The 61,388-nt window shown below is 51.1% G+C and overlaps 2 protein-coding genes across 2 annotated transcripts; both read left to right on the top strand.

The window, feature by feature from the left end:
- Positions 1-12,874: 12,874 nt before the first annotated feature.
- CCL22 (C-C motif chemokine ligand 22) lies at positions 12,875-17,028 on the top strand (the record flags this gene model as incomplete). Its single annotated transcript, XM_079724179.1, has 3 exons — positions 12,875-12,947; positions 14,168-14,291; positions 16,944-17,028. 3 exons carry the CDS (start codon positions 12,875-12,877, stop codon positions 17,026-17,028), a joined length of 282 nt encoding a protein of 93 aa, XP_079580305.1.
- A 9,862-nt stretch (positions 17,029-26,890) lies between these two features.
- Positions 26,891-35,953, top strand: CX3CL1 (C-X3-C motif chemokine ligand 1; the record flags this gene model as incomplete). The annotated part of the gene is made up of 3 exons (XM_079723805.1): positions 26,891-26,978; positions 32,797-32,917; positions 34,873-35,953. The coding sequence occupies exons 1-3, from the start codon at positions 26,909-26,911 to the stop codon at positions 35,951-35,953; spliced, it is 1,272 nt and encodes a 423-aa protein (XP_079579931.1). The 5' UTR covers positions 26,891-26,908.
- Positions 35,954-61,388: the final 25,435 nt, after the last annotated feature.

Raw genomic sequence — 61,388 nt, 5'->3', positions numbered from 1 at the left:
TGAGCACAGTAACCTGTTAACAATAGTAGAGGGCTTCCCTGGTGGTGCAGTGGTTGAGAGTCTGCATGCCGATGCAGGGGACACGGGTTCGTGCCCCGGTCCGGGAGGATCCCACATACCGCGGAGCGGCTAGGCCCGTGAGCCATGGCCACTGAGCCTGTGCGTCCGGAGCCTGTGCTCCGCAACGGGAGAGGCCACAACAGTGAGAGGCCCGCGTACCAGAAAAAAAAAAAAAAAAAAACAATAGTAGAGACACAGATGGAAGGAGCCTGGGTCCCTGAATCATCACTAAGGGAAAAGCTGCCCCATTAATCAGGAATACGCATTTTGGACTCTGTGTGGTGGGAAGTCAACTTTTATCATGTCTGAGCCATTATGTAATTTGGGGTTTGTTTGTTACAGCATCTAGTGTTCCATCATCTAATACATGTTAGTTTACCTAATTCCAACAGTTTTTTTTTAAACCACAAAAGACATTTTATATCCTTCACATGTTTAACAATTTCTCCATCCCCCATAAACCAAAAATATTTTCTTACGTCTCTGTCAATACCTTCAAAATACAGTGTGCTCCAGAGCTTCATCTCCCCCTCCCCTCTCTGAAGTGGATCTTCCTCTTATGAATCTGCCATCACAGGGAATTCCAAAGGAATCTTTGGAATCAGAATGGGAATGGAGAGCCTAGGACAAGGGGAATTGGAGACAGCAAGTATAGACTATTCTTTTGAGTTTTACTATAAAAGTGCAGTATCTAGAGGTGGATGTGTGGTCAAGGCATTGTTTTCTTAAGATGGGGGAAATAAGGGTATCTTGCATGCAGATGAGAATGATACAGTAGAGAGGGGGAAATTGATGATGCAGGAAAGAATGGGAGAACTGAGGAGTAATGTCCTTGAGTAAGAGAGGGGATTAGTCAGGAGCAAGGAAGATGCATGTCCATGGGTAGATGCAGTAGTTGCAGGTGGGTGTGCTCTTCTGGTAACTTCTCTTTTCTCAGGGAAATAGGAATCAGGGTCATCAGTTGAGAGTGAGGATCAAGGAAAAGGGGTCAAAGGTTTGAGTGGAGAGAAGAAAGAATGAAATAGTGTAGGAGAATGGGAAAGCAAACAAGCCAGGAAAATGTAGCAGGACTTTGGGGCAGTATGGAAGGACCTCAAGAGATTAGTGATCTTGAATTTTCAGTTAACATGACTGGTTACTTCTCTCCAGCCATGTTCAGCTGCACTGGTGCAGGCACAGTGGGTGAAGAGTTGGGTTTCCACCTGGTCTTGGATTTGTCAGGAGGTAGCAAGAATGGGAGTTGAAGTTATTTGGGCAAGAGAGTTGAGGGTATAGGTAAATGTTGCTTCTAACGAAAGACCAGGGAAGTTGAGTTGAATTAGGAGAGAAGCAAGGACCTGAGTGGAGAAAAGAGATAGGATCAGTTTGGGTACAGTGGAAGGATAGTTGAAATTGGATACTCAAAATGATGAGCTGGGCTGAGAGATGATGGTAGTTAGAGAGTGGGGTGTGTGAAACTGAAATTATGCAACTGCAGTTACTGGTAATGATATGGTCAAGATGTGAACTTGGAAGTGAGGGGCTGAGGTAGGTGGAGGATAAACTTATTGGAGGAGAGATGGTCATAGAAAAACTGAGAGGCTGGTTATTGAAATCACCATGACTATGACAGAATCATGCTAGAGGGAATGACTATGAGCTGTGAGCTAAAATTATCAGTGAATGAGAGGGAGTGACTAGGGGTGTACATGGCTGCAACAAGGGGTAGGTAATGGATGGAGAGTCTGGTGACATTCATGTCAAAGAATCTGGGGGTTTTAGGGAGAAGAGAGGAAGAATTGCTGGCTTGGAAGTAGCTATGAATAGCAAAGAGGATGCCTATTCCTATCCCAGTCTTGAGGTATGACGGTCCTCAGGGAGAGAACAGCAACTGCTAAGAAAGCTGCAAGGGAAACAGAATCCACAGGGGAAGCAGAATCCTCAGGGGAGAACCCAGCTTAGAGCAAAAAAGTGAGCAAAAAGATGAAGAGAACAGGAAGACACAGGCAAGGGTGTCCATTCATTACAGAACTCTCAGTAATAGTCAACATCTGGAAACAACCTAAATGTCCGCTGCCAGGGGAATGGATAAATAAACAATAGATTAGTTCAAAATAGAACTAGTTCATTTTCACAACAGTGAAAATGAATGTACTAGATCCACATGGATTAACATGGAAAAAAAATCTTACGAACATAAACTTGAATGAAATAAGCAAGTTGTAAAAGGTTACATTCAGTATGACGCTACTTACTTAAAATATTAAGACCCACAAAACAATGCTATAATATATTATAAGGCTATAATAGGATAATGGTATCCAAGGAAGGGCCCCCAGCAGCTTCAGAGTGATGGTTTTGTGGTTACCCATGGAGACAGAGGGAGGGGAGATGGGTGGGGGTAGGAGTAAAATAGCTTTTGTTGTATCTGAACTATTTTGCTTCTTAATGAAAAAAAAAAAAAGCTGAACCAAAACACAGCACAGTATCAACTGCTGTTAAATCTAGGTTGTGGGTTCTCAGATTTATTTTAATTTTCTGTATGTTTGAAAGATTTCACTTGAAAAAAAAAAAGAACCTGAGTGTATTATTATAAAGTATGGTAATCAAAAGAGTGTAGTACTGGCACAAGGATGGACAAACAGATCAGTGGATTAGAACTGAGAGTCCAGAAATGATGTCATACATTTAGGAGCAATTGATTTTCAACAAGGGTGCCAAGACAATTCAATGGAGAAAGAAGGGTCTTTTCAGCAAATGATACTGGGACTGGATAGCCACATGCAAAGAATGAAGTTGGACCCCTACCTCACATAAGATACAAAAATTACCCCCAATTGAATCAAAAATGGAAATGTAAGAGCTAAAACTATAAAGCTCTTAGAAGAAAACATAAGGATAAATCTTCATGCCCTTGGCTTAGGCAATGGTTTCTTATATATGGCACCTAGGGCACAAGTAACCAAAGAAAAAATAAATTGATGTCATTAAAATTTAAAACTTTTGTGCTCCAAAGAACACTATCAATAAAGTAAAAAGACAAGCCAGGGACTTCCCTGGTGATACACTGGTTAAGAATCCGCCTGCCAATGCAGGGGACACGGGTTCAAGCACTGGTATGGGAAGATGCCACATGCCGCGGAGCAACAAAGATCATGCACAACAACTACTGAGCCTGCGCTCTAGAGCCCGCGGGCCACAACTACTGAGCCCGCGTGCCACAACTACTGAAGCCCGTGCACCTAGAACCCATGCTCCACAACAAGAGAAGCCATCGCAGTGAGAAGCCTGCGCACATAAACAAAGAGTAGCCCCCGCACATCACAGCTAGAGAAAGCCTACACGCGGAAACAAAGACCCGACACCGCCAAAAATAAAAATTAATTAATTAAAAAAAAAAAGACAGGCCAAAGAATGGGAGAAAATAAGGTCTAATATCAGGATACATAAAAAACTGCTACAACACCACAACAAAAATATAAGCAACCCAATTTAAAAATGGGCAAAGGATATGAATAGACATTTTTCTGAAGAAGATATACAAATGGCTAATATGCATATAAGATGCTCAACATCATTAGTCATTAGGAAAATGTGAATCAAAACCACAATGACTGGGCTTTCCTGGTGGCGCAGTGGTTGAGAGTCCGCCTGCTGATGCAGGGGACACGGGTTCGTGCCTCGGTCCAGGAAGATCCCACGTGCCGCGGAGCAGCTGGGCCCGTGAGCCATGGCCGCTGAGCCTGCGCGTCTGGAGCCTGTGCTCCGCAACGGGAGAGGCCACAACAGTGAGAGGCCCACGAACACAAAAAAACCCCAAAAAACCACAATGACATCCCACTTCATACCCACCAGGATGGCTATAACCAAAAAGGCAGACAATAACAAGAGTTGGCAAGAAAATTGAAAAATGGGAACCCTCATACATTGCTGATGGGAACATAAAATGGTAGATTCTCCTTGGAAATAGTCTGGCAGGTCCTCAAAAAGTTAAACATAGAATTACCGTATGACCTAGAAATTCTATTCCTACTTATATATTCAAAATAATTGAAAACATATGTTCACAGAAAAATCTGTACACAGATGTTTATAGCAGCATTACTCATAACAGCCAAAAGGTAGAAACAACTCAAATGGCCATCAGTGGGTAAATGGATAAACAGAATATGATGTATCCATAAGGAAATATTATTCAGTCATAAAAAATGAAGTACTGATACATGCCACAATATGGATGAACCTTGAAAATAGGTTAAGTGAAAGAAAGACACAAAATGCCACCTATTGCATGATTCCGTCTATATGAAATGTCCACAAAAGGCAAACTCATAGAGACAGAAAGTAGACTAGTGGTTGTCAGGGTTTGGGGAGAGGAGGAAATGGAAAGTGACTTCTAATGGGTACTGTGTTTCTTTTTGAGGTGGTGAAAATGTTTTGGATTTAGATAGCGGAAATGGATATACACCTTGTGAATATATTAAAAACCACTGAATTATATATGTCCTTTACAAGGGTGAATTTCATAGTATGTGAATTATATCTCAATTAAAAAACAAAACCAGGGACTTCCCTGGTGGTCCAATGGTTAAGACTCTGCGCTTCCACTGCAGGGGGCGTGTGTTCGATCCCTGGTCAGAGAGAACTAAGATCCTGCATGCAGCGCGGCCAAAAAGCAAAACAAAACCAAAAAACCTAGGATCAAATCCAGCGTGGTCCCAGCAGATGACTTCTATTCTCTGAGCCTTGGTTCCTCATCTGAAGGGTCTTACAGTAACCCCGGCTGCACCCACCTGAGATGGACTCTCAGTCCATCTAACGAGCCCGTCTTTTCTTCTCCTTCTTCTTCTCCTCCTTCTTCATCTCCCCTTCCTCCTCCTTCTTCTTGCTCCTATTACTGTAGTGGTTGCCACTGTGGCCAATTAACCCCAAAGTCTTTTACTTCTTCCTCCCCACCCCTCTCTCTCCATCCCAGGATTTCCCTGTTGCCTCACAGTCCACTTGTCTGGCCCAAGTGGTGGTCTGGACTCAGCTGCCTCTTGGCCGGGCTCTTAACCAATTCTCTTTGCTCACAAAGGCCCAGGTTTGTCAGCCTGCCACCCCAGGCCCTCAGAAAAAAGTGCTCATCCTTCCTTCCATTTGTGGGACAACCTTGGGGTGCTGATCTCCTCCCTGCCAAGTAGATGGATGGAAGGATGTCCCCCAGAAAACTTTAGCTCCTAGCTGCTCAGAAATCAGGAGCCTGGGGTCGTCCTCCCAGCCCTACGTGGAGCTCTCTCCTGGGGCCCCTCGCCTTTGCTGAAAAGAGGAAGCTCTGAGGCAGCTGTTCAGGGCAGGGGCTTTCTCTTTGCCTCTAAGTGGAAACAAAAGCCCAGACACTACTTCTAGGAATTTATCCACCAGTTGCATTCTCCCTCATGAGTATGCTCAGGGAAGGTTATTTCGGCATTTTTATGTAAATGCAAATGACTGGAAAAAACCCAAAACATCCATCAATAAGGGGACCAGCTATATGAATTTTGGTAGATCCATACAGTGAAAAACCAGATGGCCGTTGGAAAGAACCCTTCCTTATTCCTTCCTTTCTCCCATTTCTTTCAAAGGAATGCCTTTATATATGTGCTTGCATAGACTGTTTCTGAAGGAAAAATAAGAAATCATTAAGTTGGTTTGCCTCTGAGAAGGGGAAATGAAATGTGGTTGGGAGGTCAGAGGTGAGAAAATTACTTTTCAGTCTACCCTTTTTTTGGCTGCATGAATTTAAAATTTTATCCTTTTGAATTGGTCAGTCATGCATATGGAAAAAAATTTCAAATCATTCAAAAAGGTATTTGGGGGCTTCCCTGGTGGCGCAGTGGTTGAGGGTCCGCCTGCCGATGCAGGGGACGCGGGTTCGTGCCCGGGTCCGGGAAGATCCCACATGCCGCAGAGCGGCTGGGTCCGTGGCCCCGTGGGCCGTGGCCGCTGGGCCTGCGCTTCCAGAGCCTGTGCGCCGCAACGGGAGAGGCCACAACAGTGAGAGGCCTGCGTACCGCAAAAAAAAAAAAAAAAAAAAAGGTATTTGGTAGAAAATGAGTCTTTCCTCCTCTGAGCAGCTGCCCCCATCCACTACCCCGTTTTCCTCCTTAAGGGCAACTAATGTAATGAATTGTTTGTATATCTTTCCAGATATAAGCTATGCATTTCTGTAAATCCACATTTATACGGAATTAAGTGTATTTTTATAGAGGTAATATATACATAACATAAGCTTTACCATTTAAATTGTCTTAAAGTGTACAGTTCAGTGACATTAAGTATATTCACATTGTTGTGCTACCATCACCACATTCCATCTCCAGAAATTCTTCATCTTCCCAAAGTGAAACTCTGTCCCATCAAACAATAACTCCCCATTCCCTCCTCCCCCAGCCCCTGGCAACCAGCATTCTACTTTTTTTTTTTTTTTTTTGCAGTACGCGGGCCTCTCACTGTTGTGGCCTCTCCCGTTGCGGAGCACAGGCTCCGGACGCGCAGGCTCAGGGGCCATGGCTCACGGGCCCACCCGCTCCGCGGCATGTGGGATCTTACTGGACCGAGGCACGAACCCGTGTCCCCTGCATCGGCAGGCGGATTCTCAACCACTGCGCCACCAGGGAAGCCCAGCATTCCACTTTTGATCCCTATGAATTTGACTACCTCTAGGTACCTCACAGATGCCTCTAGGAATCATACAGTACTTTTCTTTTTGTGACGGGCTTCTTTCACCTAGCATAATGTCCTCAAGGTTCACCCATGTTGTAGCAGATGTCACAATTTTCTTCCTTTTTAAGGTGAATAATATTCCAATGTGTGTGTGTGTCTATCACATTTTGTTTTTCCATTCATCCATCGATGGACACTTGTGTTGTTTCCACCTTTACATATTTTTTAATAAACAAAAATTAATTTAAATAAAAGAAGAAGGAAGTTCAGGGGAAAGAGGATGTGATCTGGGAGCTTCCCATGCACCGCCAGTGCTGTAGAAGGACAGAAGGATAGGGCATCATCAACCTCTTGACAAGAGGAGGGAAAACATCCCCTTCATTGGCAACTGCCCGTGATTCCCCGCCTTCAGCCCCGGGAGAGAAACTCCCCTTTCCTTTCTTTGAAAGCTGGTCCTTTGAGCCCTGCCTGGGAACTCAGGGCTCCTTGAACGCAGTACCTGCCTCTTCTGCACCAGGGAGGCCAAGGGCCCTGGGGGAGCAAAGGCCTGATGGCTGCACATGTGGCTCACCTTCTTTCCAAGCCCCAGGGAAATGGGGTGCTGGGTAGCAGAGGCTGAGCCAGCAGGAAAGCTTTGGGGCCCTGCCAAGTCCCTGGGGACGCAGGTGCTCTCCAGCGGGGAGCCCCTGGGCCCACCCCCTGGAGGGGCCTCCATGAGGGCCCCGTGTAAGGAAACCCCGAGTTCAGATGAAGAACCGTCAGGCCGGTTCTCTGTCTCTCACTCGCAGTGCTCCAGTGACAGCCCATGTTTACAAGATGACTTCCACATTTAAAAAATATTTTTTTTCTTTTCTCCCCATGTTTTTGTTATGAAACATTTAAAATGTTCAGGAAGGTTGTTAGAGCAGTTCCATGATTCACTACCTCACTGCAGCATTGTTAACATCTTGCCATGTTTGCTGTGTCTTTCCCTTTCTCTCTCTGGGATATGACATACCTATACACATACATACATGTACACACGTACAACACATTTGCACATAATATACACATGTACATACATGTGCACACCACATGTGTGCATACATACATGCATGTGTATACAATACACACATACATGTGTGCATATACACACGTACACACATGCACATATATAGGCGATACATACATGCATATACGTGCGTATATGCACATACACACATATATACACACATATATCCCTCTACATACACACATCTATATGTACGCACATACACACACACACACACACACACACACATATATTTCCTCTGAACCTGAACTCTTTGAAAGTAGGGTCATCATGAACTTCACCCCTAAATACTTCAAGTGCACCTCTTAAGAACAAGGACATTCTCTTACACACCTTTGAAGTCTTTATCATACCTAAGAAAATAATAAAGCCCTAATATCATCTAATATTTAAATTTCCTCATTTGTCCCCAAAAGGTCTTTTATAACTGTTTTTCAAAATTAGGATTCAATCAAAATCTACATATTGCACATATTTGGCTGTTAGGTCTCTTCAATCTCTTTTAATCTTCAATGTCCCTAATCCACATTTTTAAAAAAAGAACATTGACTATTTGTTGATCCCCAGACAGTCGCGTTGTAGGAGACCTGGAAGGTCCCACCTTCTGGAGTTGTCTGTTTTCTTGCAGGATCGCTCACCTTCCTCTAGCCCCTGTATTTCTTGTAAACTGGAAGTTAGGACTAGAGGCTTGATTAGATTCTGCGTTACACCTTTTCTTTTTTTTTTCTTTCAAGACTGAATTTTTTAGAGCGGTTTTAGGTTCACAGCGAAATTGAGAGGAAGGTACAGAAGGTACAGAGATTTCCCACATGCTTCCTGCCCCCAGACAGGTGTGGCTGCCCTCACTATTAACCTCCCCCACCTGAGTGTACCTTTGTGACAAATGATGAACCTACTTTGACACATCATAATCACGCAAAGTCCATAGTTTATATTATGGTTTATTCTCTCTTGGTGTTGTATAGTTTATGGGTTTGGACAAAAATATAATGATGTGTATCCATCATGGTGGTCTTATACAGAGTATGTTCACTGCCCTAAGAATCCTCTGTGCTCCACCTACTCATCTTTTCTTCCCTCTAACCCCTGGTAACTGCTGATCTTTTTACTGCCTCCATAGCTTTGCCTTTTCCAAAAGGTCATATAGTTGGAGTCATATAGTTTGTGGCCTTTTCAGATTGGCTTCTCTCACTTAGTAACATGCATTTAAGGTTCCTCCATGTCTTTCCCTGGCTTGATAGCTCTTTTCTTTTCAGCAGTGAATAATAATTCCATTGTCTGAATGTACCACATTTTATCTGTTCACCTACTGAAGGACATCTTGGTTGCTCCTAAGTTTTGGCAGTTGTGAATAAAGCTGCTATAATATAGGCTTTTGTGAGGACATAAGTTTTCAACTCCTTTGGGTGAATACCAAGGATCATGATCATTGGACCAGAGAGTAGTTTAACTGATAATATATATATAATGTAAAATTTACCATTTTAATAATTTTTAAGTGTACAGTTCAGTGGCATTAAATACATTCATATTGTTGTGCAACATCATCACCATCCATCTCCAGAACTCTTCCGTCTTCCCAAACCAAAACTCTGTATCCATTAAAAACTAACTCCCCAGGGCTTCACTGGTGGCGCAGTAGTTGAGAATCTGCCTGCCAATGCAGGGGACACAGGTTCGAGCCCTGGTCTGGGAAGATCCCACATGCCACGGAACAACTGGGCCCGTGAGCCACAACTACTGAGCCTGCGCATCTGGAGCCTGTGCTCCACAACAGGAGAGGCCGCGACAGTAAGAGGCCCGTGCACCGCGATGAAGAGTGGCCCCTGCTCACTGCAACCAGAGAAAGCCCTCGCACAGAAACGAAGACCCAACACAGCCAAATAAATAAATAAAATGAATTTATAAAAAAAAAAAAAAAAAAAGAATCCGCCTGCCAGTGAAGGGGACACGGGTTTGAGCCCTGGTCTGGGAAGATCCTATATGCCGCAGAGCAACTAAGCCCGTATGCCACAGCTACTGAGCCCGCGTGCCACAACTACTGAGCCTGCACTCTAGAGCCCACGAGCCACAACTAATGAGCCCGTGGGCCACAACTACTGAAGCCTGCGCTCCTAGAGCCCGTGCTCTGCAACCAGAGAAGCCACTGCAATGAGAATCCCACGCACCACAACGAAGAGTAGCCCCCGCTCACCTCAACTAGAGAAAGCCTGCACGCAACAACGAAGACCCAAGGCAGCCAAAAATAAATAAATTTATTTAAAAAAACCCCACAAAACTAACTCCCCATTCCCTCCGCCCTCCAGCCCCTGGTAACCACCATTCTAGTTTCTGTCTTTATGAATCTGATTCCTCTAGGAACCCCACAGAGTTGTAATCATGCAGTATTTGTCCTACTGTGACTGGCTTTGGGTAACGCCTTTTGACAAGAGGTCTTCCAAGGTGAGGCTGTGCACCTCCAATGTACATCCATCAGGAGGCTCATAGGAACTGCAGCTGAACAGGCCCTGCCCGGCCCTGCCTGCAGCCCCTCCCATCTGGCTGCCCCCTGCTCCCTGACCCACTCTGCCCCAGCTGCTCAGCCCTCTCACCCTTTGCACTTGCCCCTTCCTCCCTGGCAGGTTTCTTAGTATCTTCTGAATTTCAGCTTGCGTGTCAGCCCTCACAGAGTCTTCTCCTGACTCCCCAAACCTGCTTCCCCACAGTCACTGTCTATTTTTCTCTGTTTCATTTTCTTCACGGCACTCACCACAGCCTGACATTACCTTGTTTGGTTTTGTTTTTTTTGGGTCTTTTTGCCTGTGTATTGTCTGTCTCCAAGGTAAACATGAGAGCAGGGACCTATTCACTGTTGTGTCCCCAGATCCTGGCAGTGTACCTGGCACGTGGCAGGTGCTTGTATTACTCTCCTCTTGCTTCTGTAACAAATGACTTGGTGGTTTAATACACCAATTTATTAGCTTACAGTTCAGCAGGTCAGAAGTCCTAAATCAGTCTCAGTGGAGTAAAACTGAGGTGTCGGCAAGGCTGTGTTCCTTCTGGAAGCTCTAGGGGAGAATCTGTTTCCTTGCCTTCCCCACCTTCTCGGGCACATAGCGTCACATCATTTGGACTTCCGCTTCTGTCATCCCATCTCCTGTCTGAATCTGACCCACTCACTGGCCCCTCTTATAATGACCCTGTGATTGCATTGGGTCCATCCAGAGAATCCAGGAAGTCCCTCTGTATTTGTTTTAATATTTATTTATTTTGGCTGCTCCGGGTCTTAGCTGCGGCACGTGGGATCTTCTTAGCAGCATGTGGGATCTTTAGTTGCGGCATGCGGTCTTCTTAGTTGCAGCATGCAGACTCTTAGTTGTGGCATGCATGTGGGATCTAGTTCCCCGACCAGGGATCGAACCTGGACCTCTTGCATTGGGAGCACAGAGTCTTACCCACTGGGCCACCAAGAAAGTCCCAAGGAAGTCTCTCTGTTTCAAGGGCCTTAACTTCAACACACCTGCAAAGTCCTTTTTACCATGTAAAGTCACATGTTCACAAGTTTGGGGAATTAGATATGGACATTTTGGGGGGGTTCATGATTCTGTCGACCAAGGGCTCAATAAATATTTGTTGAATGAATGAATGAATGAATGAGTGGATGGATCCCTCTACAAATGGAGTGCTGAGTCCTGAACTCCAGGATGGCTTATCCGCTTACAGGCAAGGCCCCTCTTCCTCTGAGCCCAGGTTTCTTCTTCCACTAGATGTGTCTGAGCACCCACCATGTACCCTACTCTTGGTAGACCCTGGAATGCCAAGACAAATAAAGGGAGACCCCACCTTCTAAGAGCTTGGAGTTTGGCTTCTGGGAGGAGATTGAGAAAGAGAAAACTTGACGTAGTCTGTTCAAGTCCACGTTCTAGGTCACCTCAGAGAATTTTGGAGTCCTGAGGGGGTGTGTTTACCTAGAGGGTGACATTTCAAATGGCTCTTGATGCATGAGTAGGAGTTTACACGGTAGAGAAGTGGCAAGGGCATTCACGGCCAGGGACAAGCCACAGACCTCTTTGAGAAACTCTGAGGACTGTGGATGTGATTCCTCAGGGGAGGGAGACCAGCTGGGCAGGGGTGGTGGGGTCGTGTCCGGAATGGAGGCCTTGAAGGCCACAGTCAGGGACATGGGTTCAGGGGGCCAGAGCAGGGTTTTGGAGCAGGAGAGAGGCATGTGCAGCTTTGAATCCGGGCTACTCACTCTGGTCGCTGCAGTGTGGAGAGGGGAATGAGGGCCAGCATCTGAGCCTGAGGTGGAGGTGGCCTGGACTGGGCAAGGACAATGGGGATGGAGATAAGTGGACAGATCCGAGACAGACTGAGGTAGTAGAATCAGTGGGACATGGCGGTAGATTGAGAAGGGGCTGGGTGAGGAAGAGCGTGGAGACAGCTGCGAAGGAAGAACAGGCAAGATGGAAATGTGTGGAAGCTGTTTACAGCTGTTGAGTGGACCATGAACCGGCCCAAGTTGAGACTTTGTGAGAAGCCCTAGAGGACACTGGTGACGGGGCAGAGAAACTAACCCAATGGGTTCATAGGCTTCTCCCTTTGAAGACAGATCAGTGATGAAGGTCACCCTTCATCAAGATGGGCCTCAGTTCCAGGTGAGGGTTTAGGGTTTAAACTGAGGGTTTAAATCAATTCTCACTTGATTTACAAACAACCACTGGGGTAAATATGTAGGACTGTAAAACCATCTCTCCCATTTCTAGATGGGTAAACTCAGTCCCAGAGACATCCAGTGACATGGCCAAGGCCACACAGCCAGCAGACCCCAGGGAGCACAGGCCTCCATGAGGCCCAGATCAAGGGGGATTTTGCAAGTCTCTTGGGACCTGGGGGGAGGTCAGGGTGGGGGTCCCCTTTGAGTGGTTCCTGGCCACAGAGAATTTCCTTCTCTTTGGAGGAAGTGGGAGTTCTTCTTTCATAATGTGAATGTCAGAGATTCTGGGCTCACCGGTGACTAAGAGTGTCTGAGGCCTGTGGGTGTAGCAAGCATTTAAATACCAGAGCTTCCTGTCCTTTGGCGATTGTAGACACCTGAGCTGGGACACACAGGACAAAAGTATGGGCAGCCTGCAGACCCCACTCCTGGCTGCCCTCATCCTCCTTGCTATGATACTTCAAGCAACAGAGGCAGGTGAGGCTGGGAAGAGGGAGGGCTCTCTGCAGAGGTCAAGGTCAGATACTGGGGTATCTTCCTCATGTGGTAGAAAGAGCACTGAACTGAGAGCAGAAGACCCCAATCTGCCATTGGCTCTTGGGCTAGTCCTATTGCTTCTCTGGACCTCAGTTTATACATCTGTTAAATGGATAGTCTTGAAGGCTTGGAGTCTAGGATCTATCTCAGCTGGGCTCGGGGTGGTAGTGGGCATGGCCCAGGGTCTCCTACTCCAGAGAACTCAAGGGTAGGGCCTTGGGATGTGAAGAAGGAGCCACTGAAGGAGGCCAGCTGGGCTGGGTAAAGGCAGGAGCAGCGGTGAGAGATATTCCCTTGGAAAACCAGTCCTGCCCTCTCTCCACCCCATTTTTCTCCCGAAACTGCCCTCAACACTGGGTTCCTGACTTCTCTTTCCATCCCAATGTACACTCTTCTGTCCTATGATGGGTAGGGGAATGAGCACTGGACTGGGAGTCCGGGAGCTAGGAACAGTACTGCTCAGTTATTGGGGTTCCTGAGCACCTTCCCTGCATTACAGGCCCCATAGAGTAGGTACTATTATTACCCCCTGGGTCTGAGGAGGAAATTAGGTCTCAGAGATGTTAAGTGACTCACGGCAGAGCAAGACTCGAACCCGGGCTTCCGTGCCTGGACTCTGCCTGAGCCCTTGTCCTGACTCTTCAGGGTCATGCTGTGTGATCTGGGCAAGTCCTCCCCCATCTCTGGACCTCAGACTCACCATTTGTACCATGAAGGGGATTAGAGTATATGTGAGCTGAAGGGAAGTTCTCAGATTACCTGGGAAGTTCTTCAAAATGTCCACCTGATTCAGCAGGGCTGGGACTAGGCACCAAGCTTTTCTGACAAGCTCCTAGGTGATGCTGATGGTGTGGGTCCACAGACCTCAACTTGAATAACAAGGTTCTAAGGCTCCTTCCTGTTCAGCATCTCTGGTCCCATCTAGAGCTTAGGGCATTGTTGATGCTCGGTCATTCTGAATCCCTCTCCCTTGAGCTGACCAACGCAGAGTGTAGACTTTGGGCACTTAGCGGCTTCTCAGAGGCCCCAAGAGTGGGGACTTTGAGGGGCCAGAATCCTCTGGACACCAACCTTCCACATGAGAACAGAAAAACTGGGTGTCAGAGGTTTGGGCCAAGGGAGAGCAGCCTGTGACTCCTCTGAGCACACTTCTTCCCCAGGCCCCTACGGTGCCAACGTGGAGGACAGCATCTGCTGCCGGGACTACATCCGTCACCCCCTGCCCCTGCGTTTGGTGAAATATTACTACTGGACTTCGGACTCCTGCCGGAGGCCTGGCGTGGTGTGAGTAGGAAGCCGGGGAGACAAGACCTTGGAGAGGTGGACGGGTGTGGCCTGGGAGGCTTCAGGTGCACCCAGGGATGGAGGAATGCAGATGAGCACCCAGATGTCAGCTGGGAGCACTTGGCTGAACTAGATGGCTCAGCTGAGGCTTGGGTGTACCAAGAAAAAAATATCATGTTATCATTCAACAGATATTATCAGGTACCTCTTATGTGCCAGGCAGCGTGCCAGATCCTGAGGACGCAGAGGGTGCCGCTCCACGCCGGCAAGGCAGATAGGTAGTGCAGAGCTGCCGTAAAGTGTAGGGTTCAGGATACGGGCAGTATGCCTGGTTCTGCTGAGTCAGCAAAGATGCTCCCATCAGAAGCATCTTGGATCCCCAGTGCCCTGGGAGTCAGTTATTTGAGGCAGCCTATTCTTACCAGGAGTGTGTTAAGAGCTGACACTAAGTGCTTCCTCAGGGCCAGGCACTGTTCTGAGCATGACTGATTAATTCTCACAATGATCCTATAAGAAGGTGCTATTCTTTCCATTCTACAGATGGAGAAACAGGCTTGGGGTGGGGTGAGGGGAGAAGTGACTTGCTCAAGGTTGCCCAGGCTGGAGCCAGGACTCCTGGGCCCTTGTTTAGGGCTTTCTCCTAAGGTTCTTATTCTCCTTTGCTTCTTTGTTTCCTCTTCCTCAGCCTGGAGCCTGCCCCCGCCCCCGCCCCCGCCCCCGCCCCTCCCCCTGCCCCCGCCCCCGCCCCTCCCCCTGCCCCCGCCCCCGCCCCTCCCCCTGCCCCCGCCCCTTCCTCTCCCCCGCCCCCGCCCCTCCCCCTGCCCCCGCCCCTTCCTCTCCCCCCGCCCCCGCCCCTCCCCCTGCCCCCGCCCCTTCCTCTCCCCCTGCCCCTGCCCCTGGCTGGGTGACGCAGCCCCTCTTGGCTGCTGTCTGCCAAACCACAGAGTGGGGGGTGTTTGAGCTTGGGGACTTATGACCCCCTTTGGGGCCCTGTCATCTTCTCATCTTCATCCTTCTCACTCATCTTCCGTCCCTCAGAGGGGTCTGTGGGTAAAATACAAGAAGGCTGAAATGGGAAGGCCTGCCACAGTTCTGGTCACTTCAATACTGGGCCTCAGTTTCCCCATCAGTATAACGGGAGTGATCACTTTCATTTATTTTTTTAATCAAACAGGTAGAGAGTGCTTGTTAAGTGCTAGGCACTGTTATAAACGCTTTATAAACATGAAATCATTTAATCCTTCAAGCAACCCTATGTAGTAGGTACTGTTACAATCCCCTTTTTACAGGTGCATAAATGTGCACAGCGAGCTATGGGGCCTCTCAAGCATCACAGGGCACAATAATAGTAAGTGGGAGGTGTACTACTCGATGCCTGGCATATAATAGATACTAAATGAGAGATGGTACACATGTGATTATTGGATCTTGAGCCAGAAGGGATTCTAGAAAGAATGTGGCTCAATGAATGAGAAGATCAAAGCTCAGAGAGGGCCTGAGCCTTGTCCAGTGTCACAAAGCAGCCAGGGCAGGCTGTCCACGTGGCCAAGATCAATACTGCTTTGCTGCCTTCTTTGTTCTTTCTGTTCATTGGTCATCTGGGGGTGTGTGTGCGTGTGTGTGTGTGTGTGTGCAGATCAGGGGTGTTTGATGCAGCTCTGGCAAAAGTGGAAGCCTTAGCCCACTACTGCCATGTGGTCTTGGGCTATTGTTCACCTGTCCTCTCTGTGCTCAGGTCTCTCAGAGGGGCCTGGATGGGGATGCTCGTTCACAGCAAGCACGATGAGTCAGGTCTTACCAGCTCTGGCACTTAGGCAAGTTGCTTTACCCCATTGGGCCTCACTTTCTTCAGCTATGAAGTAGATAGAATACTGGAGGCTCATAAGGTTGTTGTAAGGACTTATTAAGGAAATCAATGTTAAAAGTTCAGGCCAGGGCTTCCCTGGTGGCGCAGTGGTTGAGAGTCCGCCTGCCGATGCAGGGGACATGAGTTCATGCCCCGGTTCGGGAAGATCCCACATGCTGCAGAGCGGCTGGGCCCGTGAGCCATGGCCACTGAGCCTGCGCGTCCGGAGCCTGTGCTCCACAACAGGAGAGGCCACAACAGTGAGAGGTCCACGTATCGCCAAAAAAAAAAAAAAAAAAAAATTCAGGCCAGGTCCTGGCACAATTATATATCACCTACTGTCTGCTGTGCACTGTTCTGAGCACTCCAGTTTATATTAACTCATCAAATCTTCATCAAATTCCTATGAGGTTGGACCAGAATTATCATGCCCATTTTACAGATGTGGAAACTGAGGTTCAGAGAAGTTAAGGGACTTGCTAACATGTGGCAGAGCTAGAATTCTAATCCGGATAGGCTGGCTCCAAAGTTCATGCTCTTGGCTACTACCCAATACTCTCTCCCAAGTCAATGTCAGCAAAGATTATGGGACTCCTGGGCATTCTATTTCCTGGCCTGACCTGACACTCATGGCTGGGGCTGAAGGTATGGAAAGTCCTTGCTGCTTATCTCCCCCTCTCCTTCTTAAGAAATGTGTTTGCCTACAGCAGGTGACTCATAATTGCTAAGGTTCTACAGCGGGGCTGTGGCACCCTTGCTGCATGCTAATGGGGCCTCCTTGTCTCCCTGGTGTCTCTGCCTTCCAGCTTGCTAACCATGAGGGACCGAGAGATCTGTGCTGATCCCAGACTGCCCTGGGTGAAGAAAGTTCTCCAGAGGCTGGGCCAATGAGGCAGGCCCTGCCCTGATGACCGTGGCCTTGGCTCCTCCAGGAAGGCTCATGGAGCCCCACCTCCCTGCTGTTACAGCTGCTCCCCGACACAACCCTGTGCCAACAACCCTCTCAGCGGTCCCTGATCTTGATCTCTGCAGCTGTCACTCCCAGTCAAGCCTCCAACTGTCACTCTCATGTCCCCACTTACCCTTCCAACCCATCCTCTGCCCCACCAAAGCCAGAGGGTCCACAGTCCTGGTCAGTCAGTCCCCTGCTCAAAATCCTTCCATGGCTCCCCTTTGCCCTAGGCTGAGGTCAGAGCTCCTGAGCCTGGCATCCCTGCCCTCCAGATCTGGGTCTTATCCTTTGCCTCCAGCCCTGACTCATTTCCTTTCATGCATGTTGGACTCCGGCTCCCTGTTCTCCCAAACCCATGTCATACATTTCCACTTCTGGCTCTTTTCCTGAGCTGCTCCTGACACCCAGAATGTCTCCCCATCCTCTGCACATGTCCCACCCCACCAGCCCTCCAGGGCATCACTCAACCTAAGCAGCCAGTAATTGAGAGTCATTTTTTAGACTTCCCCTGGCCCTCTGCCCCCTTTTAACAGCCCTGATCACAGTCTGCCCAGAATTCTCAGGAACTGGGAGCTTGTCCTCCAGCCCCACCAGCTGGACCAATATCCACACCTGAGTTACTTTTGTCTCCCGGCCTCTGGCACAGAGCACAGGGCCTGGCTCAGAATCAGGGCTCAGTAAGAGGCTGCAGATTGAATCAATAAAAGTAATGTCTGTCTCCCACCTCTCAAGGGCTCTCACACATCAATACAGAGACTCAAGGTCATCTAGAGAAGGGCTGGCGGGGTTCATTAGGAAGCCTCAAATTTACCCAGATTCACCTTTCTTCCCCATGTTACCTCTTTAACTTTCTTGCCTCCCTTGTTTTTTTTTGTTTTTTTTTTTGTTTGTTTTTTGCGGTATGCGGGCCTCTCACTGTTGCGGCCTCTCCCACTGCAGAGCACAGGCTCTGGACGCGCAGGCTCAGGGGCCATGGCTCGCAGGCCCAGCTGCTCCGCGGCATGTGGGATCTTCCCAGACCAGGGCACGAACCCGTGTCCCCTGCATCGGCAGGCAGACTCTCAACCACTGCACCACGAGGGAAGCCCTCCCTTGGGTTTTTTACTGTTTCTCCAACCTCCAACATCCAGGCCTGACCTCTTCAGAGTCCCGAATTTCCTCTTCCTCCTTCCCCAAATAGCTGCCAACCAAATTCCTGCTACGGGGTGAATGAGTACCCTTGGCTTGGTATTATAAGCTCTAGTTATATTTGTATAAGAAAAGAGGGCAAATGCTTAAAAGGCCAAATGGATGACTGGAAGAATTTTAAGAAATGTGTGGGAGGGGGACAAGGCAGAGATTTCCTGGTCCTTGGAGTGAATGTGTGGGGTATAGTTAAGTGAAAGAGCCTTGGATGGAGGTAGTTCTCAGGTGGCTGGGGCCAGGCTAAGGACTGGGACTTAGGACTTATCTACACCTCTTTGAGGACCACAGGTTCCCCAGGTATCTGTGCTTGTTCCTTTCCGAGGGAGCCTGGTATAGTATGGCAGGGTGGTTGTTGCTGTGTGACCCTGAGGAGACCATCTAACCTCTCTGAGCCTCACCTGAGAATGAGAATACCTACCTTATGGGATTGCTGTGGGGCTCAGATCCAAGTCACAGAAAATGTGGCTTTGCCAGCCATGAAACTCAGTGTCTTCCAGGGCTTGTGTCCCCCCGGGAGCCCAAGGTCATTTGCCCACTATAGGCACCGGAAGTGTTAACCTGCCCACTGCCCGTGCACAGGGCCTTCAATTGTTCTGGGATCTCCCTCCGCTCCTGTCCTGCCCTTGCCCCTCAAGCCTTCTGGAAAATAAATCCTCTACAACAATATCTGTTTTGTTCCTTGGCATGTGCTGTTCCTGTGAGGTGGGGCAGGGGACCCATGGCCCCTCTCTCTCAGTGGGGAAGCCCTTGACATTGATATGTGAGCTGGCTTGCCCTAGGTCACCCTGTGAGAAGGTGGGGAATCCCAGCTAGACATGAGGACCTGGGAAGTCGCTGAGCAGGTGCCAGCAGGGAACCCCAGACATCTGTCCACCCGGGACCACTTGTCAGGAGGAGCTGATGAAATCATTCATTCAGTCCTCAAGTCTAGATCTCTGAGCAGCATATTCATCCATTCATTCAATAACCCAATCTCAACCTTCCCACTTCAAGGGTGGACACAGAGGCAGAGGAGAGGATATCAGTCAGGAAATGCTACTTCTTGCAAAAAACAACCCCCCAAATCTCAGTGGCTCAACTCCATAGAAGTTTTTTTCTTCTCACATGAAGTCTTATCAGGCATTCCTGGTCTGTGGGCGACCTTCCGTCCATGTGGTCATCCAAGGACCCAGGCTGCTTCCTTCTCATGGCCCTGCCCACCTCCAGGACCAGGTCTCCTCTCCATCATTCAGCAGATGAGAAAACAGAATAGAGGCTTGTGGGAAGGTTTTTTATGAGCTGGGCCAGGAAGAGGGGCTCCTCACTTCTGCCCACGTGCCATTGGCCGAACTTAGTCACATGACCACCCTGACAGCAAGGGCTGCTGGGAAGTACAACCAAGCTGTGTGTCCAGGAGGAAGAGGGAGTGAGTTTGGGGAGCACTCCAAACCCAATTCATCTGGCGCTAACTTCCCTGGACCCTCAAATGGGCCTGCTTCCCTGAAGTTCCTGGACACAGCTCACTCTGCCAAAACAACAACAAAAAAGGACTCCTCTGCCCTTGGTGCATCTTCATTATTTCCTCGGTGTGCATACCGTTCCATGGACATCTTGGCACAAGTGGCCTTTGTTCCCTTTTGGATCTGGCTCTCACAGTGAGATTTCCAGGGTTGAAGCTACAGACACCTAGAACATTGTCTGGGAGGCATGGAGAAGCATGATGAAGGGCACAGGTCACGGATCCAGACAGATATAGGAACTCTCACTGGCTGCGTGTCTGGAACAAGTTACTTGGTCCCTCTGAGCTTCAATTTCTCCCTCTGTGAATAGGGGGCAATAAAAGCACATGGTGCATGTAGTTGTGAGAATCTCATAAGAAAGTACAGACAGCCCAATAACAAAATGGGCAAAGACTTGGATGGACAGTTCTCCAAAGAAGATATTCAACTGGTTAACAAGCACATTGTAGGGGAGCAATATTTGCCCCCCCAGAATGTGTCTCTTTGGCATGAGGACTAATTTAGGCTGATTTTTTTTTTTTTTTTTGCGGTACACGGGCCTCTCACTGCTGTGGCCTCTCCCATTGCGGAGCACAGGCTCTGGATGCGCAGGCTCAGTGGCCATGGCTCATGGGCCCAGCCGCTCCGCGGCATGTGGGATCTTCCTGGACCAGGACACGAACCCGTATCCCCTGCATCGGCAGGTGGACTCTCAACCACTGCGCCACCAGGGAAGCCCTAGGCTGATTATCTTTAAGAAACAGAAGACTCGGGAAGTTTTCCTTGTTACTTCCACCTTAACTGCCTGAAAGAATTTAGATAAAGGACTGGTCACAGTTATAGAGCTATCGCCAGAGGTATCTGCAAAGAATATGGGGCTAACTACGGTGGGGAGGACTCGGCAGCGTCTAGAGATCAGGGTCCACTTTGTGTCCCGTTGTCTCTGCATGACCCAGCAAACATTTATTTACCAAACATTTGCTTTTCTATCTCCCTGTGGATTGTCTTCCTCCCCTTTGAAGTCCCAAACCACTACCCCCAGCAGCCTCTTGTCTTTAGCTGAAGATAGTATTTAACGTGAAGGTTTCAGCCATTTTGGCAAGTTACTCAGTTTTCCTGGGCCTCTCCCATATATACAAGTTATTAAACTTTTGTTTGATTTTCTCTTGTTAATCTGTCTCATGTCAATTTAATTCTTAGACCAGCCAGGAGAAACTAGAAGTGTAGCGGAAAATTTCTTCCTACCCAACACATGAAAAGATGCTTAACAACACTAATCGTTAGGGAAATGCAAATCAAAACCACAATGAGATACCACTTAATACTCATTAAGATGGCTATTATATATATATATATATATATATATATATATATATATATATATATATATATATATATATATATAAAACAAGGTTGGTGAGGGTGTAGGGAAATTGGAACCCTTGTGCATTGGTGATGGGAATGTAAAATGGTACAGCAGCTGTAGAAAACACTGTGACTGTTTCTCAAAAAATTAAACATAGAACTGCCATATCCAGAAATCCCACCTCTGGGCATACACACAAAAGAATTGAAAGCAGGGACAGGAGCAGATATTTGTACACCTGTATTCATTGCAGCATTTTCTGAAATAGCCAGAAGGTGGAAACAACCCAAGTGTCCATCGATGGACGGATGCGTAAGCAAAATGTGGTCTATCCATACAATGGAATATAATTCTGCCTTAAAAGGAAGGAAATTTTGACACCTGCTACAACATGGATGAACTTTGAAGACATCGTGGTAAGTGAAATAAGCCAGTCACAAAAAGCCAAATACTGTATGATTCTTAGAGGAGTCAAATGCATAGAAACAGAAAGCAGAATGGTGGTTTCCAGGAGCTGGGGCAGGAGGAAATGGGAGTTATTGTATAACGGGTCCAGAGTTTCAGTTTTGCAAGATGAGAAAGTTCTGGAGATGGATTGTGGTGATGGTTGCACAGCAATGTGAATGTACTTAGTGCCACTGAACTGAACACTTAGAAGTGGTTAAAACGTTAATTTTTACGTGCTGTATATTTTACCACACTAAAAAACAGGGTGTGGCCAGGCATGTGCACAAAGAGAGGAAATGCCCAGTGCATGGGGGTAGCCCTCTTTACTGGTCAGAAAAGGTGAGCTGGGCAGGACTGGCTGGGGCAGGGAAGGCTGTTCCCAAGGGGCCCTGGAGATGACCACCGCACTGGCCACCACATTCCTCCTACCATCCTGGGACCCCACAGGCCTGCCCAGGGCTCCCCACCCTGATCCCCATGATTTTCTGTTCTGCTTCCAATGCTGGGGGAATCTCTCATGTTCCACAAGAACGACACAGGCTCCCTGCCCTCTGGGACACCCATGCAGGGCCCCAGCCATCTGTGGGCCTGCAGAGGTATGGGTGGGAAGACCCCCATCCCTACCATCCCACCGACTCTGACAGAACCTACTTGCCTGCTGCCCAGCGCTGCTCTAGTTATTCCTCAGCTCAGAAGATACCCAGCTCCCGTTTGCCCCTGAACAGCATTCTCTTTCCTCACTCCAGCTTCAAAGTATCCAGCTGCAGCCTCCCAGCCCACTCCTTCCTCAGAACCAATGGCATTGGACCATTCCCCAACCCCTGCATAGGTCCTGTGCTTTCCACCTTGGTTAAGTTTTCTCTCTGCCTGGAATGGTCGGTCAAAATCCTGCCTGTCTGCATATGGCAAGTTACTTGTGAATCACAAAGGGAATAACACTTCTGCAGTGGAGAGATCTAGCGGTCGGCCATCAATCTCTCAAGAACAGTGGAATAACCTGTCCATCCTGGTGGATGTGATTGGTGTACAAAGTATTACTCATAATGGATTCTTTTTTTTCTTTGCGGTACGCGGGCCTCTCACTGTTGTGGCCTCTCCCGTTGCGGAGCACAGGCTCCGGACGCTCAGGCTCAGTGGCCATGGCTCACGGGCCCAGTCGCTCCGCGGCATGTGGGATCCTCCTGGACCGGGGCACGAACCTGTGTCCCCTGCATCAGCAGGCGGACTCTCAACCACCGCGCCACCAGGGAAGCCCTCATAATGGATTCTTACCAAGGATTTGTAGCCAAGATCTAATCGGGCCTCTAGATCTAACTTCCAGTTTACAGGAAATACATAAGGTAAAGGAACAAATTAGATGACATCACAAGGAAATAATTCAATAAATTAAGAATGAGAACAGCATGTGAGACAATGGTCCTGACTCTTCAGAAAGTCAATGTCATGAAAAATGTAAAGGAGGTCTATCGTAGAATAAATAGAAATAACCATAAGCAATGCATGGACCTAGATTGGACCCTGGTTCAATAGATAGATAGATAGATAGATGGATAGGTAGGTAGATAGATAGATGACAGATAGATAGATAGATATGTATGGATAGATAAATAGGTAGGTAGATAGATAGATAGATAGGAAAGAAGGAGGAGAGAGAAAAAGGGAGGGAAGGAGAAGAAACTTAAAATACATTTTGGGATAATTGGAGAAATTTGAATATTAACTAAATATTATAAGACATATAGGAATCATTGTTAGTTTTGTTAGGTGGGATAATAGTATTCTATTTATGTAAGACAATGTCTATACAATGGAGGTACGTGCTGAAGAATTCAAGGGGCAAAGTATCAGGCATCCATAATTTACTCTGAGATGGCTTAGCGAAAAAAAAAAAAAAAGAAAGATGAAGCAAATATGAAAAAATGTTAATCATTGAATCTTGGTGGTAGAGATAGGAAAGCTCTTTGTTTCATTTCTTCTTTATTGTTTATAGATTTTTCAAAACCATAATGTAAAAAAAAAGCAAAATTCTGCCCATCTTTTTTTTTTAAATAAATTTATTTTATTTATTTATTTTGGGCTGTGTTGGGTCTTTGTTGCTGAGTGCAGGCTTTCTCTAGTTGCAGGAAGCGGTGTATGTGCTTCTCATTGTGGTGGCTTCTCTTGCTGCAGAGCCCGGGCTCTCGGCGCACAGATTTCAGTAGTTGCGGCACGCAGGCTCAGTAGCTGTGGCTCACGGGCTCTGGACCGCAGGCTCAGTAGTTGTGGCGCACGGGCTTAGTTGCTCCACAGCATGTGGGATCCTCCCAGACCAAGGATCGAACCCATGTCCCCTGCATTGGCTGGAGGACTCTCAACCACTGCGCCACCAGGGAAGTCCCTCTGTCCATCTTCTGATTGAAATATCGTCTCTCATTCCTGCCTTCCTTGATTCCCAGACAAGAACAAAGGCTTCTCTCCCTCCCTAAGACCTGCAGCCTTCGAATCTCTGGTAGGACTTGTATCTTCTCCCTCCCAGTGATCTGGGGCTCCTTGGGGCAAAGACTTTGGCTTATTTGCCTATGCTCCCCCACCAACACTGTCCCACCACAGTGCCAGGCACACATCAGGGCTGAATAACAAACACCAATGGTTTCTGTGTGCCAGGCACTCTGAAAGTCCTTAGTTTTATGAACTCCCCCAGGGAGTGATTTGATGAAGTGGCTTTAGCACCCCATTTTACAGAAGGGGAGGCTTAGAGAGGTTAAGTCACTTGCCCAAAGTGATACCCCTCATAAGCGGTGGAGTCATGATTGTCTCCAGGTCTCACCAACCTAAAAGCCTGGCTCCTGTGTCTGAATTGAATCTAAACTCAGTTCTTAACACCCTGATGAGATAGGTGGGGTGACCATTCCAATTTTATGGGAGGGAAAGCTGGGCCAGTAGAAGATAGGGGATGTTCCCAAGGGCTGAACAAAGAAAAGAAGTGTTATATCTGTGTTTTGGCACCTGTTTTGTGCCAGGCTCTGAACTGGCACCTTAAGGGCACAAACTCAATTCTCACAGCATTCCACGAAGTGGGGATGGAAGGAGGTGGTGTAGTCTGGTGATCAGGAGCTCAGACTCCAGAGCCAGCTGGCTGGGGCAAATCCAGGCTCCCCCACTTCCTGGCTGGTGATCCTCAGAAAATTCCTTAACTTTTGCATGCCTCAGTTTTCCCATCCATAAAATGAACCACGATAATGGTATTTTGTTTACACCTGGGTTAGTTGTCATGATTTCCTGAATTAGTCCTACAAAGCACTTAAAACAGTGCCTATCTCAGAGTAAGTGTGAACTCAGAGAGGCAGGGAAGCCGCCCAAGATCACACAGAGATAGCGGCAGAGCAAGGATCATCTGATCCCAAAGCCCTTGCTTTCTAAATCCTTCTTTGGAGCATAGTCCGGGGCCAAGGGAACAGGGGTCTTTACCCCCAAATACCTGGCCCAACCCGGGTCTTGTCCTTTATGAAGTGTGGGGCTTCCCAGGACTTGCCTCTTGCCTCTCCCCTCTCCCCCTCCCCTCCTCCCTATTTCTCCCCCCTTCCTCCTCCCACGTGTCCCCTCCCCCGGCCCTCCCCCTCCTCCGTCTCGTCTTCCTCCTCTTCCTCCTCCCCCTTTTCTTCATCTTCTCCTACTTGGGCAGAACAGAAAGCCTTGGACCTCGGTTTGTTTCACTTCTTGTCCGCCTCTGGGCCTCAACAGCTATACACCGAGGGAAGTGAAGGTTACTAGCTTCGTATCTGCATGGCCTGCAACAGATTCTCTGAGCCTGAGTGGACATTGGCCAGTGCCAGGGGTGTTCCTCCCTGTCAAGGAGGGTCCAGGCTCTTAGCTCCACACCCTAGGCAGCTTTACTGTGCTTGGGTGAGAGAGAGGTACCCTGGCCTTGGGAGCTGTGACCCCTCCACCCAGCCCAGCCTAGACCAACTGGCTCCGTAGCCTGCAACAGTGCCTCACAAACTGGTTTTGCTCTGGCTGGCAGCCCAGACTTGCCTAGATGGGAGTGGGTTCACAGTTAACTCCTGTCCCAGACTGAGCTACGCTCCTGTTAGACTCTTCCAGAGTCCTGGGCATTATTGCCACTGCCTGAAGGGAAAGCAGCCATGCTGCACCCATTTATACCAGCAAGCACTTATACCAGTTTGGTGGGGGCTGATGGCCGATCATACCTGGTCCTGTTGTCACCACCTCTAACAAAGAGAGAACCTAGAAAGTCAGAGCTGCGCAGCTCCCTCCTCAGTGGATAAGCTCAACTCCCTCCTTGTACAGATGGAGCCCCCGTGAGGGGCCGGACTTTTTCAAGCACGCTGCCGAGTTAAGGACCAACCGAGAGGCCCTGAGTTACCAGGGGTGAGGCTGGCAGCCGTGTTTTTCCCGTGGGCTCGCAGAGGGCCAGAGCCAGCGATGGGAGTGGGTGCAAATGAGGAAACGACGGGTAGGGGGGCTGGAAGCAGGGAGGCCGGGGCTCTTGCCTGTGTTCTGCCCGAACTGCCCACGCCCTGCTCACGCCTACCCTTCTCTGTGGCAGCGGGAGGTGGGTTCTCTGCTCTGATGACCTCTATGACCTGGCATGATTCTGCCCCCTCTCTGGGCTTCAGTTTGCCCATTTGTCCCTATGAAGTTGGGCGGGATCATTCTTTCGGCAGGCATTTGCTGTACGGTGTCCCTGCTGTTTGCCAGGCTGCATGCTGGGCTCGGAGGATACTTCATCGAAGTATCCATCGAAGGACCTCGATGAACGAGGTACCCCGGGCGTTGGGGCTTTAAGAGGTAAGGGCTGGAGGTCCTTCCTGGCGTGGGAGAGCTACCTCCCAGACCGAAGGAGACTTCGTCAGACCCAGCCTGACGGGCCCTGTGTCCTCCTGGCTTGCCCGCAGCCAGCATTCTCGAGTCTTCTGTCCTTTGGTTTACTGCCCACTTAGGAGCGAGGGCCCCAGGTCGGACCCTAGGGCGTGTGCCAGCTCCCAGTAGGAAGGTGGCCCCAGCAGATGGGAGGAGAGCAGGCCCTTTGAACCCTAGCAGGCTTCGTCCAGCTTCGCAGGCGGGTCCCCGTATGAGACGCCAGCCCATTACCCCCACCAGGAGCCCTCGCCCAGAGCCTGGGAGCCGACTCAGCTCCTTGGCAACATGCTAAGGAATTCAGTCTCTGCACACGCTCCCTTCCTCTCTCCTCCCACCGCCTGCCTGCTGCCTGCGGGGGCGAGCGAGGCAGAGGCAGTGGAGCCCCATTATAAACCGCGGCAGAGCTCAGGCAGCGAGGGGACAGCACCGAGCCCCGACGAGGGCCCCCACCGCCTGCCCCGGCAGCCCCGGACCCCCTCGACCATGGCTCTTCCACCTCTCTCGTGGCTGCTCCGTTTGACTGCCCTCTGCCATCTGATCGTGCTCCTGGCTGGTGAGTGTGGTGGACTCAGGCATAAGCGGGGTTGGGGAGACCCCAGCCCCACTTCTGCCCCTCAGGCCTCCATGAGGGCCCCCGGACCCTGCCCGTGTAAGGCTGAGATCCGTGGCAGCCCCTTCCTGACTGATATGCCGGAGGGGGCTGGGCATCTCCCTGGTGGCGGTCCTGGACTCAGGACTGCCCCTCCGGCTGGTAAGATTTACCGTCTCCGGAGACTGTCCCTGCCCGACCCAGTGAGCAAGGTGGCGACCGTGTGGCAGCACAGAGAGGTGGTGTGGGCGGCACAAGGTGCCGGGTGTGGAGGGGTGCCAGGAGGTGGGGCTGTGGGAAGCCCGAGGATGCTCTTGGTGGGCCCTGGGGTGGGAGCCCTGGCAGACTGTGGGCCGGTCTCCCTGCCCAGGGTTAATATGTAACCCTCAGCCCTGACTCCTGAGTCTCAGCTTGGCCCCGGGCTAAGCCACAGTTGGGACTTTCTCCTGCCCTGATTTCAAGTCCTTCCCAGGAGTAGGGGGCCCAGGACCAGTGGAGGTCAAGGTCATTGCAGCTCATGAATTCGGCTCATCATTGTTCCTCTGGCCTGTAGCCCCCAGTCCCTCTGCCTGTGTCTCCCCCATGATACTGCCTTTCTCCTACAAGCATAACTTAGAAATGTCTGCACCTCCAGTCACTTGCTTTCTGGAGCCTGGGACGTGACAGGGCATGATGTACCCATCCCACCCGACATGAGTAAGATGGAGGCCCAAAGAGGTTTAGAAACTGGCCTGAGGATGCACAGCCAGCAAGTAGGGCAGGAGAGGGTAAGACTGGGTGCAGGAGAGAGTGTGGATGCATGCTCACCACATCTGTGGATCACACTGCCTTCAGAAACCGTTTGAGTCAGCCCCATCCTCAGGGAATACCCGGACCATCCGGCAGGTTGGGGCTCAGAGAGGGTGGGAGGTTGCCTTAGGGCACACAGCCAGGCTGGGAAAATGAGAACCAGTCTCCAGCTTCCAGAGCACCTCCGTGGAGCAAACTGTCCCCTGAGCCCCTCTATTTGGGGGAAACCCACCAGTGGGGCGGAGAGCAGGTGGGTGGTGTGGTGCAGGCCTCGTGCCACTGGCCCTCCTGCTTCCTGGGCTAGAACACTGAGCTCCGAGGTGTTTGGGGATAGTGAGTACTGGAAGACGTGGACTCCGATGGAGGTTGCTTTGCCGTAGCCCTGACCCTGAGCGGGGTCTTGCCTTCTTTGGTCCCAGCTGCTGCACCTTTAAATATAGCTATTGCCTCCATGTGGTGAGGCTCTAATGCCTATGAGGATGCTTTGAAAGTGGGAGGAGGAGGGATTACTTATTCTAAGCTGGGGTGAAGGTCTTCTATGTTAGGATGGAGAGGGGATCCTGGGGGCACTCTGGATGCTCTATCCAGCAGCCCGAGGCTTCAAAATCATCAGGTTCCTGCCCTAATCTTGGTCACTGGTTTTGCTGGGAGATACATTATTTCAACCTTTCTGAGACTGTTTCTCCTCCTTTAAGACTGGGCATTTGGCTGGGCTCATCTTGGAAGTCCTTAGCCATGCTGACATTTGTGGCTCTGAGAGAGCCCCTGGGAACCCCTGCAGGACTAGGGAGTGGTCCACAAGCCGGAGAGAACCGGAAGGGGGCTGGGGACTTCGTGGCTACTGCCCTGGTTGGTGCAGGGTGGCGGCGTCAGTTCCCAAATGTGGGTTTGCAGGGCTGTGTCAGGCAAGAGGCTCCTCTGCTTTATATAACAAACCTGCAGATAGAAGTCAGAGCAGTGAATTTTTCTCCCCAAGCACTGACGCATTCACTCCCACTCAAGCTCCAACAAGAAAGAGAGAAAAAGAAATCTGAATTAAGCTGCTGTCGTCTGCCCCCCTGGTTAGGGTGTGGGTGGGGGGAAGGCAGAGGAGGATAAATCCAGAAGGTCAGGTCCAGGCCCAAGTCGAACTTAAATTAAAATTCCTCTATGTCTCCGTTGGTTAGGATTTTATACGTCACAAAGTGCTTCCTTGTGCATTTTGTTGATTCATTCACTGGCTGAGCACCTACTATGTGTCAGGCACAATTCTAGGTGCCGGGGACACATCAGTGAATAAAACTACCAGAGATCCCAGCCCTCAGCGTGCTGAACATCAACTGGAGAAGACAGGCAATCCTCAAAATAAATAGATTTGGTCTGTTAGAAGGAAAAAAGCGCCGTGATTTAAAAAAGCAGGGAGTCGGGGGTGGTGGGGAAGGTGTTGAGATTCTAAGTCGTGGGTCAGGGAGGAAGTGGGCGTTGAGGGAGCCGGGCGGGGACACATGGGTGTCTCCAGGGCAGCCCTCCTCAGTGTGGGATTCGGCCTCCAAGGGGACATTTGGCAATTTCTGGACACAGTTTTGGTTGTTACATTTCGGTTGGGGTTCTCAGGCACCTAGTACGCAGAGGCCAGGGATGATGCCAAATGTCCTGCGGTACACAGAACAGCCTCCATAACAAAGAATTATGTGGTCCAAGATGTCAGTGGTGTCTGCTGTTGAGAAAACCCTGCTCTAAGGGTCCAGATATTTTTAAAGCTTCATTCTCATAACCATCCTGCGAAGCAGGTATTATCATGTCCATTTTACAGGTAAGGGAATGGGGGCTCAGAGAACCTCAGTCACTCGTCCAGGACACACAGCTGAGCAATGGCTCAAGCCTTCTCTACCCCCAAATACCCAGAGACCCAGAACATTCCCATCTTTTCCTGCCTGTAATCCTCCAAACAGTCCTTGAGGTCCAGCCTAATGTACACCCCCTCTAAGAAACGTCTCCTGATCGCTTGCAGCTGGAAGTGGTCTCTCCCTCCTGTAAACCCTGGCACATTTGGGGTCTGTTCTGGAACATGGTGTTTTTACCTGGTGTTTAAGGCAGCCTAGAACAGTGGATGTCTAGGGCCTGGGAGGAAAACCAGATCTGCCACTAAGCAGCTGTGTGGCTTTGGGCAAGTCATTAAACCTCTCTGATTCTCAGCTTCTGCATCTTTAGAATGGGGATAAAAATCATCCCTTTGCAGGAATTAATGAGAGCAGATGTGTGTGTGCTGAGCATAAGGTCCAAAACACAGTAGGTGTTCTACTCAGAAAAGCTCTGATACTTTGTGGTTATGTCTTAGCTGTCCATCAGGCTGGGAGACTTCTGAGGGCAGAGATGGGCCTTGTTCATCCCTCTACTCCTCACAGGGCCTGGCAAGAGCCAGGTCGGCATTTGTTGGTTGGCTGAGTAAACATGGTGATCTGATAGCAATTATTGGATTGAGGTGCTCTTTCCAAGCTCAGCACCAGCACCTTCGGGAGGAGGAGCTCAGGGTTAAGGACAAGAGGGTCTGGGTCTTTGTAGATACTCAAAAGTAATTCAGATAAGTGTTGCCTGAATCAGGAAATGGATGGATGAATGGATGGATAATGAAGGATGTGTGAGTGGGCTGGTGAGAGATGGAGGGGTGGGTAGATGAAGGGGGTGGAGGGGATGGACAGGTGATAGGTGGGTGAGTGGGGCACGGATAGATTGATGCACCAGGGTGAGTGGGGATGGATGGGAGGTAGACAGGTGGGTGGCAGGGAATGGGTAGGGGATTGACAAGGGGGGGCAGATAAATGGATGGATGGATAGATGGATGGGGAGGTGTGTGAAGGGATAAGTAGACTGAGACATTATTTCCTTCAATGAATATTTATATCTACCTTATGCTGGATGCTGGGGAACACTGTGACACCAAGACATACAAGGTCCCTGTCCTCCTGACACTCATATGACAGGTAATAGATGACTGGCTGGTGGAGGCATTATCTCCAGTTACAGAAAAGAAAATTTCAGCTCTGAGAAGAAAAGACCCCCCAGTTAGTTACACAACCTTCTCAAGCAGAACCAAGAACAGAGCCTTGCCAGGGCCATTCAGGCACCACGGCAGAGGGTGGAGACTTTAGGACAGGCCACCTCTGTGGCTCTTTAAGCCCTGGAGGTGGGCAGTGGAAGCAAGTCAGAAGAGCAAATTGACCTGCCCGAGCTTATCCCTCCTGCCCGCTGGACAGCCTCTCCCGGGTCCAGGCCATCTGGGGGCACCATTTTTCTGGGGATTCCTCTGGAAGTCACCTGCCACACCAGTCCAGGGGCCGACTCCTGGCTCTACTCAACAGGACCTGGGGAGGCTGCAGCTGAGTCATTCTGAGGCCCCGTTCTGGGAAAAGGTGGGTGATAAAGCTCCCTTCACATCCTGGTTCCTCAGAGAGAAAGGGCTACTGGTGACTCAGGGACCGGCGGCACGGAGCCCGCCAGCCACCTTGGAGATACTAGTGCTGCCCCCTGATGGCCCAGCCTCACCCTGCAAGCCCCTTTCCCACAAAGCACGGCGGGCCGAAGCAGGGGAAATGATGAGAGAAGGGGTGGCAGATTCTAGAAGGTGTGTGTGCATGCCTGTATTTGAGAAGGCGGAGCGTGTTTGGTTTGCGTATCCACACACATAAGTATTTGTGTGTGAGCTGTGTGTGTTTTGGTGGAACCCACGGGGGGTCACCTGGGGCCTCCCTAGCTCTGCAGAGCTAAATTAGTTTGTTCCCTCAGCTCCACTGCCCTGGAAGTCCTGGCCTCTAGATTTTTGCAAAACCCTCTGAGGTCATGCTTCGGCTGCATATGACCTTGACCCAGATCTGACACTCAGGTTCTTCCTCATTTTTTGCATACCCCTCTAGAGCTTACAGCGAACAGAGTACATTTTGCTGGTGATTTTAGGGGAAGGTGGAAATGCAATGCAAACCACTTCGAATGTTTATATAAAATGTCTGGGTTCTCAGCTATCTGTTGAATCACCGTCACTCTGTCCTGGGGTTTCTGTCTGGCTCCACGTGGGACGCAGCCATCTGCAGGCCCCCGCCCATCTCACTGTGTCCCCACTCCATGTACAACGCATCTCCATTCCTCCTCCTTACGCCCGCTCCCAGCTTGCCCTGGGAATCCAAATGGCCCATTGCGTTCCTCCCAAGAAACTGCTTCCAAAATCATCCTGGCTCTTAATGGCAGAACAAAGGATCACCTACTCAGCACACTCCTTAGAAGGTGGTTGTACTTATATATTTAAAAAATTTTATTATCCGCTATGTGTGCCTGGTTGCATGTATGCCTTTATGTGTTTTTTTTGGGGGGGTGGGGGGCATATATATATGTGTCATTGTATTTGTTGCTATGAGTGTATGTGTGTGTCATCGGGTATACACGTGGGATGTGGATGGACCGAGGTCTGGGTGTGTCCCAGAGGTTGTGGAAATCCATGAATATGGGTCAGGCTGAGAAGGATGGATGGGATATGGTTGGGAGGGGGCGATAGTTGAGCAGGTGACTTTACTGGAGTAAAAGCATGGTGGGGGGAAAGGCAGCGCCCTGGGCCCAGAAGGGCTGGGAGCCAGGCCCAGCAGGAGAGCCTGTTCCATCACTTGCTGGCTGTGTGACCTCAGGCAGATCCTTGTCAGTCTCACACTCCTCTCCCCTGGGTGAACCAACTATAGCAACGTAATTTTTAAAATTAAGCACAATGTGCCAGGCAATAAGAGCTTTATAAGTAAGAATTCATTTTCATCCCCTTACAGCAACCCTCTGAGGTAGGTTCTATTGCTGTCTCTATTTTACAGGTGGGGAAACTGAGGCATAGAGAGGTTTGGCCCGGGACAGGGGGCTGAGGTCAAGGGTGTGGGGCATTGGTTCTGGTTTGGGGGGTGCGCGGTGGGGACAAACTGGTGTGGGGCTGGGAAGCCAGATGCCCATGGACAGTCCTGCTGACCCGGGGCCTCTGTGGGCTCAGGACAGCACCTCGGTGTGAAGAAGTGTAACATCACGTGCAGCAAAATGACCTCGGAGATCCCCGTGGCTCGTCTAGTTCACTACCAACGAAATCAAGAATCATGCGGCAAACGTGCCATCATGTAGGTACTGCCCTCTTGGCCTCTGAATTCCTTTCCGGCCCCGGGGTTGGTTCCCTGGCCTCCACTAATCCGTGTCCACATACTGTCACCCAAAGCTGGGCTCCTGGCCCAGGGCCTCTGCAAATGCTCCTCTTGCTCCTGACCTGCTGGCCTCCTCTTGCCAATCTTAATATCTGTGCCACAGGGCAAAGGTGAGCTGTGGCTTCCTGAACGGCCGTGGCCTGGAGATGCCACCCAGGGTGATGATTCCTTCTGGGCCAAAGGGTGTTTATGCAGCCCTCGAACCTGCTGGATTTCATGGGGGATGAAAACACGGTGCTCTGAATGTGCAGGCTCCAGACGCCAACAGATCTGGTGCAAATCCTGGCTTCACCACTTACAGACTGGGTGGCCCTGGTCATGTTGCCTACCCTCTGCGCTTTAGTTTCCTTATCTGTAAAATGGGTAGTTTGGGGAAGCTGAAAGGAGATAATGAAACTAAAGTGCTTGGCAGGGCGCCCAGAAGCTGCTGGCAATAGGAGAGGCCAAGGTTATTATCGCCATTGGACAGATGGGGAAATAGAATCCCTCTGAGACTTTGGGGAGGGGTCAAGCCAAGCCAGCTTCCCCTCTGGCTGTTGGGATCCCTGGCCATCTTGGCTGCTTGCTCCTCTGGGGTCCTTCTTGGGTACTGCCAATCGCCCAGCCCTGAGGCCTTTCCCCAGGACTGACCTTTGGGTCTTAAAGCGGCCTCAGCCAGACTCAACCAGACCCTGAGTCCTGGCAACAGGAAATGGCCAGCGGGCCTTCGAAGTAGGGGCTCAGCTAAAGGAAGCTGTACTTCCTCCCACTGATTGTTACTAAGAGGAGCAAGTGTGCTACTGCCTGACCTCTCTGCTCACCTGTCAAGACTCGCTTCCCGCAGACTCCCCCACGTATTTGCTTCTATTTTGTAGGCGAAGGGGAAGTGGGACGCTCCAGAGAGGAGATGATGGCACTGGGGCAGCACTGCACCTGTGGGGCCTACAGGGTCACGCTTGCTTTCTGGACCTCTCTGGCTTCCTAGCATACTGGAGCCAGGCACATTTACATTACCTCTCTGAGCCTTGGTTTCCTCATCTGTAAAATGGGGGTGCACGTGGTAGCCATCTTACAGGATGGGTGTGAAGTTTAACCAGGCAAAATGCCTAGCACAGGTCATGGTGTGGAGCAAGGGTCCCCGCCAGCTCTGAGCTGTGGTCTCGGTAGTAAACCAGCCGCACGCAGCTTCAAAGGAAGCTCAAGATCTGGATGGCACTCAGGGTCCCAGCAGGGCCACCACATATAGGGTTGGAGCTCCCTAGGGGCCCTTTCAGTCTGAGGATACACACTAGGAGAGGAGGGTAGAGGTCCGGAGGGCAGCCTGTATCTGAGGGAGAGGAGGAAGAGGACGTTAGGACATCGAGTCCTTTCCAGAGTGAGGAGGCCCTACCACCAAGCTTGCCAGTCTTACACCCGGTGGCAGAGAACACCGGTGACATCTTCTCCCAATCAGAAAACTTGCAACCCACAGCCCCCACCTTCATGTTAATGACATTATTATTACCGTTGTTATTATTTTACTGATCTCTTACTCTGAGCCAGAGGCTTTACATCATTTTCATCTTCTACAATAACACAGAAGTAGGGTGACCAACTTGTCCCAGTTTGCTGGAATTTTCACAAAAAGACCCGTGTCTTGAGAACGCCCTCAGTCCCCGTTTTTCTGGGATGGTTGGTCACCCCGCGGAAGGTAGGACTCTCTTTCCGGTTCTCAGGTGAGAACACGGAAGTTCCATAAGCTGAGCTGCCCCAGCTAAGAACTCATAGCTCACAGCTAGTAAGTAGTGGGGGCAGGATTTCTAGCCAGGTCTGCTCACCTGCAGTGCATGTGCATGATACCCCGACTCCCCATGGCATCTGGGCATCACTGGATCCTTTGTCTTCCTTCCTTGCAGCCTGAAGACCATGAAGGAAAAATTATTCTGTGCTGACCCACAGGAGAAATGGGTCCAGAAAGCCATGGAGCATCTAGACCGCAAGGCTGCTGCTCTAGGTTCAAATGGCGGCACATTCGAGAAGCAGATCGGCGTGGGTGAGCCCAGGACCAGCCCAGCCACCAAGGGAATGGACTGGTCTGAGGCCTCAGAGACCACATTCACAAGCGAAAGCAGTAGCCAGGACACACAGAGGGCCTTCGGGACTTCCCCAGAGCTGCCACCAGAAGTGGCTGACTCCAGGGGGACCAGGTCCCCCTCCACTTCAAAGACTCCGGATGGAGGGCCCGAGAGAACTGAGCTTTTCAACAAGGCTGCCGTCACCACCACCACGTCTTGGCAGAGTTCTACCGCCTACCAACCTGGGGCAGACCTCGAGGCTGAGGGGAAAGCCCCTGAGGCCCCCTCCACCCAGACCCCCTCCACCCAGACCCGCTCCACCCAGGCCCCCTCCACCCAGACCCCCTCCACCCAGACCCCCTCCACCCAGACCCTCCCCACCCAGGCCCCCTCCACCCAGGCCCCCTCCACCCAGGCCCCCACTATTTCACACACAGTCCCAGAGGACAGCACTGGGCCCAAAGGCCAACCTGGGTGGATCAAGGGACAGGACCCCACGCCAGAGAACTCTCTAGGGTCCAAAGAATTGGGTCCCACTTCAGCTCACACGGATGCTTTCATGGGGCCCGGCAGCGTGTCTGATGTCTTCGTGGTCCCTGTATCCTCTGAAGGGGCCCCCAGCACGGATCCATTGGCCTCGGGCAGCTGGACCCCCAAGATCAAGGAGCCCATTCATGCCACCGTTGACCCCCAGAGGCTGGGTGTCCTCATTACTCCCATCCCCGACTCCCAGGCAGCCACCCGAAGGCAGGCAGTGGGGCTGTTGGCCTTCCTCGGTCTCCTCTTCTGCCTGGGGGTGGCCATGTTTGCCTACCAGAGCCTTCAGGGCTGCCCCCGCAAGATGGCAGGAGACATGGTGGAGGGGCTTCGCTACGTTCCCCGGAGCTGTGGCAGTAACTCATACGTCCTGGTGCCAGTGTGAGCTGCCCACCTGCCTGCATCCAGTTGTTCAGCTCAGCTGCCTGGGGTCCCCCATCCTCACACTCACCTTCACCCAAGGGTCTCTCCCAAGCTGGGATGACTGGAGCAAGGAGGTGGGATCCTCTGGGTGGAACTGCCCCCAGCTCCTGGAGGTCACCCTTGACCATCCTTGACCTACTGTGGACAGAGGGGGTGGCCTCCACAACTCACTCCAATGTCCCAAGTCAGAAAACTCCCCTCTGCTGTTGGCTGGTTAGAGGGTCCCTTAGATACCGTGCCAGCCCCAGTGAACAATTATTTATTGAACGCCCAGCCCCTCTGACCCATACCCCTGCGGGTACCACAGTCATCCCTTCTTACAAACGAGCCTCAGGCCAGGCCCCTTCTCCCCACTCCCTCAGACCTCATCGTGTCTCTCGGTCCCGCCGTGGTTGCCAGTCACCCCGGCCACCTGCGGTGCTAGCTCCCCTGTATAGACCCCATGCCCCAGCTGGGGACCTGTCTTTTCTTGCATGAGGCTACTGTGGTGTTTCCTGGGACTGATCCCAGAGAAGGATCTGCCCTCAGGTAGGCATCATGAGAATGGGAAATGAAGTTATCCGGTGGCTTTGATTCCCACCCGCTGCCTTGCCCCCTCTGTGCTGTGAAGGAACATTGACTACGAGCGTGAAGGCTGGGGGGTCTAGTCCCAGGCCCACCACCAATCCATCAAGGCATTCATACCTCTGGTTTCCCACCTGTGAAAGGGGAGAGGGACGGCAAATATGCGGCAATAGCCTGTACCCCTGGCAGGCATCACTAGTTGATCCAGAGACCCCTTTCTGCAGACCCTGGGTGCAGCCTCTCAACCTTCATCAGAAGAGATGACCTCTGCCAATGTTGAGACCAGCGCTTCCATGGACGCTGTGACCTGGAGGTCCTGCCCCGTTGTCAGCAGTGTGGGCCCCCCGGTGGGGGGCTAGGCTGGGGTACTTGAGGCGCAGAGACCAACTCTGAAGGCCCCCCCTCCGCCCCCGCTGGCTTCGAGACGAAGTGACGAGTGACAGGCTGAAGAGGAGGGGAGGCCTGCAGGCTCCTAGGAAGGAGCCAGGGAGCAGCTGCAGGCAGTAGCCACGCTCCTTCGCTTCTTCGTTAGGAACCCGACTCAGGCATTTTCTCTTTCTTTCCTGCGGCCTGGGTTCCTCTTCCACCTCTAGCTCCCTGAAAACACTGTCCTCTGCACTCTGAGATCCTCTCCCCTCACCTTCATCCCCCCCGCAGGCAGGGCCAGGAATTTCCATGAGATCAGAATCCACCAGGGAAAGCTGAGGTTCCCGTGTTTACTTCTGAGAGGGACTCTGTCTTGTGGGGAGGGACCGGCAGGGGAGGGAAGCTGTGGGCATGACGTCAGAGGCTCTCTTTTTGGCACTGAAGACTCGGGCAGGCCTGGATGGGGCCGAGGGCTCACTGGGCTGGCCAGCACCCTGCAGTCAGAGCCGGACCTGCAGGTCTCACCTCTCAGGGCCCTGGCGGCAGCTCCCCACCTCCCTCCGATTGTCTCTGAAGGAGTTCTTTGCCCTCCACCAGAGGGGTGTCCCATGGGCTAGGCTTCCCCCAGGTACAGGTGACATGCTCCTTTGTAGACAGATGCTGAGAGGAAGCACCCAGGGCTCCGGTCCACAGAGAGAGGGAAGCCGTGTTTTCCTGCCGGCCTGGCTGTCCTGCACTCCCCTGCAGGTCATGGCACAGGATGTTTGGGCCTGGCTCCGGGTGGTGGCACTCTGACAGCTCAGAGAGGAAGACAGCGGATCTGAATGCACTTTTTGGGGCTCCTCTTGCCTGGGAGCCTTCAAGGGATGGGCACCCGTGAAGGGGCTCCCCTCTGTGAGAAAGCAGCTGGGGACAGCGTGTCCCCCTTCCGCGGACTTTGTGAGTTCCCCCAAGCAGGACAGGGACAAAGACAATTTGGGGAGGACTTTAGAAGGAGTTGGTTGACCATTTTGCTTTTCCAACACTGTCACCAATGTCTGTGCCATTTTGTATTTTACTAATAAAATTGAAAAGTCTTGTGAATCAAATAAAGTTGCTTTTCCTAGGGCAGGCTCAGCGCCAGAGCCTCCAGAGGATGGAACAAAGGAGAGGCCAAGACTCTCTGGGAAAGCGGGACTTCCCTGGTGGTCCAGTGGTTAAGACTCCGCACTTCCACTGCAGGGGGCATGGGTCGATCCCTGGTCCAGGAACTGAGTTCCCGAATGCCAAGCTGTGTGGCCAAAACAAAGAAACAAACAAACAAAAGACTCTCTGGAGAAGTACTGGAGACCTCTGGGGTAGAGGGCCAGGAACTTTACAGTCAGCAGAAGGGGGCACTGGGAACGGGGCTGGGGAGGGTCGAGCCTCTGGCCTGGCTCTGCTCTGCCCAAGTATGTGACATTGGGTCATGTATAAAATCAGGTGTGAGACTTCTAGTGGCTCCCATCCCTGGCAGGAATCAGAATCCCTTATGAACCACCACCCCATCCCTGGCCCATGCCTACTAAACCACCATCTTGGGGGCCTTGGTATCACCATTAGTGATCTAGTGACCCACAGGAACATACTGGGCCACATTTTCCTCTTTACTGCCTTGACTCGTTGCTGGTCCAGATAAAGATCAAAGAGGGATTACTCCTCAAGGGACTCAGGTGTTCATTGATATGACCCAAGTATAAACCTCCAGTGCCCAAGGTGGCATCATAAGAGCTGCTCTATACAGTTGTATAGATTGGAAACTGTACAAGGTGCCAAAGGCCAAGCCCAGCTTATTATTATACAGTATTTCATGGATTTTTAGAGGCACATTTTTTTTCACATTGTGACATCTTTGGAATTGGGATTTGTCCTACAATCTATGACTTGTCACAGTTTAATTGACAGGTCTTTTGTTCCTTATTAGTAGTTTATTAAATATCAGAATATTTTGCAATCAAAGGGATCCTAGATTCGATGTCTACATGGTATTTTTAAAAATTAGAGGCAACAGTTAAAAATCAGGAAATTACACACACCAGCCCACTTTTCTATGTTCTCTCAGGTGATTCAGAAGGTCTGGCCCCACGGGGTGGTTTAACCCCCAGGATGACAGTGGGCAGGGCCTGAGCAGTGGCTGCCCCTTGAGAGGGGGCAGGCCAGGCTGAGAACCCCCAGTTCTCTACCATCCTTTCCGCCTCTTGGTGCTCTGGATCCTGTGGCCATGTCAGTTGCCATTTATCATCACCGTTCTCTTGTTTTTCTTATACTAAGGATATTTTTCTCTGAGCCCAAGTCTTCATCAAAAGTAGGACAAGGAAAGACAGAATATGATGGACACATAATTTTTCTTACACACTGCTTCCCTCATTTTACTACCTGCCAAGCCCCATAGACATTTGCGTGTGAGGTTCCTGCAAGAATCTGAGATTGCTGCCTCTGCGCCAGCTGCAAATTCTTTTTTTTTTTTTTTGGCTGCGGCCTGCGCGGCATGCAGGATTCCCCAGCCAGAGATCAAATCCACGCCCCCTGCAATGGAAGCGCAGAGTCTTAACCACTGGACTGCCAGGGAAGACCCTGCAAATTCTAGTGCTGCCCTTAGCAGTGCGCGGTAGCTCTCCTGTTCCACCCCAAGTCCAGTCCCTCCTGCTTCTGCCCATTCCCACCCCCAGGAAGGAGCTTGGAGGCAAAGTCACAGCCCCCCAACCTCTCCCCGAATACCACCCTTTCAGCAACATGAGTCACCAGCGGACGCTTTGAAATGAAAATGCTTGTCCCGGTCTTTTCATCACATTCTCAGATAAGGAACTCTTCATGTGCCAGAAGAGGATGGAGAGTGGGGAAATTTTATTCTCCCTCAGTCCAGAGCACCTCCCTAGGGATGCTGGGGTGTTTGTGTTTTATTTTCTCTTTCAGTTACAGAGCTAAACTTTAGCTGAAGGGATTCCTCACAATTAGTGCAGAGTTTCATAGAGACTTGGAGGCCTCTGAAATCTTGGATAGAGCAATCAGGGTTCTGAGATATAATAATAAAAATATTATTATTATTAAAATAGCCATTGTTTATTTAATGTTTACCATGTGCCAGGCAATATACTAGGTTCTTTACGTACAAGGGCTCCCACCTTACACATGATGAGAGTAAGGCTTTCAAAGCGTACGTGATTTGCCCAAGGTCACACAGCTTGTAAGCAGCAAAGCTGGAATATGACCTGAAGTCTTCCTCCAGGACTTCAATCTTAATCACTATTTCTGAAAGCGTGAGCCACAGATTGTCAAAAGTACAGACTCCCGAGCCCCACTTCAGCGCTGCTGAATTCAGACTGCAGGGGTGGGAGAGCTGGGAATCGGTACCTTCAAGCAGCTGCCCCTTCCCCCCTCCTCCCCTCCTCTCCCCCTCCCCCGCTGCCCTGCCTTCCAAATTAGGGGATTTGGCTCCTAGCCAAAGTTTTAGAGCCCTCAGCACCAGGCCAGCCCACCCCCACCCCTCCAGGTTTGCAGGGTCCTTTGGCTGGTAGCTACCTGCATTCTTCTCACCCTCCGCCCTTTGTTGTTATTCCCCTTTTCCTTTCCTTTGTTCCCTGTACATTCCCCAAAAGGGTGAGGCCAGGCAGAAAAACACAGACACAAATGGCTGGGAATTTCCAGCACGAGGCTGAATAGGAGGCATCTGAGTGTATGTGTGTGTGTACACGCCCTGCTGCCCCTGTGCCACTAATAGCTCAGGAGACCACCGGTGCCCCATTTACTTCTTCTCAGTCATGTGCTTTCCTGGATAAATAATGTTTCAGCTGCTGGGATTAAAGTAAAGATCTAGGGCTAGGCTGGCTTTCCCCAGATGACCGCAAACTTCAGCGGGCCAGACCCATGCAGGATCTCATTAATCTCACCAAATCGGCTGGTGGTGGTGATGCCTCTGAACCTAGGAGAATTCCAAAGCAGGGAATGTTTTGGCAGAGATGCCCCCTCATATCTTCAAGGGATCAGTTGCCCCCAGAGGACAGAACAGAATTATTTATTATGAGCCTCTTGTTTTTTATCCATACGGGAGTGTAATGTAACATGGTGATCTTTGGCTGTATGACTTTAGGCAAGTTGCTTAACCTTTCCGGGCTTTGATTTTCTCCTCTGTAGAATAGGAATAATAACAACTCTCCCTGTAGGGGAAGATGTCCTAAGATAATCCTTGCTGAACACTTAGAAAAATGACGTGCCCATTGTGAGCTCTTGGTAAATTAGAATCTATGATCATGCGATAGATGTTTCCAAAGGGTTCGAAACATCCTATTTCTATTCACTTTTGTTATTGGTTACCCAAACAAGACTATAGAATTATAGGATGTGTATAAAGAAAAGCAGTCTTCCTGGTTTTCGGTAAAGTAAGATGAAGACATGTTATAGTGTCAGCAAGGAGATAAAAATAATTTGTAATTTGCATAATTTTTTCCCTAAGCTAATAGATGCTGTTCAAATTGGTGTAACTTTTTTCCTCTAAATTGCTTTTGAACTTGGCAAGGTCAAAACTCATGAATCCCAACTAATTAGACGCAGACTAGCAAGATGCCTGAATCTTAGACTTGGACAGAATGGGAAGTTAGTTTCAACATCAGTCTCTCTGAGTTTTTCTGGCTTGCTGCCCCCAGGCATTCAAGAGGGCTGCTCTTCTTGCCACCTTGGCGTTGGTGAGATGTCACATGACCAGTTCTGAACTGGCCGTGGGAGAAAAGTTTGTCAAACCAGATTCAAACGTTTAATTATCGGTGAGAGAGCCTTCACAACTTTTAGTTCCTTGGGTCCAGAACTTGGCAATATTCCAGAAGATGACAGGTGCATTACCCTGGGTCCCAGAGTGAGGATGACTCAGAACCTCCAGCCACAGAAAGAGCCCCAGCAGATCTATGTGGAAGAAACAAAGCTTTGTGGTTTTAAACCACTGAGAGTTTGAGGCTATTTGTCATTGCAACATAACCTAGCCTATCCTGATTGATGCAGCAATCAGGAAGAAGAAATACGGTCTAAGTAGGTCTAATATTGGTCTAAATAGGAATGACTTGTCAGTAATGTGCATGATGCTGTTAAAAGGCTCGTTCCATTCCCTTAACTGGGGTAAACAAGCTTTCCGTTATCGAGCTCACCTCTCTTCACTTGCTCTCTTGGCAGATGGGATGAAGTTCATCCTTAGCCCACCAGCTGTTAATGGATTTATCTGGGATTCTCACTGAGTGGAGCTGGAAAGGAGAAGGGTTTTGTAGTTGCTTTGAGATACACTGAGACTCGGGCATTCTAATGACTCAGATACGCTGGTGATCACTGCAGCAGACAAGGAAGTAAATAGAGAGAAGAATATTAAAATGATTGAGCACCACCTGTTTGCCAGATGATCTACATTAACCAGTCTTTCACGTACCTCCTAAGCCCAGAAGCCCAACCAGGGTAACCTAGGCCTGTTGGCACAGAAATCGAGCAGAGTTCTAGGGACTGACAAGTGCATGTTCTGTGTCTTTGTTTTCCTAGAGGATTTCAACTGGCCCGCTGGCTCCAGGCTCATTTCCCCTGATGCCGGTTCCCCCATTCTCACTCCACTCCCCCACATCACCTTTGGCACACATTTTGTTTTGTTTTTTTTTACATCCTCAAGTCAATCTTCTCTCTCATACCTCTGAGCCATTGCACTGGCTCTTCTCTCTTCCTGGAATAACTTGCCCCTTCACTGTTGCCCTGGCCAACTCCTACTCATCTTTTGGTCTCAGCTTAGATGTCACTTCCTCCAGGAGGCCTTCCCTGACTTAGCTTAACAAAGGCTCCCTGCCACGGGTACTCACCTCACCTGGGCCCATTGTATCCCTCACGTGACCCAGCTTGTTTCATGGTGCTTCCGTAAGACCCGTGAGAGCAGGCCTGTGTGTGTCGTGTCCCCTTTGTGCTCCAGTGACCACCACAGGTCCTGGAAGAAGAGAAAGAGGGGAAGGGCCAGGGCCCACAGCTGTCTGCGTCCATTGGCCCTCTCTGACCTGGTGCCTGTGCCACACCCCTTTCTGATTTATTCAAAGCCTGCCCATCCATGGCGGGGAGGTGCATTTCAAGGCATTTCCTGGTGAAAATATTTAACTGCCTCAAAGGGATGTCAGAGGCTGAAAGTGGCCTTCTGTGAAGGTGTGTTCAAGTCACCCCGGAAACTCTCTGACCCTCCGCCGTCTCATCCTGGTCAAGAAATTGCTCCTCAGGCCCAGCAAGGACCCCTGGGAAGCCTGGACTGGGTCAAGGCTCTGATTGTCACCCAAACGCACGGAGGGGCAAGCAGGTGGAGGGGGAACCTAGCATCCTCGGATCTCGAGGGTCTCAGCATGGGCGCCTCTGCCTGCCTGGCCACTTTCCTGGGTCTTCCCTTCTCCTCCCCAGCCCTGGTTCTCACTGTCCCTGTGCAGCCTGCTTCCTCGTTTTTATATGTCATCATGACTGCCATCAACATGATGGAGTTGAAGTCCTGTCTGCGTGAACACTGAGAGGCCAGGTACGTAGGCCCGGGTCCTCTTTCCAGAGTGTCAGGAGCAGAAGCCAAGGGGCCCCTGGGCAGGATGGGGAGCAGGGGAAGGAGGAGGAGTCGTTCATTTACCGCCAGAGACACCGATGAGTAGGACACTGGCCTCCTCCTCCTCGGGAGGTTCACTGTCCATGTCACACGCCACTGTGTGCCTTCGAATGAATTTTCTCATTTATTTATTTTATTTATTTATTTTTGGCTGCACTGGGTCTTCGTTGCTACGCACAGTCTTTTTCTAGTTGCGGCGAGCGGGGGCTACTCTTCGTTGCAGAGCACAGGCTCTAGGCCCGCGGGCTCAGTAGTTCTGGCGCACGGGCTTAGATGCTCTGCGGCATGTGGCATCTTCCCAGACCAGGGCTCAAACCCGTGTCCCCTGCATTTGCAGGTGGATTCTTAACCACTGCGCCACCAGGGAAGCCCCCGAATTTTCTCATTTAAATCCGTTCCTCAGGTTTCAGATGATGTCCTACTACTAGGAGCCCCATTTTCTAGATGGAAGTGCTGAGGCACAGACCGATTAAGGGAACTTACCTTGACCAAGCCAGCAGGCAGTCCAACTCCAGAGACCCCACTCTCCTTTTTGTAAATTGTAGTATAGTTATTGTATGGAACAGCATACAATGTAAAAAGAAAGAAATACATTGATACCTGTCAACACACATGACTCTCAAGTTCAACACTGCAAGATGTGAAAGTACAGATACAATATGACAGTGTTAATATGAAGTATAAAAACATGCATGAACAGTGCTATATATTGTTTAGGGACATACACCTATTAGTAAAATATGAAGAACTGCGTGGGACTAATGGATGCCCAATTCAGTTTTCTCTAATGCATAGAAGGATGGATTAGGAGAGGCACACGGGGCCACCTTGAGCAGTAATATTGACTCTTACCTGGTGGTGGGTTCATGGGTATGGTTAATGGTGCTGGTGTCCCGCCCAGAGCCCCACTCCCTCTGGCTGCTTTTGCTTCTAACTCTCACTTTAGAGCCCCTGCGGGGCCAGGCAGAAACTCCCCGGGGGACTGTGCCTCACCTCACACCTTCTCTGGGCTTCCATCCCTTCCCTGCCCTCATTCCCACACTCCTCCCCATCTCCCCTGAGAACACGTCCTTGACGAGCCCAACCTCAGACATCGGAGACAGCCAGTCACCCTGCTCCCCAGCCTGTACCCCACAGAGAGGGCAGGGCCGAGCAGGTGACTGGGGGAGGAGAGGTCGGACAGGCTAAGAAACACTTCAAGGAGTAGATGGTACAGAAACCCAGGTCCCTAAGGACATCTATACATTCAATGTGATCCCAATAAAAATACCAAATTATTTTTGGGGTTAGATTAGATAGTTTTAGTTTCATCTAAAAAAAAAAAAAACCATGAGTCTGGAGAGTTGATGGGACGGAGGCCAGGCAGGAAGGAGGGAGATGCTCAAGCAAGTGGGGTTGAGGGGAAAGCCCCGCGTGTGGTAGGACAAGCCACAACCCACCTGGCTGGGCCCGGAGGGCTGCTGAGGCGCCGGCTTCTCTCTGGAAAGGGAACAGGGCCTTAGCCTCCTCTGCGGGCTCATACTTGCCAGGTCTGGACCCTGCTCAGAAGTGGCCACACCCCCTGTGCACCCTCGGCCCTCACTGGGGGAGCCATGATCCACGTAGGACTGTGCCACATGTCAGATGGTCCAACGCTGCTGCTCTTGTCCCTGGTGGCTTGTCTGCAGTGGCTGAGATTGGACAGGAATGCGGGGAAACCCCTAGACTTTCAAAGAGGCCAGATCCACCAGTCAGGCTCCTTAGAAAGGGTGCCGTGTTCTCCTTCCAGGATGCTGGGCTCTGAGCGCTGACCCTGGTGCTGAACAAACCTTTCTTGGGAGCATGAGGGTCAGATTGGATAGGAAGGACCCCCACCCCCTCAGGCAGGCTGCCAGGCTCGGAGCAGGCTGCAGCAGACTTCTGACATCCGAACAAAAGATCCCTCATTGCTCCCTGAGGGCTAAGTGCCTTGAACCGGTCACTCGGCAGCACAGCCTGGAATTGTCCCAGTGCTGTCCAGAGACCAAAGACCTGCCTGTGAAATAACTTGGAAACTGGGACACATGCTCCCCGGAAAGAGAGAGTTGGACTCTAGCGTGAATAACAGGAACTGTTTTTACAGGGCTGGAGCGGGAGCCCAGATGGAGTGCTAAAGCCCCGGCATGAGAGAGATTGAGACAAGTCCATCACCAGTAAGAGTGAGACTCCATGAGAAGTACTTCTGTACTCTGCCCCCGGAACAATATCAGCCATTATTCGTCCACTCACTGAATTCTACCAGTATGTAGAATATGGCCCACTATGTGCCAGGGGATATGCTTCACTGAAAGGCCTCTGTCCTGTGGAACTTACATTCCAGTGGGGATGGGGGTAGGGGGATACGGGTAGGAGACAGGCAATGAACAGCAGGCAGAATAAGTAAGTCAGTGGTATAGTCTGTTTGAGGGTGGTAAGTATTAGAGCAAAAAGAAAGAAAAAATAGAGCAGAGGAAGAGGTGGGGGTGGGTTGCAGCTTTAAATAGGGTAGACCTCACTGAAAAGTGACATTTAAGTAAAATTTGAAGGAGGTGAAGGAACAAGGCACGCAGGTATCCAGGGAAAGAACATGCCAAAGTTAGCAGGGTAGGGATGGGTGCAGATCACGCAGGGCCTCGTAGCTGCTGTGGGGTCCTTGGTTTTTCCTCTGAGTGTGATGGAAAGCCATGGGGATGCTCTGATCAGAGGACACTCACGTTCCCTGTGGCAGCTGTGCTGACAGTAGATTGTAGGGAACAAGGATGGAGGTGGGGAGATGGCCAGGAGGCAGTGTAGGAATCCAGGGGAGGGATGATAGGCTCTGGATGGATTCTGGAGTCAGATCACCGGACAGATGGAAAGTGGGGGGTGAGAGAAAGAGGCGTCAAGGATGGCACCCAGGTTTCTGGCCAAGTAACCGGACGGAAGGGGCTGGCAACGAACAGAGGAGCCGGTGTGGGAGTGAACGGGAACGGGGGATTCAGTTTTGAACTTGGAGGTTTGCGACATCTGTTTGACATGTTGAGTAGGCAGCTGATATACAAGTCTGGAGTTGGCGGGAGGAATTTGGGAGTCATTGGATAGAGATGATATTTAAAGTCAGGAACACATACTATTTGCCAGATATAGGCGCTAAGGCAGTTGATGCGAACTCAAACCTTCTAATGCAGTTACTATTGTTATTTTCATTTTATAGATGTGGAACCTAGGCTCAGAGGGAAGTGACTTGCTTGAAATCTCCCAACTTGACGATGGCAGAGCTGAATTCAAACCCGGGTTACCTGACTGTGAGTCTTTGTTCCCAGCCCCTCGGCTCCACAGTGACCCCCTCGCTTAATCCGTCATGGCATGCCATATATGAGAAATGGGTAGAAATTGGTTTGCAAAGAAGGGGGTGGGTAATCTAGAAAAGCAGAGGACAGGAGCCGCAAACCCAGGCACAGAGTATAAGGTGAACCCTGGGGATCCCTGAGATGAGACTGACTAGGGAGGGATGGACCAGATTGACAGTAGGGCTTAAAGACTGGCCTGAAGAGTTTCTAGTGGAGGCAGAAGGAAGCATCAATGGTTCTTGAGGGGGGCAGTATGTAGTCAGAGCAGTCCTTGAGAAAGACCTATCAGACATAAGCATGCAGGTGGGTGGTGTCTAGAGGACCAGAGAGGAGGAAATAGGATTGGAAATTGTTGATACAGTCTGGGTGTGAAGGATTCGTGTTGAGCCAGTGGGAATGAAGAGGAAGTGAGAAAGCTGAGCGTTGCCTGACGACATCTCTGAGCAGAGTCTGTGCCTGATGCAATGTGGGGGCTGGAGGCGAGGAATGAGTCAAGGGCAAATTTCAGACCAGTGAGGCAGATGGGGAGGTAGGGAATGATATTGGCTTGAACAGAAAAAAGGGAAGTTGGTGGAAAGGGAACTTGGTTCTGCCTTTCTGGTTCTTGAGGCTGAGTGAACCGTGAGGGGGCAGCTTTCTTCCTCTCTGGAGCTCACAGTCCAGTGTGGGTGACGGATCTGCACAGAGCCGGCTAGACCGCAAGGCAGAGAGAGCTAAGGCATCTGACAGTGCAGGCAAGAGGAAGCCAGAGGATGGGGTGGAGTCCAGGGGTGTGTGTTTGATCTGTCACTGGCAGAGGCTGGGGACAGAGATTTAGGAAGCATCCATCCCAAGATCAAAGGCTTGAGTGGAGACATCAGGGAGGGAGAAAGGGTTGCTTGAGGTGAAAACACACCCTAGGACAGAGCCCCAGGCATGCTTCTGCCACAGGCTAGCTCTGTGCCCTTGGAACAGTTTCTTTTTCTTTTTTTTTTTAATTAATTAATTTTTAAAACATCTTTATTGGAGTATAAGTGCTTTACAATGGTGTGTTAGTTTCTGCTATATAACAAAGTGAATCAACTATACATAAACATATATCCCCATATCCCCTCCCTCTTGCGTGTCCCTCCCACCCTCCCTATCCCACCCATCCAGGTGATCACAAAGCAGCAAGCTGATCTCCCTGTGCTATGTGGCTGCTTCCCACTAGCTATCTGTTCTACATTTGGTAGTGTATATATGTCCATGCCACCCTCTCACTTGGTCCCAGCTTACCCTTCCCCCTCCCCGTGTCCTCAAGTCCATTCTCTATGTCTGCGTCTTTATTCCTGTCCGGCCCCTAGGTTCTTCAGAACGATTTTTTTTTTTTTTTAGATTCTATATATATATTTGTTAGCATACGGTATTTGTTTTTCTCTTTCTGAAATGGACCAGTTTCTTAACCACCGTGGTTGGCCCCCAGTTTCCTCATCTGTAAAATGTAGATAATAATAGCTCTTACCTCCTAGGGCTGTTGTGAGGACGAAGTAAACCCATCCATGCATCCATGCATCCACTCACCCATAAACGTAACTGCTAAGAACCTCGCCCAACCTGTGGTGTGAGCTCAGGGACGTTACTGAGGAGAGGAGCCCATGAAGAGCCCAGGCAGGAACCACGTGTCAAATTCCATGGGGAGGAATGTCAAGAAGGGAAGTGGGTTCTCGGTGATGACAAGGAGACTCATCAAACCAGCTGGGGACGAAGAACTTTACATACCTCATCTCAGTTCATTTTCCCAGCAATACCGTGAGGGAGAGTCTACCAACATGCCCATTTTACATATGAGGACAGTGAGGTTCATAGCCTTGTTCTTGGGTCACACAACCAGGGACAGGTAGATGAAGGACTGGGGCTGTAGATAATGCTTCCAGAGCACCTGCTGGTAACCACTGCCCCACACTGCCCTCTGTGAGGGTGTGGGAAGTTCAAGGAGTGGCCATGGAGGGGGAGGATGTTGAGAGGCCCAGAGAGAGTCACTTCCCCAGAGCGTCAGTGCCAGAAGCCACAGTCTAAGAATTAAATCACACGTGGGTCGAGAGGAAATTGGTAGTGGGAGGTGTAGACCACACATAGGAGAAGTTTGGTCCTGAATAAAAGGGGAAATAGGAGGACAGTGTGCTGGGGGTTAGGAGAGAGGGGAGTTGGGGGCAAGGAGAGGTTTTATGGAAGCAGAGAAATGGGATCATGTCGTGAGCAGAGGGGAAGGGGACCGTGGGGCGGGAGAGTGTGAGAAGCCAGGAGGTGGGAGTGTAATGGAAGGAAGAAGGCCCTTCTGGGACGAAGAAGGGATGAGATCAAAGCCACAGCTGAAGCAATTTAGGTTTAGCAAGAGGCAGGAAATGGCCACAACACACAAGGAAGCTGTGAACTAGATGGAAACAGAGTCAAAGGGTGCCTTGGTTGGGTTCCCCCACCTCATCCATGACAGAAGGATTCAGGTGTATCTCATGAACTGGTGGGACACACTAGATCAAAAATCACTTATCCTTGGGACTTCCCTGGTGGTGCAGTGGTTAAGAATCCGCCTGCCAATGCAGGGGACACGGGTTCAAGCCCTGGTCCAGGAAGATCCCACATGCCGCGGAGGAACTAAGCCCGTGAGCCACACCTGCTGAGCCTGTGATCTAGAGCTCGTGAGCCACAACTACTGAGCCCATGTGCCTAGAGCCCGTGCTCTGCAACAAGAGAAGCCACCGCAATGAGAAGCCCACACATGACAACGAAGAGTAGCCCCCGCTTGCTGCAGCTAGAGAAAAAAGCCCACAGGCAGCGACAGAGACCCAACACAGCCAAAAAAAAAAAAAAAAAAGTCACTTGTTCTGGGGTGAAGGAACCACTAGGATAGAATGGAAGCTGGTCCCAAGCTGTACTTAGGAAATGTGTAAGTGTCCATCCATCCATCCACACATCCATGCATCAATTCACCCATCCATGCATCCACTCACCCAGCCACACATCCATCCATCCATCCCTCATTCGTCCATCCATTCACCCATCCATCCAACCACACCTCTTCATCCATTCCATAAACATATCTTATGGAGTACTTACTGGGTGCTAGTCCTGGAGGTACAAGCTGAAAGAAGCCCCATAGCACAAGGAGATCAGCTCGGTGCTTTGTGACCACTTAGAGGGGTGGGATAGGGAGGGTGGGAGGGAGATGAAAGAGGGAGGGGATATGGGGATATATGTACACATATAGCTGATTCACTTTGTTGTATAGCAGAAACTAACACAACAATGTAAAGCAATTATACTCCAATAAAGATGTTTTTTTAAAAAAAGAGAGAGATCCTGTTTTCAAGGAGTTCCCAGCAATAAACCCGCCATCACAATGCAATGGAAAGAGAGCATAACGGGAAAGTCAGTGATATATGAGGACACAAAGGAAAATTGGAGCTGAAGGAAGGAAGTAAGAGTTTAAGCTGTGATCTGAAGGAGGGTAGAAATGAAAGGTGGTGGGGTGTGGGAAGCAGAGAGAGTGTTCTAGATGGGAAGCAGGGGACAGGCTATGCAAAGGCTTGAGTAGTGTCAGTGAGAGCCTGGCATTTTCAAGGAACTGAAAAAACATTGATGTGGCTGGAAAAAAGTGACATGGTAGGTGGCAGGGCTGGGCACAAAAGTTGAGGCTGAGAAGTCGGTGGGAATCTGGACCTCATCCTGAGGGTAATGAAGGATTTTGCAAGGGGAGAGCCTTGCTGAGATTTGTGTTTAGGGAAGATCACTGAGCTTTAGAGAGGATGGACTGGAGGGCAAGGCTGGGAGCGGGGAGATGAGTGTGGGACCCTGGGCCAGCAGAGAGATGCAGCGGTGGCCATGTGGATGGTGAGAAGGAGATGGATTCAAGACATGTCTAGGTGGCCGACTCAGTAGGAGGGGAGTGGGGGAAGACCCCAGGGCAGGGGTGACCCTTGCGTTTCTGACCTGAGGAACCAAGCAGACCCGGAACCTGTCAGGAACAACAGACATCAGTGCATCAGTGAGTACATCAGGCCCTCAGGGCAAGGGAGTGGGACATATCTTAGGATTGGAGGATGGAGATAACTTTGGGGACCTGCACACCTCAGACCCCATGGGCAGGGCAGGGCAGGACGAACCTAGCTTCAGCTGCCAGAGGATGGAGCTGAGTAGACAAAACACTCCATCTCCTGCAGGAGACCCTGGGCCTCAGCTGACATGGGTGTGACCCACGGTGACAACTTTGCTGCCCCAGTGACAACTGTGCAATTTGAAGATGATAAAGAGATTCCACACCCCAGCAATCCAGTCCCTGCTCGGTGGCTTGGGGGTAAGTTTGGGGGGTGTGACAGCAGCATCCCCGGTTCCTGCCCAGCCCGTGGTAGAGCCAGGGGTGGGCCAGGAACCCTCCCTCCCTCCCTCCTTCACCTGAAAGGAACCCAGGATCAGGCTGGTCGGGCTCTTCAAGCTAAATCTGGGGCGGGGCACGTTGACCCCTCTAGCTGGTTTTACCCTCGAGGGACTCCCCATAGCAGCAGTGTCAGGGCTGGGGCAGGAGGGGTGGCAGGGTGTCTGGGCAGCTTGAGGCAGAGGTGTTGAAACCTCTGGAAGCTTCGCCACTTCCTCCCGCTCCGATGCAATTCCCCTTTGATGTTGTTCTCTTAACAGGCCTGTATCTGGCTTGCTTCCCTGCCTGTGCCCGCCCCCTTCCTCCATCTGGAGCGCCCCCTCCCCTGCGGCCGCTCTCTGTCTCTCTTCCAGGGCGCATTCCTGATCCCCCTGACAGACCTTCGAGTCCACATAGCACCATAAAGGCCTTTTGAGACCCTTATCACAGGCCCACCCTCCAGCACACTCATCAGGAAGGTCCCTTGGAGTTTGTTTCACAGCTGGGAGAACCAAAGAGGAATAAGTGGGTTAATCCCTGGTGAGGAAAGCACCTCAGAAATGTCCCTGGTCTCCTCTGTCTCTTGCAAGTTAGGCTGAGAGATGCACTCATCCCTCCCGGCCTTCTTCCCACCCCGGTTCCTACGCCATGTCACCAACTTGCCTTTCCGTCCTGTACTCACTCAGTCAAGGCTCATTGCAAACCCGCTGTATGCAGACACTGTGCTTGGCGCTGGGGACACACATGGTGGTAAAGAAAGCAGACACGCTCCTGTTGCCACGGAGTTTACTGTCTCGGTGTCACATCCAGGCCATCTTCCCCACTAGGGTTCCCTGCTGTTTCCCCCATTTATCTCTGCACCTTTGCTCGTGCTCCCCTCATGTGAAATGCCCACCCCTCCTCTTGGTATGCGTCCTCCCACCCACCTGGCCCAGCCCACTGGCTGCAGCCTCCTTGTGGCCTCCAAGGTGGCCCACCTCTCGCTGCACCCAGGCCCTGCAGCCCTGTACCCCACCTGCACATTCCCCTGTGAGGCCAGGCCTTGTTTCTCCATGCTCACTTCCTGTGAACTCCCCCAAGGGCACGGGTGGCATCTGGCCTCTGCTCACCCCATAGCCCCTGGCACAGTGCTGGGCATGTGGCAGGGGCTCCCTGACACATTTGCTGCTCTGTTCCCCGTCCCCAGCTAGGCAGGCTGCGCCAGCCCAGAGCTAGTCCAGAACCTTCTGCTCCTGCTCTTGTAACCTGTTCCCTAGAAGGGACAGGGGAACTTGGCTTCTTCCAGAGAAAAGTTCTGATTCTGTGGCAAAACAAGGGAAACTCAAAACCCACTCAGGGAGTTTCCCCAGCAGTGGGTGCTGGGGCGGCCTCACTGTTAATAAAGCTGCTAAGCCTTCCCTGGTGGTACAGTGGTTGAGAGTCCGCCTGCCGATGCAGGGGACACGGGTTCGTGCCCCGGTTCAGGAAGATCCCATGTGCCGCGGAGCGGCTGGGCCCATGAGCCATGGCCGCTGAGCCTGCACGTCCGGAGCCTGTGCTCTGCAACGGGAGAGGCCACAACAGTGAGAGGCCCGCGTACCGAAAAAAAAAAAAAAAAAAAAAAAAAAAAAAAAGAGGTACAAACTTCCAGTTTGCAAAATAAATGAGTCACTGGGATGAAATGTACAACATAGGGAATATAGTCAATAATATTGTAATAACTTTGGTGATTTTGTAATGTATAGAAATATTGAAATGCTATGTTGTACTATTAGAACTAACATAGTGTTATAGGTCAATTATACTTCAATTAGAAACAAAAACAAAACAAAACAAAAACAACAGCACCTGCTGTTGTTTTCATCACTGGTAATGAAATGGTAATAATGGCTCAGTGATTAACACAGAGCTGACTGTGAGAGGGTCAGATGCACCAGACACCCTATTGCAGGGGTGGGTGGGTGTCATTCTGAGCTGCCTCTGGTTGCTCAGGGACAGGGTGGAGTCAGGCCTAGACCCCACGGGTCAGAATCAAAGTCCAGGGTGGCCCTGGTGAGATGCAGCCTGTGGAGGTGGGCATGGGACTCTCCTTCTAGCTAAGGGACTCCCATAATCTGGTTCTGGGGGAGCCCTGAGCAGGCTGTTGGCCATTTTCTCTGGTGGCCAGGAGACTGACCTGGTGCAGGGATGCTGTGGCCCACGGGGTTCGTGGAAATTCTGCTCAGGGCCTGGCTAGGAGTGGACCCTGACCTCATGCCCAATGCAGACTTGGCTCTGCTAGGAGCCAGAAGGGAACTTGGCTTCCCAGTCTCTACAGATTGGGACTACATGGTGATTCAAACCTGCTGGGCTCTGGCCTTCTGTGGCCCAGGGCCCAGCTTAAGGAAGGACCAAGTCTGTCTGGGCCTCAGACCTTTCTCAGAATGAGCTGGAGCTCTCCCTGCAGAGAGACGCCGTGTGCCCGTGCAGCCCGCCGACCGCCTGAGGAGGCCTTCCTGGCACCCTGAAGCTCCTCTGGGCCCAGGTTAAGCAGCCCCCCTTGGCCCCTGCCTGGCTGTCCCCCAACCCAGGGCACCGTGCATGAAGGAGGTTCGCCAGCCTCAGAGCCGGGGTGCACGCAGCTTAGGATGGAGGCTTTTTGGTTCTGCTAATTGAGGAACCAAGAAATGTCCCCTGTGAAAGGAGAAGTGTGTCATGGCCCCCGGACACACATAACCCAACTCTGTCCCCAGCTGAGTGTATTCTCTGGAAAGCCGCAACTATTCCAAGACTGGTCTTCTGCCGAATCACCTCAAATGCTTCGAACTCCATGGGTCTACGGAAGGATGTGGGGAGAGGTGACAGGAGGCGGGGCAAGATCCCCAAAGAGGTTAAATAGGTCACCTGCGCACTTGTGCTCCTCCTGGTCTCCCCTGAGCAAAGAGACCCACACACAGAGGCCTTCTCCTGGGCTCCCGGCAACATGACCTCCCTGAAGATGCTGCTCCTGGCCGTGCTCCTCCTGGGGGCTTCCCTGCAGGACACCCATGCAGGCGAGAGCAGATCAGAGACAGCAGGAGGAAGGGACACTGGGCAAGGAGGAGTGGGGGCTCTGAGACTACAGCAGCTGGCCACACACATTAGTCCTACACCCCACTTACTCCTACAAAGATGTGACAGGCCGGCAGCAATAGGATTCTTTTTTTTTTTTTTTTTTTTTGCGGTACGCGGGCCTCTCACTGTTGTGGCCTCTCCCGTTGCGGAGCACAGGCTCCGGATGTGCAGGCTCAGCGGCCATGGCTCACGGGCCCAGCCGCTCCGCGGCATGTGGGATCTTCCCGGACCGGGGCACGAACCCGTGTCCCCTACATCTGCAGGCGGACTCTCAACCACTGCGCCACCAGGGAAGCCCCAGCAATAGGATTTTGAGGGAGGCATTCAAAGGAAAATGATGGAGATGAGGAGGAAGATGAGGATGAGGATGCGGATGCCCCAGGACTTGGGGCTCAGCTTCTGAGGAACAAAGTACTTACATATCTCACACTGCAAATGTTGTGAGGCAGTGACTGTGGTTGTGTTTTGACAGTGGAAAAGGAAGAATTCTCACAAGTATCTGTTAGAGTCTTTTTTATTAATGGGTCTTATATACAATGAGAGGATCAGCATAAAGGCAGGAGAATTGGTTCCCAGAGCAGGTGAAAAAAGAGATTTTTATACTCAGTTGGGAAAGGAAGACTGAGATAAGATTGCTACTTTAGAAATAAAGCTGGTTAGCGCCCCGCGTGGTGACATGGTGACACAGCTGCAGTCTTCGGGGTTATCTTAATGGGGTGATCTTCATAGTTGGCTGCACGTTCACTCTCACTTCGTAAAACGCTGGGCCTGGTCAGCTCCGTGTTAGTCAAACCAAGTTCCACCCCCGAAGTGGTCAGAGGACAGTCAGAGGCTTCCTAGAAAACACTCTGTCGCAGCCTTAATTGTAGTCACAGATTACCAGCTTGCCAGTTAGCAAGTGTTGGATATTTTTTCTTGTGCAAAGCTGAGGACGCTGAGTCCCAGGAAAGTGTGTTCACACCCCGGACCTCCACTTTCTCATCTGTAGAATGGGGTAGTGACAGCACCTGTCTCCAGGTGTGCTTGAGGGCTGAAGGGGCAGCGGTAGCAAAGGCTCAGCCCAGAGCCTGGCCCAGAGTCAATATTTGGTGATTCGGGGCTGGTCTGAGTGTGACCACACACGGATGCAGACACACACATATATGCACAGACTCCCCAAACACACGCAGATACACACACACAGATCTCACACACACAAATATGCACACATACAGACACACACTCACAGGCACACATACAGACATGCATACAAAAACCCTCCCAAACATACACAGATATGTGAACAGACAGACACACAAACTCAAAGGGCCCCCCAAAGCACACACAGGACCTCATGCACACAATCGTGCACACACTGACACACACAGACACACACAGACACATGTGCAGACCCCTCACATACGCCCTACAGAGAAATACAATTACAGACCCCTCCCAACCGCACACACACATGCAGAAATACACACACACACGGATCCACCCCGATACCACAGACACACACAGGCACACCAACACACATGCAGATATACACACACAGACTCCACTCCAGACACACACACACACACGTGCAGACCCTCACAGAGCCCTCCGCTGCAACCACGGCCATAGCCATGCACACGCCCTCCCCACGCAGACAGCCGCAGACACACCTGCTCCTGCTTTGTTTTCCCCGCAGCTCGAGGAGCCAATGTGGGCCGGGAGTGCTGCCTGGAGTACTTCAAAGGGGTCATTCCTCTCAGGAAGCTGGTGAGGTGGTACCGGACCCCAGGGGACTGTCCCAGGGATGCCATCGTGTGAGTCTGCCTGTCCCCACCCTGCCCCTGTCCTAGGAGCTGAGTGAGGGAGAAGGCAGAGCCTGGAGCTCCCAGAAGGGCCACTGGGGAGCAGAGAGGAGAGAGCAGGGCCTTGGTCCCTTGCCCCCCTGGCCCCGCTCCTCAGGGCAGCCCCCGTACCCCACACTGAGAGCCCCCAAAGGGCCCCAGGCTGTGAGGTCTAAGCTCTTCATTGATTTATGGGGAAACTGAGGCCCTGAGAGAGATGGGACAGCCCCATATCACACGGGCGGTCAGCGGCCCGTGTGGTCACTTCGCAGGCCCTGGGCTTGAGCCCCGAGCACTGGGCCCCTCCTGGGCACCCCTCTTTCCCAGGCCTAGGTGGGTGCAGGCGGTCTGAGGCCGTGGGGGCAAAGTCGTGCAGCCCGGCTCCCTGGGAGGGTCAGGAATCACCAAGGACAGAGCCGGGTGTCTCAGAGCGGCCGCGGATGCCCTGGGTGACTTCAGGCAAGTTCCTGCCCCTCTTGCGGGCTCAGGGTCTTCGTCAGTGCAGGGCGAGGCTGGTCCCGGGGCTCTAGAAGTCCTTCCTGCCCTGAGCGCCTGCGCGGTTTTCTCCCTCTGTGTAGGCTGGTGACTCTCCACGGCAGACCCATCTGTTCAGACCCCAAGGACGTGCGGGTGAAGAAGGCAGTGAAGCACTTGCAAAACACCACGAAGCCACGTGACCTGGCTCCCAGCCGTCCTGACTTCTCCTTGGACCATCTGGAGTCTTCCCGCCTCCACGTTCACTACCCCAACCCCGAGCTCCCTGGGTCCAGTGGAGGCCTTACAAGGACAAAGAGGCCCCTTGTCCCCTTCTCTGATTAAAGTTTTTCTCCCCCAGTCTGGGTCAGCGTGTTCTGTCCACTCTGGCCTGTCGCCCTTGAAGCGCCCGCAGAGAATATCTAGTCTCGCCCTGTCCAGATCGGAGAAGAAAACGGAGGCTTCGAGTGTGCAGACCACCTTAATGAGGGGAGGCCCGGGCAGGGGTAGGGCTGACGGGGGTCTGTGGGGCGAGCAGGGCAGGGGTGACAAGAGGCCAGCAGGTCTTCCCCTCTGCTGCACGCAGGCAGGAGGGGTACCTGGGAAGGGCCGTCTGGATTCTCTCCCATCTTATCTGCCCATGGAGCCCTCCCAGGCCTGCCCCATTCTCCTCCGTGACACCCCAGCTGATGCGGAGCTGAGGACAAGCTTTGCCTTATGCATTTGATCCAATTCCACAAATGGTTCTAGAATTCTTCCACAGGCCAGGGTTCTGTCAAGTGCTGGGGAGCTCCCTGGCCCGGGGGCTCCCGCAGCCCCTTCCCCAACTCGCCCACCTCCCAGCCCCCACCCACCCACCCCCGCAGCCCAGCCAGCCCCGCCCAGACGGTCTTCGCAAGCTCAGCTCCACCTGCGCCCAGCTCCCTCTTCCGGCTCCCAGGGCCGAGCTGCTCCACCTCGTCCCGAGCCTCACCCCCGCGCCCGCTCATCCCCGCTGCCCCCAGCCCTCGCCTCCCGCCCCAGCCTGGCCTCGTGGTTCCTGCCGACCTGAAGTGTGAGCCCCGCCCTACCAGGTGACATCTCACCCAGCCTCAGCCCAAGCCAGCCTCCAGGAAGCTGTCCCTGAGAACAGCTACCCCCGATTCTCTCTCGCTCTGATTCCTCCCGCTTTCAGGGACTCTGGGGCAGCCCGAGGGGGTTGTTCTCCCGTCGACTCCTGTGTGGGTCTGTAGTCCTGACTCCTCCGTTAGGCTGGGAGCTCAGTGAGTCTCTCTGGGGACCCCATAGTGCTCAGAAGGATGTGGACCAGGACCCATCCCCAGACCCCTCTGTCGAGGCGCAGCTCGGGACTGAAGCCGTGGGGGGATAGGGGAAGTTAGGGTCTTCGGATTCGAGTTCTGCCTCACCCTCCTGACCAGCTGTAGGCTGTGGCTTCTCTCTCTGGGACTAAGTCTGGGAGCAGGCGCAATGGGTCCTTCTCTCCTAGGATTCTGTGACCTGTGTTGTTCGGCGGGGTTGCAATTGAGTTATTTTCAGACAAAGTTTATGCCTTCTGCTGCCCCCCTGTGGCCAGTTGTCTTATTGCAGGGCGGATGTCAGAGCCAAGCCCAGTTTCGAAGAGGGACAAGAAGAAAACAGCAACAGTACTACTACTACTACTACTAAGGCTGATGATGGTGATGAACTGTGAACCTCTCTGTGACCCCAGGGTCTCCTCAGCCACAGGTGGGCTCTTTCCCTGCCCTGGTCCCAAGGAGTATCCCTTGAACAGCTGCCTTGGATCCAGAGTCCTTGGGGCAGCCAGGTCTGAATTCTTTGTGGAAAAATGTCATCTGGATACATGGGGTGAGGGGTGAGAAAAAGATGATCTCAAAATAGGGGGAAGCAAGGAGGAGCCCCTGGGACAGCAAAGGAGAACAAGGGCTGGGGCCCAGATCCCTCGCCCAGAGAACGCTCAGAGAACATGCATGTAATCCAGTGCATTGAAAACTTGCCTTAAAAGAATCAAAACCTTTTTTTCCTAGTGAAATATTCCTCAGAGGCCCATACTGTGAACTCGGATAAGTGGAGGACGATGAGGAGGTAAGGGGTTCCCCCGGGGGGAGGCCCTGAGAGTGACTGAGCAGGGGGGTGGCTTAAAGGTCCCTCAGTGGGGGAGAGGTGGAGCCAGGACTGGCAACAAAATGCAGGATTCAGAATCCACGTGTCTACTAGCAGAGTCAGGGTGCAATGTGGGTGGGGCAAGATGCAGGAGGTGGGACCAGCCACCATGTTCCCCTGGGAAGAGGCCATTTTAAGGACTCGTGACTGGGAGACTCCCCATGATAGGCTAGTAAGGAGATAGGAAGAAAGAGGACAGGGCAGGAACCAGAGAACACAGAACGGTAGGGAGGGGCGCTGGTCTCTCATTGTTCCTTCCACCTGAAAAGAGCTTCGCCTCCTCCACGTCTGAAATCTAGTCCCCCTTCAGAGCTCAGCTCAAATGCTGCCTCCTTCAAGAAGCCCTCCCTGGTCTCCTTGGTTGCAGTTGATGCCCCACTCTCTGTGCTCCACCAGCTCCCTGCTCTCACCTCAGCTTTACCACATTGTCCCCTGTAAATGTAGTTATTTGCATGTTTGACTCACTGATGAGCTCCTTGGGGCAGTTATTTGAGTCAGGCAACTCGGTACTTACTGACTCATTTATAAGGGGGGAAAAGTGCTTTGTGCATAGTGGACATTTGACATGTATATTTTCATCAACAAGCCCCTGGGTGAATCCCATGACGGGCACGTCAAGAAAGAAGCTCCCAGAGGAGCGGTGCCCTGATAACATAACGGGGCTTCAAGCCCAGCATTGAAGTGGAATTTTGAATTGCGCTGCTCTTTGGTTTCCCACCAGAGGGCGCTCCAGCTCCCAATAAAGATTGAGCCTGATGGATGTCCCTGACCACCAGGGCCTTGGCCTCAGTGCTGTCCCCAGGGGCTGGGGTCACCTACATCCGACTGTAGCTGCTCAGGGCCTAGGGTCAGGGTGTCTGCGGTTGGTCAGCCCTTCTCCTAAGGGAGCAGAGGCAAGGAAACCACCAACGACGCTGCCAGGGGTTAGCGAGATGAAGAGGAAGAAGGAAAACCACTGCTGGGAACTGCAGGGCCACTAATTCCAGATGCAACGTGGGCAGTGCTGAGAGCAGTGCGCCAGGGGTGTTCTCACCATGTCTTCTTAGATTCTGTATTTGTCTATTTGGCATCCATTCATCACAAGTTACACCTCCCCTGTGATCCAGCTTTCGAAGGCATGCAAAAATCATATTGCAAACTCTCCAACCAATCCTGAATCCACCAACCACTTCCTTTATATAACTCACTCCCCAAATGAATATTTCCCCAAATCACCCAGGGCCGGGTACCAGACAATGAGGGACAGCGCCCACGCCCCGAAGCCCACTGGAATGACTCCCACAGACCAGTCCTCAATTGCTGACCCTGCCCTGCCTTGCTTTTTCCACAGAAACCCAATAAGGGTTGTGGCCTCGGCTTTCCCCTCGCTTCTCCTCCTTCTGCCCTGCGTGGTGTGGTATGGCCCCTTCTCTTGGGAAATGTAAGTAATAAATTCTTCTTTAATGGCATTCAGTCACCTACATACATTTAAATCCCATGGGTACATTTTATTTATTTACTTATTTATTTTTATTGACGTACAGTTGATTTACAATGTACAGCAAAGTGACTCAGTTATACATATACATATATTCTTTTTTTTTTTTTTTTTCGCGGTACGCGGGCCTCTCACTGCTGTGGCCTCTGCCATTGCGGAGCACAGGCTCCGGACGCGCAGGCTCAGTGGCCATGGCTCACAGGCCCAGCCGCCCCGCGGCATGTGGGATCTTCCTGGACTGGGACACGAACCCGCGTCCCCTGCATTGGCAGGCGGACTCTCAACCACTGCGCCACCAGGGAAGCCCCATTCTTTTTTATATGCTTTTCCATTATGGTTTATCCCAGGACATTGAATATAGTTCCCTGTGCTATACAGTAGGACCTTGTTGTCCATCCATTCTTTATGTAATAGTTTGCATCTAGTAACCCCAAACTTGCAATCCATCCCTCCCCCATGGCCCCTCTCCCTTGGCAACCACAAGTCTGTTCTCTATGCCTGTTTCTGCTTCATAGATAGGTTCATTTTTGTCATATTTTAGATTCCACATATAAGTGACATCATGTGGTATTTGTGTGGCTTACTTTACTTAGTATGATAATCTCTATCTAGCTGCATCCATGTTGCTGCAAATGGCCTTATTTCATTCCTTTTTTAAAAAATTAATTTATTTAATTTTGGCTGTGTTGGGTCTTTGTTGCGCACACGGGCTTTCTCTAGTTGTGGCGAGCGGGGGCTACTCTTCGTTGCGGTGCGCGGGCTTCTCATTGCGGTGGCTTCTCTTGTTGCGGAGCACAGGCTCTAGGTGCGCGGATTTCAATAGATGTGGCACGCGGGCTCAGTAGTTGTGGCTTGCGGGCTCTAGAGCGCAGGCTCAGTAGTTGTGACGCACGGGCTTAGCTGCTCCGTGGCATGTGGGATCTTCCCAGACCAGGGCTTGAACCCATGTCCCCTGCAGTGGCAGGAGGATTCTTAACCACTGTGCCACCAGGGAACCCCCTTATTTCATTCTTTTTTGTGGCTGAGTAGTATTCCACTGTATATATGTACCACATCTTCTTTACCCATTCATCTGTCGATGGACGTTTAGGTTGTTTCCATGTCTTAGCTATTGTAAATAGTGCCGCTATGAACACAGGGGTGCATGTACCTTTTTGAATTATAG

This window comes from Hyperoodon ampullatus (assembly GCF_949752795.1).
Source record: "Hyperoodon ampullatus genome assembly, chromosome: 18".
Lineage (NCBI taxonomy): Eukaryota > Metazoa > Chordata > Mammalia > Artiodactyla > Ziphiidae > Hyperoodon > Hyperoodon ampullatus.
This window is presented reverse-complemented; position numbering and strand designations above follow the sequence as displayed.